The sequence below is a fragment of the Callorhinus ursinus genome, unplaced genomic scaffold, assembly GCF_003265705.2.
Source record: "Callorhinus ursinus isolate GAN/ISIS: 27379988/994484 unplaced genomic scaffold, GSC_fseal_2.0 scaffold8, whole genome shotgun sequence".
In the NCBI taxonomy this organism is placed as follows: Eukaryota; Metazoa; Chordata; class Mammalia; order Carnivora; family Otariidae; genus Callorhinus; species Callorhinus ursinus.
Genome location: NW_027397070.1, coordinates 63,472,152 through 63,539,702, shown reverse-complemented (window position 1 = coordinate 63,539,702; position 67,551 = coordinate 63,472,152). Strand labels below are relative to the sequence as shown.

The window sequence follows — 67,551 nt, the reverse complement described above, 5'->3', positions numbered from 1 at the left end:
TGTGTGTTGCCTGTAGGGAGGGAGGTCGGGGATGGGGAAAGACAGGCCAGGTGAGGAGAGAGGCCTGAGTATGATAATGAGGCACAGAGAAGGGGCCAGCCCCCGGGGAGGGAAAGGTTAAGGAGAAGTGTCCTTGAGGCGGTTGGGTAAGCATGACCTATTGAAGGAGCCCATAATTACCAGCTAAAGAACTCTGACTTATTAGTCCCCATTCACACACACACACACACACACACTCACACACCTTTCTCACACACACATACGTTATGCACACACACACACACATTTACTGAGCACCTACACTGAACAGGGCTCCTCACATGAAGCACCTTAGTGGTCCTGGGAGTCCATATTGGATAGCTCTCATCTTCCCCTTTAGGAAACCAAGGTTTCAAGATGAGTTGTCATCTCCTTGAGGTGACACAGTTAGTTAGGGGGGAAAATGGGATTTAAACCCAGGGGCTTGTGATGGAAAGTCATATTTTTTCTACTATATACACCATGATGATTCAGTTGTAAATTTTGTGATCCTTTAATAAAAATGCTCAAATGGCATTTTTGCACCCAACTAGCAATTCTGCTTATTTGTCATTATTTTCATTTTTATTTCAACGAAATGCTAGAAAGACCCAGGTCCTTGACGGGCATTTGGAAAGATCCCTTCCCTGAACCCCCACGACAGCTCTCACTTCATCACATTGGCCTTGCTCCCAGCTCTGCGTGGGGGCTGGTGCAGCCTGTCTCTGCTTCCAGTAGGCCCCTGTGTCTCTCCCTTCCAGGCCATGCATAAGGTTGTGCTGAGCTTCGATGAGAATGTGACAGAATATTCTGGAGCCACCCCTTCAGAAGAGAGCATCTGGTCTAAGCATCTGTCCATCCAGTTCAACAAGCCCTTCTTAGTCATCATCAAGGATGAGAACACCAACGTTCCCCTCTTCATGGGAAAGATGGTGAACCCCATGCAAAAAATGACCATCCCCTCCCAGGCCAGGCCCCCCTCCCTAGATGACATTAAAGAATGGTGGACCTGCCCAAGCATGAGTGTGATGAGCACATCCCTAATATTCTTGTCTTGAGGTCTCCCTTTATATGTGTGGAATCCAGGTCACAACAACTGTTCATGTATCCACTTAGTTCATATGCATTGAGCATGCACACTGTCCAGGCACTGTGCTAGGCAAGGTGAAATGTTGGCTGAAACCCACAGTTTAATAAGCAGACATAGAAAGCCAGCAATGACAGGAGATGGCTTCTTGGGAAGTGGGACAGGACACCTAATTAATTATTTAGATTTTGGTAGAAGTGTAACAGGCAAAGAGGGAAAGAGGCAAGGCTAGGAAGGTGATTGAATCAATAATCAAAACCTCCCAACAAAGCAAAGCCTAAGACTCCATGACCTCACTATTGAATTCTCCCAGACATTTAAAGAAGAATTCACACAAATTCACACAAATTGGACCACTTTCTTACACCATATGCCAAAATAAACTCAAAATAGATTAAAGACCTAAATATGAGATCTGAAACTGTAAAACTCCTAAAAGAGAACATAGGCAGTAATCTCTTGGACATCAGCCTTAGGAACATAGTTTTCCTCAGGCAAGAAAAACAAAAGCAAAAATAAACCATTGGGACCACACCAAAATAAAAAGCTTCTGCATAGCAAAGGAAACCATCAACGAAACAAAAAGGCAACCTACTGAGTGGGAGAAGGTATTTGCAAATGCCATATCCGATAAGGGGTTAATATCCAAAATATGTAAAGAACTTACACAACTCAACACCAAAAGACAATGTATTAAATTTTAAAATGGCCAGTGGACCTGAGTAGACATTTTTCCAAAGACATCCAGATGGCCAGCAGACACATGAAAAGATGCAAATCAAAACCACAATGAGATATCACCTCACACCTGCCAGAACGGCTAGTATCAAAAAGACAAGGAAAAAGGAATCCTTGTACACTGTTGGTGGGAATGCGAACTAGTGCCGCCATTGACAATATGGAGGTTCCTCAAAAAATTAAAAATAAAAATATCATACAATCCAGTAATTCCACTATTGGATGTTTACCCAAAGAAAATGAAAACCCTAATTGGAAAAGATACATAAACTCCTATGTTTAGTGCAGCATTATTTACAATAGCCCAAACATGGAAGCAACCCAAGTATCCATGAATAGCTCAATAGATAAAGAAGATGTGGTATACATGCACAGTGGGATATTACTCAGTCATAAAAAAGAATGGTGGGGTGCCATTTTTGATGACATGTATGGACCTGGAGGGTATTATGCTGAGTGAAATAATAAGTCAGACAGAGAAAGACAAATATATATGACTTCACTTATACATGGAACCTAAAAACAAAACAAATGAACAAACAAACAACAACAACAAAAACCAGACTCTTAAACACAGAGAAAAAACTGGTTGCTGCCAGAGTGGAGGGGAATAAGGGGATGGATAAAATAGATGAAGGGGATTAAAAGGTACAAATTTCCAGTTATAAAATAGATAAGTCAAGGATATGAAAGTACGCATAGGGAATACAGTCAATAATATTGTTATAATGTTGTATGGGGACAGATGGTGACCACACTTACCATGGTGAGCACTGAGCAATGGATAGAACTGTTAATCACGGTATTGGAACAAAAAAGAATTCACACAAATCCTCCACAAACTCTTCCAAGAAAATGGAAGAGGAGGGAACACTTCCTAACTCATTTTATGAGGCCAGCATTACTCTGATACCAAAGCCAGACAAAGACAGTATAAGAAAAGAAAACCACGGACCAACATCTCTGATGAATATGGATGCAAAACTCCTCAACAGAACACTAGCAAAGACAATTCAACTGCACAGCAGAAGTATCACACACCAGGACCAAGCAGGATTCATCCCTGGAATGCAAGCCTGGGATAACATACGGAAACCGATCAATACAATACATCACGTCCATGGAATGAAGAGAAAAAATATGATGGTCACAGTTTATGCAGAGAAAATATTTGACAAAATTTCACGCCCTTTCGTGATAAAAACACTCAAAAAAGGAGGAACATAAAGAGACTACCCTCAACATCACAAAGGCCAGGTATGGGAAGCGCACAGCTAACGTCAGACTCAACGGGGAAAGACTGAATGTTTTCTTCAGGAACAAGTCCCAAATGCCTGCTTTGGCCTCTTCTACTTAACATAGTTGAGAAAGTGAAATAAACCGGTCATGGAAGGACACATACTGTACAACTCCACTCCTGTGAGGTACCTAGAGCATCGAAGTCACAGAGACAGAAAGCAGAATGGTGGGGGCCGGGGGCGAGGGGAGGAGGAGATGGGAAGGCACTGTTTACTGGGGACAGAGTTTCAGTTTTGCAAGATGGGAAGAGCTCTGGGGACGGATGGTCGTGATGGTTGCACAACAACATCAATGTCCTTAGTACCGCTGAACTGTACACTTCAAAATGGTAAGATGTCTTTCACAATGAAAGACAACATGATGCAAATTCGTTTAAAATTTGATAGTAATGATAATGTATGACCAACATTTTCTAAATAAGCCAGTGAAATTCCTGACACGTTAGCTGTTACTCCTAATTCTATGGTTTTAATGATAATGTCACATCAATTCGTTAAAAAAAATATATATATAGCCAACTGCCACACAAAAAAAAAATGCCATAAAGCCAAAGATCAGAAATTTTTTAGCCAGTATGACAAAGAATCATTTTAACTTTAAAGAACTCTCTCAAATCTATAAGGAAGACAGCAAGTAACCCAGTAAAATAATGGGCAAAGGATTTAAACAGGCAGTGTACAAAAAAATAAATACAAATGGCCAATGGAAATATAAAAGAATTCTCAACCCTACTCATAATTTAAAAAACACAGATCAGAGTGCCACCTGCCACCTATCAGATTAGCATAAATGTGCAAAGTTGACAACACTCTGCTGATTTCCATGTGAAAAAAACAGATCTTCTCATACAACAGATGGGAGAGTAGAAATGTGTGCCATCTTGTGGGAACATAGTTTTGTGACATCTATTAAAGCTAAAAGTAGAAAAAAAAATTCTTTGATTCAGGAATTTCGCTGCTAGGAATTTGCCCCATGAAAATATTTACAGGGGTGCCTGGGTGGCTCAGTCGGTGAAGCGTCTGCCTTTGGCTCAGGTCATGATCCCAGGGTCCTAGGATCAAGCCCCATGTCAGGCTCCCTGCTTAGCAGGGAGTCTGCTTCTCCCTCTCTCTCTCTCTCCCTCTGTGCTCTCTCTCTCTCAAATAAATAAAATCTTAAAAAATAAGAAAATATTTACAAACAACAAACGTAGGGGGGAAAGTTCTTTTTAATTGCAACATCGTTTGAAGAGCAAAAAACCCTAAGTGTCCACCAATAGGGGATTGGTTACATAAAATAAGGTACATTTCTATAATGGAATGTCATGCGGGCTTTCAAAATCATAAGGCTAGTTCTATATGGGCCGAGAGGGAAAGATCTTTAAAAGAAAAAATAGGGTAAAAAGCAAAATACAGAATAGTGTACAAAGTATGATTTCTCCTGTGAACACACACCTCCATTTATCTAACAATTATTTACTAAGCATCTACTATGTGCCAGGCACTGGCTGTGCAGCTGTTAACAAAACAGACAAAATCCCTGCCCACGGGAGCTCAATGAGGGATAGGCGATAATCCTGGTAAGTCAATACCATGCATAGAATAGGGGAAGGTAATGAGTCTTACAGCAAAAAAATAATGCAGGGACAGGGTATGGGGTGCTGGGGTGTGAGACATGCTCAGACAGAGTGGTCAGGGAAGGCCTCACTGAGAAACCCAAGGCAGGTGAGAAAGTAAGCCACATGGGTATCTGGAAGAAGAGCAGCCAGACATAGAGAATAAGGTGATGCAAAGGCCCTGGGGTAGGATGTCTGGCATGGTCAAGGGAAACAAAGAGGTAGTGTGCCTAGAACAGGGGAGAGTATGAGAGAGAGAGAAGCAAAAGAGGCCAGAGATGCTAACTGCAGTTCCTGGCCTAGGGGTGTGGGGGGGCTTATATACTGTACACCTGCCAGGACCGGCCTTTGTTCTAAGTGACCTGGAGCCCCAAGAGGGAATCCAGCAGAGGTGCAAAGTGATTTACATTTTGACAGAATCATATAAAGATGTGGGCAATCGAATCATAGACCATTTGTTTTCTTCTTTATGGTTTTCTATATTTAAAAAGTATTAAATATTAATTTAAGAATCAAATGGAAGGGGATGCTAGATTGGGAAGATGGATGGGCAAGGAAAAGTTCAAGGAGGCAGTTCTCTCTTAAGCAAAGAAGCAGGGGCTCTGTCTGGGAGGAGGATATTCCCCCTAAGATATTTCTCTGTGGTGTTAGTTTGTGTTATGGGTGAAAAGAGTCCTTGATGAAATGGGTCTGCAAAACTCTGGACAAGTGTGACTTCTCAGCATCCTTCAAATATTACCACCCAAGTGGGAGGGAGAAGACGCAGTGCTTCCCCAAGCTTATTTGACCACAAAGCCCCCTTTTTTTTTCTTTTAATGAATCATCTCTAGGATTCCATGGAATACACTTTGCTAAATGCTGCTGTGGGTGAAAAGGTCGTTAAGTGAGGTTGTGGCAAGGGCATAACTGCATTTAGTTAGCTCTCTCGGGCAGCGGCAGGGGGACTGGTTGGCGAGACAAGGTGAGGTATGAGGAGGCCTGAGAGCTTACTCCCCTGCCACATACGTGTGTTGCACTTCTGGGCTAACATGCCCTTCTGCTCAAAGACAGTGATTCAAACACCAGAGACCCCTACACCCAGAGACTCAGTGGCATCCACTGGAAGCATGCTGATGCAGCAGAGTGGCATTTGACATTTTTGGTTCAGAGTGATAGCACCATCTGCTGTTGCCCAGAGACCCAGCCTACCAAGCTCGTCCCTGGGCATTAACTGGAGGGCGGCTGAGGTGCAAGAGACAGAGTGGACAAACAGGACTGTTAGGTGGGGAGGAGATGACCAGGCCAAGGATTACGCAAGCCCACATCACCTTGGGTCTGTTAATATTAACTCAATCTCCAGCCTGGGGGAGCACCAGCAATCTCCAAAGTCACTGCCCTGATAAATATTGTTTTGCTCATCTTATGGGCTAGGTCTTCAATGAGTCTCTCTTGGCCTTAGATTGTGCTCCTGCTGAGTCCCCCATAAATATGCAGCTTTAATCCCCTATGGTTACATGTTAGGGAAGATTCCTCCCATGGGACAGGGCAATATCTGGTGATGGACCAAATGGGAGCAGAAACCCAGCAGAAGCAACATGAATATCCAACCAACGGGCTTCAGGATAATCGTCACCTTGAGCCATTTCAATAATTGTGCCATCGAAGCCACTCCTAGGAGGATTTCTTCCAAGACAGCGCACCCCCTGTCTTGGTGTCCGGATACTTTTTTTGACTCCTGGTCATTGTTCACATAAACTAAACTTATGAAAAAGTATATTCAGTCAACCAATCATCTTTCACTCAACCATCTTATCCTAAGTTAATCGTTTATCCAACCATCTTGTCCTAAATGCCCAACCGCACGCCAGGCCAGGGCTACCCATTGTGCTATGTGTAAGTTCTCTGTAAATGCAATGAATAACTTTTAATTACAAACTTCTTTGTAAAAAGAAGCCAGGGCCTCGTAGATATTCTATTGCCCTGCTGCCTATTTGGAGGATTGCCTTCAGGGTCAAGAGGGACAGTGGGGCATGGATGGAGGAATCACGGGGCCTGAAATCCAGGCCATGCTACGCTTGCCAAGAGGGGACGTCCAACTGATCTAAGAAGTGTCCTTTTAAATTTACACAAAGATGCTATTACTTCAGAGAGCATGTGATAAAATGAGCATAGGAAAATGTTAATGACTGAAACTAGGTGGTGGATTTAAACTGTCCACTCTAAAAATCTTGACTCTGTGTTTTAAAACTGTCATAATAAAATGTTGAGGTGGGGAAAAGTGGAATGTTTTTCCTTACCGAGTTATGCATGGACCAGAGAGATGCTGTTATGGGTTAAATTGTGCCCCCCTCAAAAATGTATATGTTGAAGTTCTAACTCACAGTACCTCAGAATGTGATCTCATTTGGAGATAGGGTCTTCACAGAGGTGATCAACTTAAAATGAGATCATCAGAGTAGGCCTTAATCCAATGTGATGGGTATCTTTATAAAAAGGGGAACTTTGTTCACTGGGACATGAGTATAGAGGGAAGACAATATGAAGATAATGCAAGAATACCATGTGAGCAAGGAGACAGTCAACCTAGAAGCCCAGGAAAGAAGGTTAAAACAGAGCCTTCCCTCACATCCCTCAGAAGGAACCAACAGCTTGATTTCAGACTTCTGGCCTCCAGAACTGTGAGATAGTAAATTTCAGTTGTTTAAAGAGCCCAGTTTGTGGTACTTTGTCATGACAGCGCTAGCAGACTAACGGGTGCCTTTTCCTAGTCTGCACTGAGGGAGGCACCCTGAAGGCTAGCAGAGACCTGATCTTCACCTTGAACTCCTAGAGTAGACACAAATGTCATGAGGGCTTGGGGCAGTAGGGAGATTTCCTACTGCAGGGTTTGGGTTGTTGGGAATTGACCATAAGCTAATGTTTACCTTAGAAAGGAGTGATGATGAAGGGAAGTCATTGCCCACTGGCACCTAAAGACCAGCTAATGTCCAGTAATGGGGCTATAAGCAAGGAGTTTTGCCACTGTTGACTTCTGACACCCCACACTATTCCACAAATAAAGATACCAGACAGGGTTGGTAAAAAAAAGAAACAAAACACAACAACCCACAGTGACCCAAGCAACCAGGCATGGCAACCAGGGAAAAGAGTTATTAGAGCCTGGTTCTGTTCCTGGCTATACCATCTTGGGTAAGCCACTGGAACTCAATTTTCTCATTCACAAAGACAAGGTTTTGGGGAAGGTGAAGGTGTTACATGTAAAGCTTTAAGCACATAGTAAGTGCTCAAGAAATAGGGGCAAAAATTCAAAGACAAGATTGAGATAAGCCCCATGAGGACTAACAAACAGGCTCAAAAGCTTGTTTGTACAACAAACAAACGGCTGCAGGTGACGGTCATCAAGACTGTGGATGGAAAAATCAATACTCTGTTGATATCAGGTGTTTTTCCATATTAGACACTGTAAGAACTGACTACGGTTTATTGTCAATCCTTACAGAATGTGTGCTGGAGTAGAAAGAATACTTGCTTGTGAGGCAAGGGAAGGGATTCTAATTCTCACTTTGCTCTGGACTGTGTAACCCTTGGTAAGTCTCTGTTACCTCTCCCAATCTCTACGTCCTCAGCTATCAAATGAGAGCATTGTCCTAGACTGAAGATGACAAACAGTTAGCCATGCACAATTTCTTCCGCTCTCACATCCACACAGACATCACCAGTCAACCATGGCCCTATTTTCATCTTCATTCAGACAGCCTCAGAAACCTTCTCAAAATAAGATTCTGGGAATCACTACGATAGATCCAAGATGGCAGCTTGGTTGGAAACCATTTACTGTCCTGTGCCAGATGATCTCTAAAACGCCTTCTAGTTCCTCTGTTTGCCCAGCCTGATTCCTTTCTAAGAACAGACATGACTTCGTTTTGCATCTTTCAAGACTTTCATGTGGCAATTACTGGGGACATTTCACTGTCTGGGGTCTTACATTTTGACTTGCCCATCTGCTTCAGTTCCTCTTCTCCCAGACCAAATGTCTAACCTCCTCACCAGGGTCCTAGATTTGGGTGTCTCCATTATTTTAAGTCGTCTGGCTTCCTCTGCCCACATCCAAGACGGTTCTGGTTAATGGATTAAGGCACTCTCATACAGAAAGAGGGAGTCTCAAATGCCTTTGGAATTCAGTCTCTCTGGCAGCACCTACCAATTGCTTAAAATTGATGTGTCAGATAAAAACTACTGGCCATTTCATCAGAGGAAAATATGTCAAAGATACTCTAGAAGAAATGACTAAACTGGAGACTAGTTCTGTGCGTATGTGTGCGCGTGTGTTGACAGGTACGAGCTCTCCATATGAATAGCTTTCTTTTCAACCTCTAATTAAGCCTTCAAACCACCTTTCCACTTCTCTTCTAACCTCCGCAGCAACCTCAGAATGTGCCTGTTCTCAGGAAGCCATCTATTATAGTAGAATGCTGATCAGGGTGTCACATAGTTTTGCATGCCAAGCCTGCCCCAATCTCAGCAAGCACCTTGCTTTTGAACAAGCTACTCAATCCTTCCTGGATTCACCTGCAAAACAGGACTACTGCCTCCTCATAGGGTCCCTTTAGTATACAGCACATATTCTACCACCTAGAAAATGTTAAACAAATAAATAAGATGGCAGCTCCCCTTGCATGTGTTGCTATCATTAATAGTACCATATCAATATTGATCTGTTGGGCCTTGGGCTTCTGCTTGGGAATTAAGACACTGCCCATGCCCTGGAGAAGGGCAAGAGGGAGCAAAGGTACATGAACAAACTGGAGGAAGGCATTGTGACTGCAGCGGAATCTGAGCCCATCTGGGGCACCACTCAGAGTTTGCTTAGCCAGGATCTCTTCTGCCTCCTGTGTGGTTGCCTGGATTCTGCCCATCCTCAAGGACAGGTCAGGTTTACATCCTTCCAGGAGCTTCCACTGAGTACTTAAGTCTCTACTCTGTCTGGTGGAGGAAGCTTAATCTTAGTCAACTCTAGTTAAATTCTGTTAGTTTAATATAAACTTTGTCAACTCAGTATTCTTGCATCAATTCAGGGTTTCCCCATTCTAGAGTTGCACACACCCCAGTACCTATCCCTGAGGTATTTGAGTATGGAGACAATAGGCATCCATGGACTCAAGGGAGGCAATCTTCTTGAAGGCAGCAATAAGATCACTCTGAATCTCCTCTCAGTGCCCACCCAGGGTTAAGCGCGGTGCTTCAGAAGCAGATGGATGGATGGATGGGAAGAAGGAAAAAACACTTTCCCTACAGAATATGGCATCCATCCTTCCTCCTTAGTCTCTCTAACAGTGTAACAAAGCCACCTTCCACTTCCTGTTCCTCTAGTTCCCCACGGACAAGTGAGCACTGCACATTGTGCACCCAAAAGGTACAGGTGCAGCGGGCCACAGGCTGGAACATTTGCCTAAGGAGGGTACAACCTGCCCTTTCTGTGTGCTTCTGCCTCCCTGACCACCAGAATCAGCTGTTGATGTTGGCTATCCTCTCTTCTCCTTAGCTAAGGACCCCTGTCCACAGGGGCCAGCCTGGAGGGTGCTGCAGATATGTCAGACTCCTAGTGCCTGGCCTGTAAGTAAAAATTTCCTTCCCCTAGCTTCATGTCTGGCCCCCATGGCTCCCAGTTCGTTCCTGAGGCATAGCTCTCTCTGCACAGTTATGGGCCGTAGTCTGGGGTAGGATATGGGGAGGGAACAGAGCAATGCCATAGGACCTGTGGCTTACCCACAGGTGAGTCTTATCATAGAGTCATCTTGTCCAGAAATAGGGAGCCAATGAAGGATAAAATCAAGCCTTGCGGGGCAGCAGACCTTGACTCAAGTGTGCTGGCTCAGTCCCTGGCTAGCTGTTGACCTTGAACAAGCCATTCCACCTCCTTGGGACTTGAAATTTTGCAGGGGTTGTTGCAAAAATTAAATAGAGCATTACTCAGAGTATTGGTTCAAAGGATGAGACTTCTATGAAGAGACAGCATAGGAAGGTGTGGGAAAATGGGAGGGGAAAACAGCAGGGTCTCTGATGAGACACCCAGAGGTTAGCAAAACCAGCGAGCTCTTGCCTATCCAGAGCTGAAGGAGTAAAGGGAAGAAATGGTGAGAGCCAGAGCCATGGAGGAGGGGTTATCTGGAAGGACCCAAGATGGTGGAAGGACACAGCTGCTCCAGAGGCATGGAGCTGAAGCAGGAAACCTCTCTCTTCTCCTGCCCAGCAATCCCACCCACGACCAAACCCAAGAAGAAGTCAGCGGCCAAGAGAGCCTGGCAGTCCGGTCCAGAGGGGGTCAGCCTTTTGGAGCATAAAACATGGCAGAAAAGGGCAGACAAGGCATCTGAGCAGAAGGCTAGCAAAGAATAGCCTGCAGGAAAGATAGCCCTAACAGAAATAGGAACAGCCAACTTCTGCCGAGCGCTTACTACGTGCCATGAGCACATAGACTATTTCATTGAACTTTGACTCACAAAGAGTTTAGCCCTGAGCATATAAGTGCTCCCTACTATATAACTTGTATTATTGGCTTCATGGAGTTTCCCACTGATCTAGAAGGCAAATTCAGATTCTGGACGTTTTTAAGAAATGGGGGATCAGTGGGGCACCTGGGTGGCTCAGATGGTTAAGCGTCTGCCTTCGGCTCAGGTCGTGATCCCAGGGTCATGGAATCGAGCCCCACATCGGGCTCCTGGCTCAGCGAGGAGCCTGCTTCTCCCTCTGCCTCTCTCCCTGCTCATGCTTTCTCTCTCTCTGTATCTCTGTGTCTCAAATGAATAAATAAAATCTTTAAAAAAAAAAAAAAGAAGTGGGGCATCGGTGACCCCCACCCTAGCCCTAACCCCAAGTTTTCCTTAGCAACTTTTTAGAATGAAGGTATATTTTACCAAATCATAAAGCACAGGGGCTCCAAAGATGGGGAGACCTGACCACAGCAGAAGATAGTGGGGAGATAGGCTGGTGTCCACCCCTGCCCAGCCTGACAGAGTGACAGGGCACCCTGATCCCCAGACTAGGACCTAGGTTGCATGGGAAACCCAGGAGTTCCCTCTCTCTCCCTCTCTCAGGGAGCCTACCTAACCCCTCTCTCTCTAGACCAAGCTGCCAACTTCTCCCATTCCATGGTGACAAACATCACCATTCCCGTGCTCACAGGACAGGGAAGTCAGCCATGGGACAAGGGAAGTCAGCACAGGACAAGGCCCACTCAGTCCCAAGTACAAATTTTGAAGGAAGAGTCTGGCTGTCCTGCATCAGGTGCCCATTCCCGATCCATCAGCATGGCTGGAGGTGGGGAGTTCCTGCTCAGGAGCTAATTTGCAATGACAACAGAAAATGTGTATAAATGCTCCATACAGTTTAGGATATAAGTGTAACAGGAAAGGGGAATGAATTTTAAAAGGTCCCAATTTTTAGAGAGCTATATTGCATCCTGGTTTAAAAGATTCACTTTTAGAAAGAGAGACGTTTGCCCTCAAATTAATAGTTCTTAATGAAATTCCATCTGGATTTTTTCAATTTGCAAATAGTTCCTGAAGTTCATCTGGTGGAATAAATCCACAAAAAAACCTGATAATTTTTGAAAAAAGAAAACAAAGCAAGTTGCCTTGCACAATATCTAATGTATTTTTAACTGTATGGTACTGGCAGAAAAATAGGCAAGTAGGGGCACCTGGGTGGCTCAGTCGGTTATGTGTCTGCCTTCGGCTCAGGTCATGATCCCAGGGTCCTGGGATGGAGCCCATTGGGTTCCCAACTCAGCAGGGAGTCTGCTTCTCCCTCTGCCTCTGACCCTCCCCCCACTCATGCGTTTTCTCTCTCTCTTTCTCCCTCCCTCCCTCTCTCTCTCAAATAAATAAATAAAGTCTTAAAAAAAAAAAACTTCAAGAGAAAACTTTTGCAGCATCTATGACCGGCAAAGTCCCACTGTTATGTACTTAAGAATTTCCTGCAACCCAATCAAGGGGAAAAAAGACAGTTGAACAACAACAAAAAAGTACAACAAAAGTTGGCACTCTATTTCCATCTATTAAACAGTCAAAAATAAAGTGATGCCAATACCCAATCAGAAAGAGCATGGTGGCGTAGACAGGTTTGCCCAGAGTTTGTAGGAACATTATGGGTTCAGACCTTTTGGATGGCAAATTGGTAGTACCTAGGAAAATTTCAAATATGCATGCCAAATTCATAAATGAACTCTACAAAATCACTCACATTTTGATATATATACAAAGATGTTCAGGAAACATTTTTGAAAGAGCAGGAAAAATATCAACACCTATCAATAGAGGCCAATTTAATAACTTACAGTAAGTGAATCCTTCATACACAATATATATAACCATTAAAATAATGGAATGATGTGCGCCTACTGACAAATTAGTAAAAGACATCTATCATATATCAAATTAAAAAGCAAGTAATGGAACAATTTGCAAAAGAAATTCCACTTCATTTTGAAGGGTGCATATATAATTATTCATACATGTAACTATGTTCTATGTGTAAATATCATATATTCAATTCATATGCAGACCCAAAGAAAAAATTCTAGACCAAATTCTTAAAACTGATTACCTTTGAGGAGCAGGATTGGTTGAGCGGGTGGGGAGCTGAATGTTTATACTGTGAGTATTATGTTTTAAGTAGAATTTATTATTATAACTAAAATCTAAAGAAGCCTGAAGGGTACAGCTAGGACTTTTTTCCCTAAGACCTATAGTTTTACCAAACACCTGCTGTGTTTCACCCACTATGGGCTCACATCAAGGGTCACACAGTTCCAGAGCCAGGATTCGAACCCAGGCCCACCTGATTCCAAAGCCTGTGTACCCCAGGACTCTCAACGGAGGAGGAAAGCAGCAGGAAGAGTTCCGGGGTGTCACGCTCTGCTGGACTGGGTGACCGTGCTCTGTGTCTCTGTTTGTCCAGGATGGTGCACCCCACTCTGTTCTTCTGGCTACTGGTGGCCAGGCTGGGTCCTCATGCCTGTGGCGAAGGGGCTCCTGACCAAGAAAATCATCCAAGACCTGTCGGCCTCCTCAACCTTCCTGAACAATTCCCACTTTGCCTTCAGCCTGTACAGGCGGATGGTGGCTGCGAACCCAGGCAAGAACATCATCTTCTCCCTGCTGAGCTTCTCCATTCCCCTCACCCTGCTGGCTCTCCAAGCCAGGCCAGAAGTGCACACCCAGGTCCTAGAGGGTCTGGGCTTTCCCCTCACCCAGGTCCCAGACGACGGGGTCCACGCACACTGCAGCCAGCCACTCCTTGCCTCCCTGCGGCCCCTTGCGGCATGCCGGCCAGACGTGGACAGCATACCGTTTGTGGACCAGAAGTGGTACCTGGCACAAAGGTTTGTCGACATTGCCCAGAACCTGTAGCACACAGAGGTCTTCCTCATCCGCTTTGGGAACAATCACATAGCCAGGGAGCAGATGGACCACTTCACCAGCAAGACGACCCACTTCAAGATCAGGAAGCTGGCCCAGGAGTTGAACCCGGACACCATCTTGATTCTGGTCAATTATATTTTCTTTAAAGGTAAGAAATCTGGGTGGCTCAGTCGTTAAGCGTCTGCCTTCGGCTCAGGTCATGGTCCCAGGGTCCTGGGATCGAGCCCCGCGTCGGGCTCCCTGCTCAGTGGGGAGCCTGCTTCTCCCTCTCCCACTCCCCCTGCCTGTGTTCCCTCTCTTGCTGGGTCTCTCCCTGTAAAATAAATAAATAAATAAAGGTAAGAAATGATTATTTAGATCCCTCTGCAGTTTGTAACAAAGTTCATCTGTCTTTTGTCCAAGACGAGTATTTCTGTTTCCCCGCCATTGTCTTCCTGCCTCTCTGAGAATTCTACAACTTAATTCCTCTCTCCCCTGTACCTGCAGCCCCTCCCTCTTCTGGTACCTTCTCCTGAACGTTCTGGGTCCCTCTCAGGCTGTAGCCCTACTGCAACCAAAAGTTAGGTCACAGTGCCCCCCACACAGACCAGCTACATAATTTGTGTGTTTCACAGTGAATGCGTATGTGGGACCCTTGTTCAAAAATCGCTTTTCAAGTTGGCGACTACAGAGCATGAAGCTACATTCGGGGCCCTTGTGAGAGCCAGGTTGCACCTCCCTAAAGCCAGCCCTGCCCACGCGGGCTATCCCAGCTCGCCTCCCATGCCACCAAACACAAGTCTTCTGAGCCCCAGGCTCATCCCAAAGTGTTTTGCAAGCTGCATCCCGTCCCCTCCTCAAAAAGGAACACCTCGTTGAGCAGGGGGCCCTGCTCTTCTGTGTCCACGCAGCATTGCTACATTTAACTCTATTTTGTGGACTCTCCTTCCTGACACTGTCCTTTTGTGGGCTCGGCATGGTTTTCGTCGTTCTCCTACCTCTTCTGCTGTCTTTGTGTACCTCCCTCTCATGTGCAGTCTGTTAAAAATGGCATTCCATAGAGTTCTCCCTCAGTCATCTTCCTTGGGCAAGCGTGGCTTTCCAGTGGGACCTCCCCTCCCGCACTCTGGACCCCCCAAACCTCTATGCCCAGCCCCCACCTCTTGTGAGCTCCAGACCCAAACCCCCACCGACACTCTGGTCACCTCTACCCAAATGTCCAAGAAGTGCCCTAAGTTCAACATGTTCAAAACAAGAAGGATTTCTTCCCACTGTCTCTCTCTCCCACCCCCCAAAATCTCCTCTTCTGTTTCTTTTCCTCTAAGTCTTAGGGTGCCTGCCCAAACCGGGTCTCACCACAAGCTGGGCAGATCCTCTGTCTCTTTTCCCTCCAACACTACCCTTCTAAACAGGAACCACGACCTGTGGGGTCTCCTGCTTCATCTCTCTTCAGTCTGTTCCACCTTCCCCCTCCACTGCCACTAGCCTCATTCAGGCTACATTACCTCTTACCACAAGTGTTGCAACTGCTTCTTAACAGGCTTTCCTATCTGCAGTTTGCCTCCCTTAACCCATTTTCCACACTGCAGTCAGGGTAACCATTCCACCAGCCACATTTGACCTTGTAACTCCACTGCTGAAAAGCTCTAAGTCGCCCCAGCCCAGCTGTAGCACTTAGGATCGTGTTCCACATCTTTGGGACGGACCACAAGGCCCTTCAGTGACCTGCTCCCTGCTGATCTCTTCAACCACATCTCTTGTCACCCTCCCTGCTCTCCCTCTCTCCAAGAGCATCACAGGCTAGCCACATGACACAACACCCCTTTCCTGAACTGCGTGATCCCTCTGGCCTATGGGTCTCTACACAGGCCACCCACCCCTTTGCTCCCCACTTCCCCTCCGCTTCCCCCACCACTGGTTACCCACCTGTCAGGGCTCAGCTCCGAAGTCACCACCCCCAGGAAACCTTCCTTAACAACTTCCACCACTGGGGTTGCCACATTTAGAAACAAAACAAAACATGGGTATACTTATATTAAAAAATGATTTCTTGTTTCTCTGAAATTCAGATTTAACTGGGAATCCTGGATTTTTGTGTGGCAACCCTGCCCACCATCCCCCAAAGTAGGTGGCGATGGGAAAACTATTTTTTCGTTTTGAACATGCTGAGTGTGAGGGGTTTCTAGGACATCTGGATGGAGGTGACCAGATGGCCAGTGGGGATTTGGGTCTGGAGCTCATAAGAGGTGTGGGCTGCGCATAGACAGTTGGGGGTCTCCAGTGAACAGGAGGGTTAGAGCCACTGGAGGGGACAAATGCCTCTCCTCTGTGTTCTGGTGGTACCAGTTCCTCTCTTTAACCTGAAGACTTAACATGCAGTATCATAGTTTTCTGATTACTTGTCTCTAACCCCACAAGACTGTGGGCTTCTTCACATGGGAGACGTTGTTTGGTATAACACCTGGACTCCAGACACTGTCAAGATTACAGCGCTCAGAAATTCAGCTTCCTGGTTCTCGGCGCTTCCTGCCCTGCAAGGCTGGCCATGTGGCCCCTCAGAGCTGGACCCCTCAACTCCTGACTGGGAGCCTCCACTGCCAGGGGAGAAGGGAAAGCAGGAGGCCAGCTCCAAAGGAGGAGGGGTGGGCTCACCCCAACCCTGACAAAGCTCCTTGGGCCCCGTAGCCCATGGTTTACTTGTAGACTGCCTTCAAGCTTCTCCATCCAGCTGATACCAGGGAAGAGAATAGTGGCATATTTTGAAGAGTTGCAGTGAACCCTATAATAGTAAGACCAATAGCCAACAGTTACTGAGCAACTACTATGTGCTGGACACTGTGCTCAGCTTCACTGAGAGCAGCTCACTGAATGCTCACAGATATCCAATGAGGTAGCTGTTATACCTCCAGTTTGCACATGAAGAAATTAATGGTCCTCATTCCCTCTCTGGCCTCCCTTCCTAACACCCTCTCTCCCTCACTCCTTCTGCTCCACAGGCTTCCTAATGTCCCTTGAACATGCCAGACCCATTCCTGCCACTGGGCCTTTGCACATACCATCCCCGCTCTCTGGGATATTCTCCCTGTCATGCCATCACTCCCTCACCCTGTCGGGTCTTTCCTCCATGTCACCTTCTCAGGGAGGCTCTCCCTTCCCCCTGGCATTTCCTGTCCTCCTCAGCACTCCCACCATCAAACATATTTTTCCTTATTTTTCTTGTCCCTTGTTCCCCCTGGTACGGAAGCTCCCCTCCAACAACAGTCTCTTGTGCACCACTGTAGTGCCCCCACCAGGAACAGTGCCTGGCACACAGCAGCCCCTCGCAAACTACCTCCCAGATGAACGAGACACCTGCCATCCCATGCCTTCTGCCCTGAATGCTGGTGGTGTCCTCTCTCTTCTCAGGGAAGTGGAAAATCCGCTTTGACCCAAAGCTCACTGGGATCAGACCCTTCTCAGTGAGCGAGGGGGTCAAGATCCTGGTGCCCATGATGCAGCGGCCGGGCTGGGTCCAGCTCCAGTGTTTCTACCACCTGCACAGCTATGTCCTCCAGCTGCTTGCAGCCGCCACACCACTGCTGTCTTCCTCCTAGAGGCAAGGCCAGGGACACAGAAGAGGCTCTGATGAGAGAGAAGTTTGACACATGGTCTCAGCCCTTCCCATTAAGGTAAAACCCCAGCTGTCTCTGCTCCCGACCGCAGTGAGCCCATCTCAACAGCCTCCCTCTCTGCCTTTGCAACTTGGGGGCTGTGACCCTTCTGGTCTCAGGACCCACGATGGGAGGGAGAGGAGACCGTTCACACCTTAATTGTTAGGCAGGATTCAGCTGAATGCTCCTGCAAGCATTGGAAACTGGTTTGCCTTCCCAGGGAAGCATCAAATTTTCCTCTGAGAGATTTACAGTTCGTGTTAAGGTTTTAAAGCACGGAGCTGTTGGAAAGGACCGAGCAATATTTCACTTAGCTTTGCCCAGCATCTCTCAAACAGGATCTGAACATGCCATGCATTTTCACATAAGACCTAGAAACAAACAGTGGAAGTACAATGGAAGCCATGGTTGGAGAGTTGCCTCCTCGGCCATTCACTGATATATTCGCCGTGACCCATGAGTGCCCCAGTGGGAGCCAGGACCAGGCCTCTCTACACCTGGTCATGGCTTCCCAGCCACCTGCACTTCCCTTCCCTCCTCTTTGCCATGCCCTCGATCAACTCACTTGCTCCCCCGAGGTACTCGAGGTCTCTGCTACTCAGTGTGGCCTGTGGATCAGCATCGGTGGCCTCATCTGGGAGTCTGACAGAAATAGAGGATCTCGGGCTCCATCCCACACCTCCGGACTCAGAGTCTTTAGTTTAACAAGATCCCAGGGGATTCACATGCACATTGTAGACTGGGAATCCCTACCCTGGGCTCCAGGCAGGTCCTGCTGCTTCTGGGACCATCTTCAAGATCCCCAGCCGTTACAAATCACCAAGCGCTGTCTCGCACGTGCCTTCTTGACAGCCATCATTCTGTCTCAGCACGTTATGGGCCGGACCACTCTTCACCATGGCGGGGAGTGGGGTGGGGGTGGGGGGCTCCATCCCGTGCGTCATGTGATGTTTGGCAGCATGTCCAAATGCTCCAACTACTGGATGCCAGTAGCACAACCCGCCCCCAGCCCCAGTTGTGACCACCCCAAAAATGTCTCCAAACATTGCAAGCTCTCCCCTGGAAGATGAGATCTCCTTTGTGCTACGGAATGAACCCAGGGGCAGACTGTGGGCCCCTGCACCCCACCCGGTCTAGGTTCTCATCACGACCCAAGACCTGGCCCATGAGACATGGAGCGAACTGCACTGAGCTAAGGGTCAAGGTTTTTACCCCGACAGAACTTTCTCAGTCCCCAGCACCCTGCCCCTCAAGAGGACTGAGAGACTCAGCTCTCTTCCCATTGCTTGGCCCCCTGCAAGTCGCCTGCAGCTGTGAGGAGACTGTTGGCTCAACTGGCGATGGAGACAGGGAGGCCAAGGAAGGGCAGACGTATTCTCGGTACTCGGTCTCCATGTGGCCGTGACCCCAGACAGCCAGGACCGGGCCCTCCTGCGGGCAGAGCCCCTGTGTGCTTTTCAGGTGCAGACAGGGGAAGGTGAGTCAGGAGGAAATAGGAACTCTGGCTCACAGCCCTGCCTCAGGGCCACCCTCATGCAGGGCCATGGGGGAAGGCTGTGTGTGGGGCCCAAGGAAGATGGATGGACAGACAGACAGACAGCCTCCTAGACAGCGGGGCCCAGTGGCAGGCCAGTCTGACAGGCAGCAACCCGGCTTGAGGGCGAGCTTCAGCTCGCTTCAGTGGGTCCAGTCCTTGCTCTTTAGAAACCGTATAACTTGGGGGAAATCACTTAGCCTCCTGGGCTCTCCCTATTCTCCCGATGCGAAGAGGGTAATGGTAGCACCCAGCTCCCAGAACTTCTGTGAGGACAAAATGAAATCACCTTATAAAGTACCTGGCACAGGTCTGTTCATTGAAGGCACCCAGTAGACACAGCTGACATGGGTTTTATTCTATTAATCTACAAGCACTGAGATTGCTGGCCCGGGCCATTCGTTAGGTAGTATTATTTCAGCTCTGTTCTCGTCTCTCATTCCCCCAAGTAGCAGGAGGAGGCTGTATTTTCCAAAATTCTCTTTATCTGGGAACAGCCAACTGGAGCAGCTCCTGCCCTCAATGGGCATGCCAGATATATTCCGTTACCATGCAGGAATCACGGGCATTTCTCTGCAGACCATCCCCATGAAGATCTCCAGGGTAAGTTAGATGCCCCAGGTGTCTGGGCCATTTATAATGCACCTCTCTTCCTCCTTCATTCCACACACACCCAGGGGCCCCGCCAATGCCATGTCTGTCCCGTGCCCTGGGGCACACAGGGCTCCCCAGCTGGTGGGGAAGTCAAATGTGGAAATGGTGAGTTACAACACCCCAGTGGTGTCCCGAGGAGAGCTGCTCCGGAGGAGAGGGCTGAGCCTCATTAGGGAGTGAGGGATGATGCCCCCTTTCCCAAGCTCACCGCGAAGGCAAGCGCCCCTGCTCTGGGGAGCTGGGAGGAGCTGTGGAGAGCACGAGGCCAGGTGTGTTTCTGCAAACTTGACCCCTTCCAGGAGGACAGGGGAGTCCCCTTGGGGTTCTCTAAGAATCAGAGGCAAGGCCCCCTGGATTGAGTCCTGAAGTCCTAACACCACTGTGGCATCTCTGGGGAATAGAAAGGGGAATTGCCCGGAAATATTAAATAACTTTGGGAGAAGGCAAGTAGTGGGGGGGGGGCGCGAGTGGGGGCGGGCAGGATGGGAAGTGGGTCCGTGGTGAGCTGGATCTGGCTCCAGAGGGGTCTTGTCAGCCAGGCTAATGCTGGGACAGTCGCCTGTGAACTGGGGGAGGAGGGCCACCAGGGGGCTATAAGCAAGGATGGGATTGCATCTGAGCTTCAAGGAGCTCACAGCGGAGCTGACCACGGATGGGACAGGAGCAGAGGCGGAGGATACCTCGGGCTTCTGGTCCCTCCCCAGATCCCATCTTCCCACCTTTCATTTCAACCGACCTTTCCTGCTATTAATGTTTGAAGAAGGCAGCGGCAACCTTCTCTTCATGGGGAAAGTGATGAATCCCATAGCAAAGTCATAGTCAGGTGACCAGAGGCCCTGCCTCCCCTCCACCTCCACCATCCTGGGCTCCTGAAGAAAAAGGAAAACCAAGACTGACGTCTGCTGAGCACACAGCTCATGGGTCTATTCTGGTCTTTGCACAAAACCCCTCTGAGTCATTATCCCCATTGCACAGATTAGCACACCAAGGTCCAGAACAGGTGCACGATCACAAGCCAAACCCACTGCCCCAACACCAACATTCCTGGGAGGATCTGCAAACTCAGATCACTCTCATGACCTTCCAGCAGCTTCACATCCCCGGCTGGTTCTGGACTTCTTCCTCTGCCTGCAGTCAGTACGTGCCCTTTGCTGCCTGGACCGTGGCAGACCTGTGTTCCTTTGGAGAATTGGCTCAATAACGCAGCAAATGACCGCCTTGTGTGAGGGTGCTTTGGTGCCACTGGGCCAGCAGGCCCCCCGCCCCTGCATGACTTGGGGAACCTGCTGTGAGTGGCCTGGGCACTATTTGTGGGACATGGAGGGTAGGACTGTCTCATCATCACCACGAGGGGCCAGCTGGGTTCCAGGGCCCTCCACAAGTCATTGCAAAGACACCATCACTGCTTCACTACCTCGCCACAAGCTCAAGTGTCCTCTCTCTGACCATCGCCTCCTTTCTCTCCAGCTCATTCCTTTTGGCATCCAACCCCAACAATCCTTCCACCCACTGGGATGCATGATCCATTGAGCCTACCAGTTTCCACCTCCCTCTCTTCCTCCAGGCCTGCTTCCTCCTCGCCCTGCTTAATTTCCATGACCACCTGTACTCAGCTCCTCTGCCTTCTCTGTCTTTATCATGCCTGCTTGGCAAAACCCTCCGATTCTCCCCATGCTCCAAGCCTACATGCGAACTGCTGAATATAGCTAGAAAAAAACATACGACACACTCAAGGGTCTCATTTTAAATTCATGATCACTAAACCTCGAAAGTGGCATTGATCCTGGGAGCAATCACTCTCTACTCAAGCCTTTCATGCTCCCACTGCCTTAAGTAAATACTCCATAACTTGGCTTTCATCTTCACCTGCGAGCTTCCTGCCGCAAATCAGTCTCAGCTGACAACCTTACTTCCTTTTTCACTAGCAAAACATGGGCAGTGATCATCTGCCCACCACCTGAAGCTCTGCTCATACCTCCACCTTCCTTCCTGTTCCAATGGAGTACCTGGTCGTGGTCCTGGCTGAGGCCCCCCTCCACCTCTGCTACTGGTTGGTATTTTACCTCACCCACTCAAGGACACCATGCCAGCAATCCTGCCCCCTACCTCCCTCAATCACAAATCCTCCCTATCTACTACCCTTGTGCTATGAGGATGCAAACATGCTCCTCTTGCCTCCATAAGATGGATGGGTGGATGCATGCGCAGATTGGGTATAGGTATACAGACATCCACACGTGATGATAGATATAAACAGAGACATAGATAGATTAGAGGTAGAAACAGAGATAAATATAATCATTTCCTCCTCCACAGACCCACCACTATGGGCTATCAACATAGTGGAACACCAACAAAAAAGGAATATCTGTTGATACATACTACAATGTGGATAAATGTCAAAAACAATATGTTAAGTGAAAGAAGCCAGACCAAAAAGACTACAAATTACGTGATTCCATTTATACAAATCACCCAGGAAAGGAAAAAGCATGGAGCCATAAAGCAGATCAATGATTGCCAACAGCTGGATATACGAGTAGGAATTGATAGCAAAAGGGTTTATGGGATTCTTTGTGTGTATGGCAGTGGAAACGTTCCAAAACAGATGACATTGCTACAACTCTAAATTTACTAAAAATCATTGAATCATACACTGTCAGTGGGTCAGTTTTACGGTATGTAAGTTATATCTCAATAAAGCTGTTTAAAACTGCCCTTTACACATACATCAAACACTGCACTGAGGAGGAAATTTTACTGCTCCAAATGCATATGTTAGCATATACGCTAAAAAAATGATGAGGTCACCATCATCTGAAGACATTAAAAAAAGAACCACAAATCAAATGAAACAATGTAGAAGAAAGGAAATAATAAACACAACAGAAGTTAATGAAATAGAAAGCAACATAAAATAAGACAGATTAAGAAACTCAGAAGTTGGTTCTTTGGATATACAATAACATTAATGACCCCTTGGTGTGACTGATCAAGAAAAAAAAAAAAAAAGAAGCACAAATAACCAAGGTCAGAACTGAAAAATGGACCATTCCTGTGCATCTGGAACATGCTAAAAAAAAATAGTATGAGTATGTTATAAAAACTGTATATACATAAATTTTTAAAGCTAGATTAAATGGACAATTTTTTAAAATCCTTCTTGAATAAATAGGAAATCTGAATAGTTCTGTAACTATAAGGAATTAAATCCATGTATAAAACATTTCTCACAAAGAAACCCAAGCCCAAATGATTTCTCTGGCAGATTCTGTGAAACATTTAAGGAAACAACAACATCAAATTTACACACTTTTTGTCCAGATTTTAGAGAAACAGAGTACATTTCCCAAATTGTTCAATGAGGCCGGCATGACACTGAGACCCAGATGTGGCCAGAGCAGTCGTCAAGGGGCACCTTGTGACTGCTGTGTGTAACACATTTCATTATTTCCGCTCATCAACACGATAACCCTCTTAGGCTGGCACAATTCTTCACATCAGTTAATGGACCAGAAAATTGAGGTCTGCAGACAGTAAGGGATGTGCCAAAGTCACATAATGAGTAATTGCTCGAACAACACTGGGGACAGGTCTGACAAATTCCAAAGGTCCTGGCCATTTCTCTTAGTGTTTCAATTCTAATCTCCTGCCTCCTCTGACTTCAGGGAAGGTGGGAGGTTAGGAAACTGAGCCTCAGAGAAGTAGGGCAACTTGCCCAAGGTCACAGAACAAGTTGGTGACAGAGCAAGGAACAGGCTGGGACTGCGCCCCAGAACTTGCCCGCAGCATCCCCTGCTCCTGGGACTTTTTCAGGCTCCTGCCAAGTAGGCCACACGTGGACCGCCAGGGGGCGTTCCCATCACCACTCCACACCCCGCCAACCTCCTGGGCCCGGGAATCTGCCCCGTGGAACTCCTACGGATCAAGACTGGAGTGCCCACAACCCCTGTTCTGCTGTGGGGCCCGGCAGGGAGGGAACGCATGAAGCCGGAGGCAGCCGAACTCTGTGGTGAGGACTTTGGATAAGTCGCCTGGGTTCAAATTCTGATTCCTGCATGTGCTGGTGACTACAGGTAAGCCCTCCAACCTCTCTGCAATTAGCCTGATCTGGCAAATGGGAATAGCAATAATCGTTAGTATTCCTATGCTTTGGAATACATCAGGCACTGTTCTGTGCTCTCTCCACATACTACCTCAGGCATTCTTTACAACAACCTAACAGATTCTAGAGACCAGGATCTCTGTTCCTTAGCTCAGGTGTAGAGAGCTGACATAAGATGCCCGACATCACATAGCTAGGGTCTGGATTCAAACCCGGTTCCATGCTCTTGACTGCTGCACTATCCTGCATGATAATAATACCTACCCTGTGGGTTCTGGTCAGGATCAAATAGATCCATACACATTAAACACCAGAGCCAGCACCCAGGCAGGGCTCGCTAAATGCTGGCTGTTGTCCTCCCTGGGCGCCAGACCCCATGCTCAGTGCTTTACACTCAGCTGTGAAACCAGAACAGAGCAAGAATTGGCAGGTGGGAAATCTGAAGGGAAATAAAAGGGGGCCAGCCAATGCAGAAGCTTACCAGTGAATTAATGGCCACCCCTCTGGGTTGATTTCCTGCCTATCCCGGTGAAGGAGGCCCAGAAAGGATTAGAGTCCTGCTTGGTCCAGGAAAAGCCTGAAGGCTGAGCGTACAGGTGGAACAGGTGGGTCCCGCAGTGTGGGCCAGCAGGGCTGCAAGACCGGGAGTCAGGCAGTTCCCCTGACCTACCACAGGCAAAAGGCAGGCTCTGGGACCAGCAAAGGCTATCTCAGGTTAGCCTCTGAAGTCCAAGATTTGGCCCATGCCACCCCCACATTGGCCATCAGTACAGGTTGGCATCCTGCTTTGCCAACACAGCTCATGATTCCTTGGGTAAACAACCAGTCAGGGCTCAGCAAAGGCCAGCCAAGACTCCTGCCTAGTGAATCTGATCACCATAGGTCCCTGGCTTGATATGACCTGTCCCACACCAGAGCGAGGTCCTGTTTACCTGGAGATGAGATCCCAGGCAACATTGCCTTATCCACAAAGCTACAGAAGTTAGAAGGCCCTGAGCAACACTGCCGGTCCCAGCTTCTGTGGTTGGCAATGTTGGACAAGAAAAACCCAAGCTACACATCTGTGATGGGGTGATTTCACTAGGGGAAGATGGTCATTCTTAGAGGACTCCAGCCCGAAGCTCCTCCTAGGGTTTGGGGTGAACCCTGGAAGACCAGCAGATCTGTCCCGAATGAGACCCAGATGCATCAGTGCTGAACCGGTCCTCCTGAACCAGGTGGCCTCACTCACCCAAAGGCCAAAAGCCAGGGTCTGGTGCACACAGACCAGCGGTTCAGGGAACACATGACTAACAAATGGACATCTGACTCAAAAGTGCCTAAGAGAAATGTTCATTTAGAAAATTAGTTTGTTCCATTAAGGGGCTCAGGTTTATGGTTAAGGACAAGGTCTTCATGTCAGTCACTAACAGTAGCCAGTACTCTGTAGGCGCCAGTCGCTAAGGAGATAAAATAACAACAATTTCAGCTCTGGCTCTCCTGATCGAGGCCTGACCACGTGCTCGCTGCTGTGCTAGGCTCACGGAGGCATCCAGGCTTTGCCGTGTATGATATATATGTATATGTCTTTTCAGAATTCTTTCTGAGTCCATTTTATACACCATGACCCTTTACTCTTAAATACTTCCATGTATATTTTCTAAGAATTGGGGGTACTATTTTTCAGTAAAACTCTCAACTTCGGGAAAGTCACCACTGGTACAACACTTTCCCTCTAATGTACTGTTCATATTCCAGTCTTGTAGATTGTCTCAGTAATGCCCTTCGTGGCACACATTCCCACAGTTAAGGAGGGAATGTGTGCTTCCTCAATGGAAGCCATCAGGGATGACTTGCTGGTCTTTCTGGGGTCACCCCAAACCCGGGAAGAAGCTTCTTGCTGAAGCCCTCCCAGAATCACCGCCTCCTCCTCTGGAATCACACCATTACAGATGCCATGCCTCTTCAATGTCCTCCAAGAGGTAACACATTTCGGCTTTTATGAGACTGACACTTTTATTAAAGAACACAGTCCCTGTTGTCACTAAATGGCACAGACCTATGGGAAAAGACGAATTTGATTCCCCACCTCACACCATACACACAAATCAGATCTAGGTGCGGAGTGCAGATCTAAATGTGAAAAATAAAGCAACCAAAGCTTCTAAAAAGAAAATATGAGAAAATGGGTTTCACAACATCAGGGGAGGCAAAGATCTCTGAAACAGGACAGAAGCAGCATTGACTGCAGAATAAATAGAAGGACTGGGCTCCGCTGGAACTCTGCACTATGTTCACCAAAACATTCCATACAGATAGCAAAAAGTCAGGCCACAGATTTAGAGGAGGTTTTTCGCAATATATTTATCTCTCTTTCCGGCACTCCTACCAATCAATAAGAAAAAGATAATCTGACAGGGACAGTCACTCCTCTTCAATCTTACTTAAACAAGGTACTTCTCAAAAGACAATATCCTTGGCTAAGAGGGAGAAACTATATTATCTTTTTAACCCAGAAAGTTCTAGCTCTTGTGTATTTAACAAAAACGTTTAAGCTTATCTGGCACCTCCCACATTTTACTCTAAGCAGTAAGAATAAACCAGACCATACCTGCCAGACCTGGAAATCTCATCAGCTACCAGCTCATTTGTAACATTTTCCACACTCATGTTACCGCAGGTGACAGCTTGCTAAATTGTCTCCCTCTGCATAGTAAGAGTCTTCTTCCACCTTTCCCCAGCCTGGTCCCCACTTTCCATTAAGCTCCTAACAACAACTTCCTCAAGGGTCACAGGTGTCCACTAACTGTCATGTAAGACCTTTCCAACTCCCATTTGTCAGCTGACCCCAGAACTGCGGCTTCATTCCCTCCTTGTTATTCAGCTCCCCACCCACTCCCAGGTATCTAAATCTGTTCTAGGTACTATGGCTTAATAATAAATTATCTTAAAACTTTAATAGCTGGAAACAACCATTTATTATGCTCTTGTATTCTGAGGACAGGAATTCAGACAAGGCATGGCGGGAGTGGCTTCTCTCTCCCCATGATGGCTAGGACCTCGGCTGAAGGTTTTTCAGTAAAGGGTAACCACCATAATACCAAAACTAGAATAAACATCTTTTGAACCCATAGGAGAAAGTTCAATCTTTTCAATGCAAATAAGTAAAAGACACAAAAAGGAAAAAATAGATAGTAAATGGAATATATGAAATAAAATGGTATGTCAGTCCTAATACAATAATTAAAGATAAATGTAAATAGGTTAATTTTGCCAATTAAAAGACAGAATGTCATTTTTGGATAATAAAAATAAATTCAACCAAATGTATATGTGAGACACTTTTAAAACAAGAAAACATAGTTTGGAAATGAGAGGGTGAACTATATCAGGCAAGTGTGAACCAAAACAAAGTTAGGAAAGCAATCTTCTTGGATAAAGTAGAATTTAAGGCAAAATGTGTCATATGAAACAGAGATAAAAGAAAAATTAGCAATAGAGCAAGAGGATATGATTATCAAAAGTACATCTGCTTTAACAGCCTCAAAGTACATCAACCAACAGCTGATAGAGATAAATGGATGAACAATCGTGATTGGAGATTTTAACATTCTCTGAGAGACGGAAAGGTCAAGCAAATAGAGAATCAGCATAGATGTTGAATAAAAAAATAAGTTCGAGCATTTGTACATATACACATATGTATACACATTTATGCATATTGAACAGACACTACCCATTATTTTTAAGAAAACATGGAACATTTATAAAAATAAAGCATATATGATTGCAAAAAATCCTCAATAAGCTCCACACATTCAATATCATATACAGGCATACCTTGTTTTATTGTGCTTCACTTTATCCTGCTTCCCAGATATTGTATTTTTTCAAATTAAAGGTTTCTGGCAATCCTGCATCAAGCAAGTCTGTCGGCACCATTTTTCTAACAACATTCACTCGTTTCGTATTTCAATGGCACGTTTTGGTAATTCTTACTATATTTCAAACTTTTTCATTATTATTATATTTGTTATGGTCATCTCTGATCAGTGATTATGACCTGCAGAAAGCTCAGATGATGTTTAGCATTTTTTAGCAATAAAGTATTTTTTAATTAAGGTATATACATTTTTTAGACATAATGCTATTGGACACTTAATGGACTACCGTGTAGTGTAAACATAACTTTTATATACACTGGGAAGCCACAAACTTCATTTGACTCACCTTACTCTGAAATTCACTTTATTGTGGTAGTCTGGAACCAAACCAACAACATCTATTAGGTATGCCTTGTAGATAGTATTTGTTGACCAAAGAGAAGTAAAAGTAAATAACACAAGGGGCGCCTGGGTGGCTCAGTTGGTTAAGCGTCTGCCTTTGGCTCAGGTCATGATCGCGAGGTCCTGGGATCAAGCCTCGTGTTGGGCTTCCTGCTCATTGCGGAGTCTGCTTCTCCTTCTCCCTCTGCCTCTCCCCTGCTCGTGCTCTCTCTGTCTCTCTCTCTCTCAAATAAATAAATAATCTTAAAAAAAAAGTAAATAACAAAAGAGTAGCCTAAGGTTCTAAATACACTAAATGACAAATTACTAACTTACCCTGGGGTTAAAAATAAAAGGGAATTAGAAACACATCAAAACATGACAATGATAATAGTCAATATCAAAAATTTGTGGGGCATCGCTCAGGCAGAAGTTAGATGAAGAATTTTAACTTTAAATACATTTATATATGGAGACTGGAAATGTTAAAAAGTAGGAAAGCTAATTTATTATTACTGTAATTTTTTAAGGCTTTAAAGTGCCTCAGGGGTCCTCTGAAACTAATTTTCTATTTCTGGGATTCCCTGGATTCTTAATAAGAGATGGTGACATAATGATTAGAGGAATTCTTTTTTTAGCATGAAAGTTGTCCTTTCTCTTCTTCAGTACTTGCCTCCTACTGGCATTGAATTCTCACAGGGATTAAAATTGGTTAATTTTTTATTTCTAACTCTCCCAGCAAACTCCTCTTGCCCAGTTATTTATTTGGTGCCCTTTAACCACCAGAGGGGAAAAAATGAGCTCCTCCAAGCTGCCGATATTTACCTGTGGACTGGAGCAGCCCACCCAATGGTACTGTAGCAGGGATGACCGAGACGCTCTGGGGGTGTATTGTATACCTTCCAGTTTTCTTCATGTCTGAATTGAATTCTCTTTTCTTGATGTCAGTCTCCTGCATATCACCTCAAGGTTTAGACTTGTGAAGGAACAAGTATGATGGGGATACGAGTCTTGAAAGGAGACCTATTGTACATAATCAGAAGGAAGAGGAAAAAAGGACTTGTCCGTTTTGATACTTTGCTGTAGGTGGCCAGTTTTGTTCCTCATAGGGAAATCTGATCCACCTGTCGTGTTGGCTCCTAAGGAACTGCTGTTGTAAGCGGCTCATCAAGAGTTGAACCTCATGTAGCCTTGTTGGGAATATGGAAAAGGAAGAAAGCCACAGGACTGCCCATTCAGTCTTGGGAAGATCTGGATGATTCTGCACACAAGCAAAAATGACTTGAAATTTATGTACAGACACCTCTCTACCAATCCATCTTCAGCTGACTGAATGTTGTATAATAGCCCTTCTCCAAAGCAGGGGTGGAATGTTCTGGTTTCACCACAGATTTTCTACTCATTTCATTTTTGGAATCAGCTTAAAGATTCCAGGTCCCTTTTGTATATAACCTTTATTCTTTTTCTTTTTTAAAAATAATTTTGTTTCATATTTAAAGTCCTTGTATTAGTCAATGATTCATGTTCAGCATTATTTGAACCATTTGCCATTACAAGAAAGAGAAATACTTATTTGTGTTTTAAATAAAACTGGTGTAGGAAAGTCTGAAAAAAAAAAAGTAGGAAAGCTAGCTAAGCATTTAACTCAAGAAAATATAAAAAGAACAACAGATTTAGAAAAAAAACAAGGAATTTGAAAGGATGGTGAAAGGTAAAAATAAAGGAAGAAATCAATAAAAAAAATAGATTTTAAAAAAAACAGTAAGGATTAAGAAAACTAAACACTAAAAGCTGATCCTTTGAAAAGATTAATTAACTAGACAGATTTCCCTAACAAGACTCATCAAGGGGGGGGGGGGGAAGAGAGGAAATATGTAAATAAAATATAGAAACAAAAAAATTACTGATATGACTTAGATTTAAAAATAATAAATTCCTAGATATAAGTACCAAAATTGACTTAACAAATAAAAAAACTTTTTTAAAAAGACCCATAAGTATTAATAAAACTGAAGTGCCTCCAAAATCTCTAGAACCAGTGCAACTTCTCTTCACTCCTGGAAACAGCTTCCCTGGAAGTAATAATGTTATCAACCAGCAGAGGGCACAGGACCCTGGCTAGCGTTTGCAAGGCCATAATATTTTGCATGCTGTGATCAGGCCAATGATAAGCAATCATGCCCAGAGTCCTTTGGGGGACTGATATGAACAAGGAGAAAAAGTGAGTCTCTCAAATAACCAGTTAGAACCAAATAACTTGGAACTTCAGTGGCCACCTTTGTCCTCAACATACAGGCTAAAGCAGGAAAGCTGAATAAAGAAGAGCTAAGAAAGATTTTTTTAAAAAGAGACAGAGGGATATGATACCCAACTTGGAACCCCTGGATCCAGCCAAGCCTGAAACCCTGCCCCCCTTCAGAACTCTCATTCATGAGACCCAACATATATTCTTTTTTTTTTTTTGCTTTAAAAAAGTTTGTTGCCTGTCAATTTCAACCAAAAGAGAACTAATAAATAAAAATGCAGAAAAGACAGAAGGTACTAGACTTTCGAGTAGAATGGTCTTGGATTTGAAACTCAAGGGAAGCTCACCTAAGCTCCATGTGACTCAGTTTCCTTATCTAAACAAAAGTGATAAGCACAGCATCTAATTTGTAATGTCTTTGGAAGATTACATGAGATAATCCATGGGAAGCACTTGGCTGCTTTTCTTCCACGTCTCTTTTCTACCAGACGTTAGACTCATCCCCAGCCCGAGCTTAGCACCTGGTTCTTCACAGGTGTCCATGCCACTGGGCTAATTAAGGGCACCTGTGGCTTCCGTGACAGCTGCCTCCTGGTAACCACAAGCACTGACGCAACTCCAGCCTCATTTTGATATTAAAAAGAAAACTTCAGGGAACTGAACACAGAAGAAAGCTAACTTGCCACACTGCTGTGTTTGTTCAAATATCCTGGAAAGGAAGCCCATTGGTTAATGTCCGGGGGGAGGGGACCACCGAATGGTGAAGGCCACTGGCCCCCCTCTAACCATTAACCAGCAGGGAAGCTGGCCAACAAGATTTAGCGGTGGTGGCCCGCGGGCTTACTGTACACATACCAGGACTCAGGACAGCTGGGCCGAGCCGGTGGTGGCAGCCTGAGCCCTCTGCAGACCGTGAGTAGCACCTGATCGCTGTCCATCCCTCCTGCTCCTGCCCAGCCACCGGAATGAAGCCATGCGCATCTTGCTTATTTAATTTGTTAATGGGCATTGAGCATTACAGTAGCCAGGGTGATCTGGGGCTGGGTAGATGAGCAGTGATATGGGGAGGGTTTTGCAATCTGTGGGTCACCCATGCAGGTTTGATCTGCCCCGGCCTCCAGCCTTGCAGGGGTTGACACTGAGCCAAGAGTCATTTCCATCTGTCACTCCACTGATGCTCCTAAGCCCACCCAGCCAAGTAACACAAGAGAGTCTGACAGCGGAGCTGAATGGGTGCAAGGCAAGGCCCCTGCTGGGGGATGCAGGCAGGGACAGCTCTGCCCCTTGGCACAGTGGACTGTGCGTGCCCCAAGGTCGCACACACCTACCTCCTTGCTCATCCACCTGGGGCGAGGATACTGCAGATGCAACAGGACTCCCTGCATGACACCACATGTTCTAAGGCTTAAACGCAGAGGGCCCAAGATACTACCTGGCCCATGGGGGCATTCATGAAAATAATGAATGCGGTGGGCATTTACTTTGAGCCTCACTTCAAAAATGAGAGAAAAGGAGGACATACATGAAATGAAATTCATGAAGAATATCGACACTCTGCATTGTAACATTGCTGGGTACTTTTTGGAGACCTATTTTCCCCTCATCGCTCTGCTTTCTATAGAGAAAGGCAGAACGGCATGGCACCGACTCTGAGGCCAGGCTGCAGGGCTTAGAATCTCAACTCTGAACAGGTTACTCTGCCTCCCTGGGCCTCAGTTTTCTCATCTGTAAAGTGGGCCCAGGATGACCAGCTGCATGAGGCCACATGGGAAAGCACTCATAACCGCTGTGACTGATGTTCGCGACAATCTCGGGAGGTTGATAGAGTTTTCATCCCTACCTTGGGGGCTTATCACAGAAGGGGATGAGGTGTGAAATCCCAGAGACAGCAGAAGGGGGAGGGGAGACCAGAAGAAGTGGTAAGTGGACAAGCCCACCCCGCTCTGGGCTGCACACGGCACCAGGTCCTTGCCCGAGAGGGCTCCCGACAGGTGTGGAGGGGACAGGGCTAGCCGGGACTTCACTGCAGTGTGACAGGGCCGTGATGGGGAAGCACAGAGAACAGGGCTCCTGGAGGAGAGCTGGGACTTGGGTGTCCAAGGACAGAAGGAAGTGAGCCAGGCAAGGCAGGGAAGGGATGGGACAGCAGAGTGGAGCCACAGGGGGCCGGATGGGGCAGGTCTGTCTCTGTCCCCAGCTCCCGGGTCAGAGCAGGGCTCCCAAACAATGGGGAACTGAGATGACCTGCCCTGCCCTGACCCTGGCAGAGGGAGGAAAGTCTGGTGTGTGCGGGAGGAACCCCGACACACACAGCGGTGCCGTGGCTCAGACTTCAAGGGGCCAAATTTGAGGCTGGGGCAGGGCTGTCACCAGGCACAAAGTCATGAAGTGAGGACCAACCCCTCCTGGAAATGATGAGAGCCACCGAAAGTTTTTCAGTGGGAGAATGGCCAATCAGCTTGCATTTTCATAAAGGATGCCTCTGGCCGCAGATGGGAGGAAGGGTGGGAGGGAGCTGAGCAGGCAGGGGCAAGAGACCAGGTAGGGTTGACCACTAATGCTGGGAGAGGTGACGGGCCCCGAACTTGGACTGTGTACTGAAATGGCAATGGGGAAACAAACATCAGAAAATCAGAATGTCAGATGGGCAAGGCCAATGGTGGGCATTATTATTGACTCTATATTGTACTAAGGAAATGGAGGCAGAGTTTAAATAGTCCACCCGAGTCACCAAGTTGGTAAATAGCAGTGCTGGATTCCTAATCCAACGTGGTCTGCCACGAAACCAGGAAAATGAAAAGCCAGGCAGCCAAGAAAGGAGGGGAGGGCAGCAAGGCTGTTACCAAAGCAGAAAAGCAGAGAAGCAGGGAGCTCAGAGCAGAGAACTTCCCACGAGGAAGGACCTGTTCCCTCCACACGGAGGGAGACTCGCGGGGAGGGTTGGAAGAGGGGTCGGGGGGTGGTTGCACCTGTCTGTCGTGAGGTTCTGGTTTGGGAGCATGCCGGGGAAACAGCCTTGGGGTGTTCCAGAGCAGACCAGTGGTTCCCGCGCTCAGAGGGCAGCACATTCTCCTGGGGGCACTGGTTTCACTGTGGGCTCCCGACTCCCTCCCAGAATGGCTGGCCCCATAGGTGGGGCCGTGCAGGGGGACCTGCTCCTCCTTCTTTACTGGGATACAGGTGGCTCCATAAAGCAGGGCTTGGGACCACCAGCCTTGTAAGTAGAATGTTTTGACCTTGGCTGCATGCATTTTTTAAATTTCTCTTACCAAACATCGTTTAATGGCCTACATTTCATTTTTTCCTGAATTTTTTATTATGGTAAAATATACAAAAGATTGATCATTTTAATCATTTTTAAGTGTGCAGTGGCATTAAATACATTCTCATTGCTGCGCAACCACCACCACCGTCCATCTCCACAACTTCTTCATCATCCCAACCATAAGCCTACCCATTAAATACTAACTCCCCATTTCCCCCCTCCATAGCCTCTGCTATAACACTGTGAAATAAAAGAAAGAATATATATCAGTCTCTGCCTCCCACATTGCTGACACAGAGCTCCTAAAACCCTTCTAATTTCTGAAGCGGGTAAGAGCACCAGGAGCATCTCTTGTTCTAATATTTGGTCTTTGCCCCTGGTTCCTGACACAGAGTTCCTAAATCCCTTGGAATTTCCTGGGTAATCACAATGTCTTTTGTTCTAATGAGGTGACTTTTTGTAGGTGCCTGGAGAGCGTCAGGATGGGGCTGGCCCCAGAAAGGTCAAGCCATGATTAGAAGCTTGGAATTTTCAGCCCCACCCTCCTTTCTCCGGGAAGAAGAGAGGGGCTGGAGTTAATCATCCATCCTGCTTATGTGATGAAGCTTCCATCAAAATCCCAAAGTATGGGGTTAAAGAGCTTCTGGGTCGGTGACCACATCTGCATGCCCAGAGAGTGGTGCACACCAGCTCCACAGGGGACAGGAGCTCCCGCATTTGGGACCCTTCTGGACCTCGCCCTATAAATCTCTTTATCTGGCTGTTCACTCATATTCTTTTTTACATCCTTTATAATAAACCAGTAAACCTAAGCGTTTCCCTGAGTTCCATGAGCCAGTCTAACAAATTATCAAACCCAGTGAGAAGGTCTCGGGTGCCCAGTCAAAAGGACAGGGTGACAATCTGGGACTAGCGATTGGCATCTGAAGTCGGGGGTGGGCAATCTTGTGGGAACTGAGCCTTTCACGGGGGGGGGGGGGGGGGGGTTGACACTACCTCCAGGTGAACAGTGTCAGAACGGAGTTACATTGTAGGATTGTAGTTCATTGCAGAATTGAGTTACATTCTCCACCAGCTGGTGGTGGAGACTTGCTTGGTGTGTGGGAAACCCACATCTCTGGCGTCAGAGTGAAGCGTGGCAATCGTGTGTGAGGAAAGGAGAAACACAAGAGTGTTTTCCGTATTTATACAACCACCTTTTATTTATCCATCCATCCACTGATGGACATTTGTATTGTTTCCGGTTTTTTGGCTATTGTGAACAATGCGGTCATGAATATTGGAATGTACAAATAACTGCTTGAGTCCCTGTTTCCAGTTCTTCTGTGTATCTACTCAGAAGAAGAATTGCTGGATCATATGGTAATTCTATATTTAATTTTTTGAGGAGCTACCATTCCCTTTTTTTCCACATAGCTGTACCGTTCCCACCAGCAAGGTAGTTTCCAGCCCTTCCACATCTGTGCCAATACCTGTTTTCTGTTTTGCTGTTTGTAGTTTGGTTTGGTTTGGTTTTTGAGACAGCCACACAAATGGGTATGAATTGTATCTCATTGCGGTTTTGATTTGCATTTCCCTGATGACTCTAATGTGAGCATCTTTTCATGTGCCTGTTGGCTCTCTGTGTATCTTCTTTTGAAGAAATGTCTACTCCACATCTTTACCCATTCTTTGAGTTGGATTTTTTTTTAATTTTTTTATACTTGAGTTTTATGTAATCTGGATGTTAATCCTCTATCAGATATGGGACTTGCAAATATTATCTCCCATTTTGTGGGTTACCTCTCTATTCTATTGACAGTGTCCCTTAGTGATCAAGAGTTCTTAATTTTAAAGAATCCAATGTGTCTAATTTTCTTTTGTTGTTTGTACCTTTAATGTCATGTCCAGGAAATCATTCTTTCTGATGCTATTATAAAAGCATAATTGTTAATTTACTTTTCAGTTTGTTCATTGTTAGTATATGGAAACAGAACCGGTGTGTGTGCGTGTGTGTGTGCTGGTTTTGTAGCCTGCTACTTTGCTTAATTCATTTCTTAGTTCCAGCCAGGTTTTCATGGAATCTTTAGGGTTTTCTACATGTGGCTGTGACGTTGATCAGGTTGCCTATGGACAGAGGTAATTTTACTCCTTCCTTTGGAATTTAGATGCCTTTTATTTCTTTTTCTTGCCTAATTTCTCTGGCTAGGACGTCCAGTGCTGTGTTAAATAGAAGAGGCGAAAGTAAGCATCCTGCCTTGTTCTGAATCTTAGATGAAAAGCTTTCAATCTTTCGCCATTACATTAGCTGTGGGCTTTTCACATATTTTTTTTATATTGAAGTAGTTTCCTTTTAGTCTTAGTTTGTTGAGTGTTTTTATCTTGAAAGGGTGTGTTGAATTATGCCAAATGCCTTTTCTGCATCAAGTGGGATGATCATGGTCTTTTTTCCCTTCATCCTGTTAATGTAGTATAGCACATTGGTTGAGTTTTTTCTGTACAACCATCCTTGCATTCCAGAAATAAACCCCACTTGGTCATGCCATATAATCATGCTTTTAATATGCTGCTGAATTCTATTTGCTAGTATTTTGTTGAGGATGTTTGCATCAATGTTCATAAGCAATCTTCATCAGTACATTTCTGTCCTTAATGTATCTTTGTCTGGCTTTGGTGTCAGGGCAGTGAATGAGTTAGGAAGTGTTCTCTCCACTTTGGTTTTTTTGGAAGGAAGATTCGTGTGAATTCTTTAATGTTTGGTAGAGTTCAACGGTAAAGCCATTTGGTCCAGGGCTTGCTTTGTTGGGTTTTCAATTACTGATTCAATTTTCTTACTACATATAGGTCTATTCAGATTTTCCATTTCTTGTGATTCAGTCTTGGTATGTTTTGCATTTCCAGAATTTTTTTTCATTTTATCTAGGCTATCCAGTTTGTTGGTGTGTAATTTTTTTCATAATATTTTCTTATAATTATTTTTTAAAATTTATTTATTTTTATTTTAGAGAAGGGTATAGGGGGAGACAGAGAGAGAGAATCTCAAGCAGACTCCCCACTGAGCACAGAGCCTGATGCGGGGCTCAATCCCAGGATCCTGAGATCAAAACCTGAACCAAAATCAAAAGTCAGACACTTAAGTGACTGAGCCATCCAGGAGCCGCTCTTATAATTCTTTTTATTTCTGTAGAATTAGCAGTAAAGTCCCCATTTTCATTTCCGATTTTAGTAATTTGAGACTTCACCTTTTTTCTTACTCAGTTTAGCTAAAGGTTTGTCAATTTTGTTCTTCTTTTTGAAGACCATATTATATTCATTATATATCATCATACTATATTATACTGTATCAATTAGATATATTATATTTTGGTTTCACTGATTTTCTCTGTTTTTCTATTCTCTATTTTATACATCTGTGCTCTAATCTTTATTGTTTCCTTCCTTCTGCCACCCCACTCTCTTTTAATGACTATATGGAACATCTTTTCCCATCCTTCCACTTTCGTATTGATGTCTTTGTATCTAAAATGTATCACTTGCAGTCAGTGTACAGCTGGATCATTTTTTAAATCTGTTCTGCCAATCTCTGTCTTTTGATTGGGGAATTTTATCCATCTACATTTAAAGTAATTGCTAACAAAGAAGGATTTCTGCCATTTCCTATTTGTTTTCTATATGCCTTATAGGGTTTTGTTTTGTTTTTTTTTTTTTTTGGTCCCTCATTTCCTGCATTACTTTCTTCTTTTTTGTTTAGTGGACTTTTTTTTTTTTTTGTAGTGAAACATTCTAATTCCCTTCTTGCTTCCTTTTGCGCATACTCTATAACTATTTTCTTTCTGGTTACCATGGAAATTACATTTAACATCCTAAAGTTATAACACTCTCATTCAAATTTATGCCAGCTTAAGTTCAATAGCATACAAAAGCCCTGCACCTATGTAGCTCCGTTCCCCACATTCTTTCAGTTATTTAAGTCACAAATTATAACTTTATTCACTGTGTATCCAAAAACAGAGACTAATAATTGCTTTTCGTGGATTAGTCTTTCAAATCATATCAAAAATAAAAAGTGGAGTTACCAAGCAAGATTACAATAACACGAGTTGTTCTAGTTGCTCATATATTTACCTTTACCAGAGATTTTTATTTCTTCATATAGATTGTATTTACTCTCTAGTGTCCTTTCATTTCAGCCAGAAGGACTCCCTTTAGCATATCTTGCAGGGGAGGCCTAGTGGTAATAAACTCCCTCTGCTTTTGCTTATCTGGGAATGTCTAGATTTCTCCCTCATTTTTCAAGGATGGTTTTGCCAGATCCAGGATTCCTGGTTGACAGTTTTTTTTTCTTTCAGTTCTTTGAATGTATTAGCTGGTTGGATATTTAACCTTTCTGGGCCCCCATTTCTGCCTACCTCAAATCATAATAATAATACCTACTTTATTAGTTTGTTGGTGAGGATTAGATGAGAAAATATAGGCAAAACACATAGGTCAGTATTGGGCATCTGTTAGGTACTTGATAAATCATAGCAGGTAAAATCATACTTTCAGATGAGGAATTTGAGGTCCAGAGTCCTGACTTGTCCCAGGTCACACAGCCTATGTGGAGGAAGGAACTGAGGCTTGAATGGGGTCCTCCATGGGGTCTCTTGCCTACCATTTCACCATGCCCCACTGCCTTGGAGGCCCTACATTATCTAATGAGAATTCCTGATTTTGCAGGTCCTGACCATCCTGGACAATGCTGCTTGCCCTAGGCACCTATTTCCTCTGGCTTTTCACCAGTGACCTCTGGGCCGTTCAGGCTAAGGACCCAGATACTGACCTGAGTACAAGGAGCCCTCACCGGGACTTGGCTCCAAAGAATGTTGACTTTGCCTTTACCCTGTATAGGCATCTAGTGGCTTCAGCTCCTGGCAAGAATGTCTTCATCTCCCCTGTGAGCATCTCCATGGCCTTAGCTATACTGTCTCTGGGTGCCTGTGGCCACACACGGGTCCAGCTTCTCCAAGGCCTGGGCTTCAACCTCACCAAGATGCCTGAAGCTGAGATCCACCAGGGCTTTCAGCACCTCCGCCACCTCTTCAAGAAGGAATCAGAAACCATGTCGGAAATGGCTATGGGTAATGCCTTGTTCCTTGACCGCAGCCTGGAGCTTCTGGAGTCATTCTCAGCAGACACCAAGCACTACTATGAGTTGGAGGCCTTGGCTGCAGATTTCAAGGATGGGGCTGAAGCCAGCAGACAAATCAATGAGTATATCAAAAATAAGACACAAGGGAAAATTGTGGACTTTCTATCAAAGCTGGATAGTTCAGCCACGCTCATCCTGGTCAACTACATCTTCTTCAAAGGTACCCCCTTATACCCCATTACCAAGAATAGTAAGAGCCATCAAAACCCAGGGTGCATTCTTGGGCAAAGCCTTTGATCTTACAAAGCACATTTTCATCTGTGAATCTCCATCTTCACCATAATCTTACCAGGAAGGTAGACTACATCATCTTACAAGTGATCAAAATGACACCCAAAAGAATTGAGCAACTTGCCCAAGCTCTTATAGGTTCTTTTGAGGCCCAAACATGTAATAATGAACAGACTGGCTGCCTCATGGTCTACAAATATTGGCTGAGTGCTGGCTGTGAGTCAGGCACTGGACCAGGGGCTGGAAGCACAGCCTAGAACCAGATAGACACAGCCCCTGCCCCGCCCCCCAGAAACTCCCCCCGGATGGCCTTATGCCACACACTTCCCCAGCACTCACAGCCAGCTCTGACTAAGTCCCCTCTTAGTCAAAATTCAACCTGTCCTCACCAATTCGGAGCAGGGTCTTCCAAAGATCTTTTTCATAAAAATCACTATGGCAACTTGTTAAAATTATAGATTCCAGAGCCCATGCCAGACCTACTGAAGCAAAGCTTCTGCAAGAAAGTCCTACAATTTGTATTTTTAACAAGCACTCCCCCATAATTTTTATGAACAGACAATTTGGAGATACATTGTCCTGGAGAAGAAAATCTACACTCCTTAGTTTATAGCACTGGTTCTGTACCCAGGGTTATCTTTACCCCCTTCTACTCTCTGGGACACTTGGCAATGTCTAGAGATATTTTGAGTTGTCACAACTGAGGGTGGGGTGGGGTGTGTTCCTGGCATCTATTAAGTAAAGGCTAGGGAGGCTGCCAAACAGGACAGCCCCTACAATGATATCTGCTACAGAATGGCTATCATCCAAGGCTGAGAAACCCTGGCCTAGAGGCGTCTGCTTCTCTGTCCTTTCAGAGCCTCATGTCTCAACATTTTTCCTCCTCCAAGTTCCCAACACACAGCACACTCACACACACTCACACACACACACTCTCACACACACACACTCACACACACACACACACTCACACACACTCTCTCACACACAGTCACACACACACTCTCTCACACACTCACACACACTCTCACACACACTCTCACACACACACTCTCTCTCACACACTCACACACACACACTCTCACACACACTCACACACAGTCTCTCTCACACACACTCACACACACTCTCTCACACACTCTCTCTCACACACTCACACTCACACACACTCACACACACTCACACACACTCTCACACACACTCACACACACTCTCTCTCTCACACACACTCACACACACACACACACACACACAATGTCCAACCACACTGAATTCCTTCTAGGTCCTTGAGCATGACTATCCTCGTGGAAGCCTGGATTAGTTCCCTGTGGCTGTTATAACAAATTCACACAAACATCGTGGCTTAAAACAATTCAGATTTATTACCTTACAATTCTGGAGGTTAGAAGTCCAAGATTGGTCATGCTGGGTTAAAGTCAAAGTGTTGGCAGGGTGTGTTCCTTCCAGAGGCTCTAAGGGAGAACCCGTTCCTTGCCTTTCCCAGCTTCTAGAAGCCACCTGTCTTCCTTGGCTTGTGGCCCCTTCCCTCTTAAAGCCAGTGATCACATCCCCATGACCTCTCTTCTGACTGCCCCTCCTGTTTTCCTCTTCCACTTTTAAGGAAACTCTTGTGATGATACGGGAACCCACCTGGGTAATCCGGAATAAGCTCATCTCCAGGTCACTTGTTTAGCAACCTTAATGTCCTCTTGCCATGTAACATAACACATTCACAGGTTCTGTGATTTGGGAAATAGACATATTTAGGGAGCCATTCTGCCTGCCACAAAACCCATACTCTTTCTGTCCCCTGAGCCCTCCCTCAACTAGTCTGTGCCTAAAACTTCTTCCCACTCTTCAAATCTTGGCTTTGAAGTTACGTCCTCCATGAAGCCTCCCCCGATTCTCTCAGGGAAATCCTTGCTTCTTATACGTACCTGCTACAGTCTTCCCACACCTCACTTTAACAACTTTGTAACCCCAGACCAAAGTGGCTCGGTTTCATTTAAACAGTCATACTCAAAGAAGTGCAAGTGAAAGAGAAAAAAAAAAAAGTCATGACATATAACATGTATCTCTCAGCAACATTAAAGCTCATCCAGATCATAATCTCCAGAAAGAATCCCCACACACCCTTTTTCTTCTCCCCAGCTTCTTACTCAGGGCCTCCCGTTAGCCAACTACACCCCCCCCCCAGCTCTTTGTTACCTGGACAGACTTACCATCTTGGTGAGCCCCCCTCCTGCCATCATCCTCTTCACAAGTCTGGGAATCCACCTGGCAGAGGCCTCCCTCCTTGGAGGGTGTGAGGCTGACCAGGCAAAAACAGCATTTTTTTTCCCTCCACCTTCACTGAGACATAATTGACTTATAACATTGCATAAGTTTAAGATGTACAGTGTGATGATTTGATATATATGTATATTGCAAAATGATTACCAAAATAAGGTGAGTTAACACATAGTTACTTGTGTGTGTGTGTGTGGTGAGAATTCATTAGCTGTGCTCCCTTAGCGACTTTCAAGGATAGAATACAGTGTTGCTAACTGAAGTTACCATGCTGTACATTAGATTCCCACAACTAATTCATCTTATAACTGGAAGTTTGTAACTTTTGACCACTTCACCCATTTCTCCCAACCTCCTGCTCCTGACAAACCATCATTCTACTCTGTTTTTATGAGTTCTAGATTTTAGATTCTACATATAAGTGAGATCGTACAGGATCTGTCTTTCTCTGTCTGACTCATTTCACTTAGGGTAATGCCTTCAGGGTTCATCCATATTGTCCAAATCACAGGTTTTCCTTCTTGTTTATGGCTGAATAATATTCCATGGTGCATGCACATGCACACACCACATTTTCTTTATCCATCCATCCATAATTGGACACTCAAGTTGCTTCCACATCCTGGTTGTTGTTAATAATGGACATAGGAGTACACTTACCTCTTTGAGACCATGAGTGCATTTCCTTCTGATATATTCCCAAGAGTGGGATTGTTGGATCATATGGAATTTCTATTTTTAATTTTTTGAGGAACTGCACACATTAAGTTGCCTGCACTAATTTACATTCTCACCAACAGTGCAGGAGGGTCCCTTCTCTCCACATCCTTGCCAACACTTACTATCTCTTATCTTTTTGATACCAGCCATCACATAGGTGTGAGGGGATAAATTACTGTGGTTTTGATTTCCCTGATGACTAATGATGTTGAGCACCTTTTCATGTACCTGTTGGCCATTTGTATGGCTTCTGTGAAAAAAAAAAAGTCTGTTCAAGTTCTCAGCCCATTTTTTAATTGAATTACCTGGGGTTTTTTTTTTTTGGTTTTGTTTTTTTGTTTGTTTGTTTGTTTGTTTGTTTTTTGCTATTGAGTTATATGAGCTCCTTATGTATTTGGGATATTAACCCAATATACAGTCTGCAAATATCTTCTCCCATTCTATAGGTTGCCTTTCATTTTGTTGATTGTGTCTTCTGCTGTGTAGAAGCTTTTGAGTTTGATGTGTCCCTCTTGTTTATTTCTCTTTTTGTTGCTTGTGCTTTTGGAGTCACATCCAAAAATCATCACCAAAGCCAATGTCAAAGAGCTTCTTTTTCCCTATGCTTTCTTCTAGGCGCTTTATGGTTTCAGATCTTATGTTTAAGTCTTTAATCCACTTTGAGTTAACTTTTGCAAGTAGTGTAAGGTAAGGGTCCAGTTTCATTCTTTTGCATGAATATCCAGTTTTCCTAACACCATTTATTAAAGAGACTTTTTCCCATTGAGTAGTTTTGGCTCCCTTGTCAAATATTAGTTGACCATATGTGTAAGGTTTATTTCTCAATTTTCAATCCTGCTCCACTGGTCTCTGTGTCTGTTTTTATGCCATACTCTCTTGATTACTATAGCTTTATAATATAGTTTGAAATCAGGAAGCATGATGCCTCTAGCTTTGTTCTTTCTCAAGATTGCTTTGGCTACATTTTTTTCCACACAAAAGGCAGCATTCTTTACACTTGACCATGAGAGGGTCAAGGAGTCTGGGAATGTTTGCCCAGAAACGTTTCTGGGTGACAGGGCTGTGTGCTGCCTTATACACAGATTTTCTGGGACACAGAAAAACTAATTGGCAAGCCCCTCTTTAAGCTGGGGATACCCTGTCATATTTCCAGCAAGCCAGCATAATAAATAGCAATGAATGGTGACATAGCTAACATCACTAAGCTTAGGACACGTAAAGTGTCCCTGGCATGTTCCTTCCTTACTTAGTGAACTATCTTAACAGTCTTTCTATTTGGGAGGGGGGGCGGGATTTTCTACAGGGCTCATCCTTGCTCTCTCCAGTTTGCCCCCATGAATTCTTAAGTTTCCCTACTACGAGTTCTCCTGGCCTGAGAATTTTCAAGAAGAAATCCCTTAAAGTAGAGGTTAGACCCCATTCTGTATTTTGTTTTGTGCAAACTGGATATGTTATGTTTGCTTCTAGAAAAGAAATACTCGGGAGAAAGCAAACAGCAAACTTTTAAGGATGAAAAACTTAACACTGAAAAATAGTCACTTTTTTTTTTTTTTTTTTTTTTTTTTTTTTTGCTGTGAATTGAACAAGTTAGCCACAAAACACCGCCACCTTCAGTCCAGGGGATCCCAGGGCTCCTCTGGAGGATGGGTTGAGAACCTTCCAATGATCTCACCTGCTGTGAGACAGCCAGACTATGACAGCACCCTCAGTCACTGGGGATGGAGCAGGCACGGCTTCGGGGTCTCCAGGCTCTGCATCCACAGCCCTGTCGCTCCATCCTCCCACCTCTCCCTACTACCTCCCTAGGAGCCCTTATGGGGGGTGGGGGGGGTGAGGCTGGCTCAAAACAAGAGTTCTGGCCTCGGGGTCCGTAGATCCTGCAAGCAGTGGGATGGAGAAGGGTCTGCCTGGAGCTCTGCGCCAACCACCCTCAGGCAGCCTCAGTTGGGAAACAGATACTTCACAAGGGATCCCAGGCTTAAGGTCAGACAGCCAAGACACCCGGGGACCCCTGGACGCAAGGTCCTCAGTCACCTTGAGACCTGAGGAGTTAACCTAGAGAATCGGAGGCCCTGGTGAGGTCAACCCATGTCTTCAAACATCCAGAATTCTGTCATCTGTGAGAAGACTCGCAGTTTTTTGGAATAAGCCCAGAAGAGCCGAAGAGGCTCAGCCGATGGGCCTCAAGATCAGTTAGGCTTTGGCTCTAAGGAGCAATTTTCCTCCCATGAGAGCTGACCAGTAATGAAAGTCTGGTCTGTGAAGGTAGTGAGCTCCCTATCACCAGGCAGGCAAAGAGGCTGTGTGATGCCATCCTAAAGCATGGGGGAAGGATTCAAGTCCAGTTGTGGGTGGGACCATGTGACCTTGAAAGCATCTTCTCATCCTGACTTTCCCTCCAGGAAATGTGGTGTGGCCCTCGGGGCCACACAGGAGGTCAGGAGCCTCCCTCAGGGAAGTGGACACAATCCACTGGGCAGCCAGGCCGCCTGCTAGACTTCTGTGGCCAGAAGTCAAGGTGTGGGTATGGAATGGGTTGTCTGTTTCTCCAAACCTCCTCCACCCCTGATCTTGAATTTGCAGCCCAAGTTCCATTCAGCACCATTCCCAGAGTCCTCCTGTCCAGGGGGTGAGGCAAAGTCTGGTTTACTGAATCTGGTTTACTCCCAAATCCAAGGGCATTCTCCTTTGTCTCCCTTCTTCTATTTTAGAGGCTCAGAAACTGAGTTAATCCTCAATCCAGTTCAAGAAGTGGAAGACAGAACAGGTTTTAAACTGCTGGGCATTTCACAACTTCCCAGAGAATTCTAGCCACTCTGGTGGGGACCTTCCAGGGAATGGCTGCCATGACACCTGCTTAGCACTCTGCTGCCCCCCAAACTGTGTTTTCCTCTGGCTCTCACAGGCCTGTCTCCCGCCTCCCCCCTTCCCTCCCTTCCCAGGCACATGGGAACACCCCTTCAACCCCGAGAGCACCAAGGAGGAGAACTTCTACGTGAACAAGACCACCGTGGTAAGAGTGCCCATGATGTTCCAGTCGAGCACCATCAAGTACCTTCATGACCGGGTGCTCCCCTGCCAGGTGGTCCAGCTAGAGTACGTAGGCAACGGGACCGTCTTCTTCGTCCTCCCAGACGAGGGGAAGATGGACATGGTCATCGCCACGCTGAGCAGGGACACCATTCAGAGGTGGTCTGAGTCCATGATCAGGGGGTAAGTCCTTGTCCTTCCCCCACAACTCACGCTGCAGGGCTCGTTGTTTTCTTCCGCTGTGTCCCCAAAGGCCTGAGGCTCTCTGACCAAGAAGTCAGCCCTGTTTATCTCTGTCCACTGACACTGAGATACTTTGGGGCATTCCACAAAACGAGGTCTGTTTGTGCCTCGGAAACAGCACAAAACCTATGAATGGTTCTTAAGTCACTCAGGGATGTAGCTCTTCTTCAAGCAATCAGTCCATCAGTAAATAAGTAAGAAAGGAAAGACATAAGTAGATAATAAGTGAGTAAGGGAAAGAGAGTGAGCTGTGTATATGCAGATGACCTGGGGGTCAGGAGGAGAACCAGCCCATGAATGCCTGACCTCAGGCCCACACCAGGGGCGGGCTCCAAGCGCACACGCAGGGAGGACCGGCTGAGCGTGTGAGCTAGGCCTGAATGATGAATGAATGAATGATGGAACTCATTGCCCCTAGGCACCTCTGAGCTAGACAGCAATCAAAATTATGGTCAAGCATGTGCGCAGCCCCAGCCTGCACCATGGGGATGGGGGGAGATGTTCATGAACGTGATCCTCACTCTTGTGAGATTGGAGTGCTGTCTGTGCCCAAGCAATCAGAGCAGTGCCATCAGGGTGGGGCCTGGTGGTGGGTGGGGTGCTGCAGATCCAAAGGGCAGAGGGGACGCAGGAGGGGAAGTGGGCACTTGGATCTGGAGTGGCTCAAGGTTTCCAGAACAGGTGCCATTTCTTTCCTCTCTCTTTCCTTCCCTCCTTCCTTACCTCCCTCCTTCCTTCCTTCCTTCCTCCCCCCTTCCTTCCCCTTCCCTCCCTCCTTCCTTCCTTCCTTCCTTCCCTCCCTCCCTCCTTCCCTCCTTCATACACAAATGGAACCACCTGCTGTGTACCCTGCCCTAGGCTAAGCAGAAAGGATAGAAGGCGACTAGGACAAACTATAGCCTTCAGAGACATGCACTCTAGAGCCGAGAAACAGCTTCTGGTGGAGTTCAAGGTATACAATGGCGTCAGTTGTGCCAGGGGCAGGAGAGGAAAGGTGGGGGAAGGTGGGAGTGCCTGGCCGCCCCAGGGGACAGGGGAGGGGCTGCAGAGCAGATTGCTTTCCATCTGGACTGTGTATTAAACCTGAGTGGAAGTTCAGCCAGTGGAAGGGTCTCCAAGAGTGAACATGGAGGCACAAACCAAGTCCAGGGGGCCGCGCCCAGGGCACCAGCTGCAAAGAAGGAGACAAATTCTACTTGAATGAAATGTGTAATCCAAGAGCTTTGCAGGCAGAAAATCTAGAAAGAAGCTCTCTAATATATATATATATATGTTTTTATGTTTTATGGTTTCGAGTTATTTTTATTTTGAGCTGTAGCCTCAGAGAGCTGCTCAGTGCTGGAGCTTCTGGAAATGTTAGTCCAGTTCCGTGACTGGACATGGGAGTTTGACCTCAGTCCTGCGGGGAAGAGCTGCGGGGTCTGCTCTGTGTTTCTGAGAAATCCCCTATAAGGACATGGGGACCCGGAGGTGTTCTCAGAGTCCTGGACCCATCGCACCTGACCTTGGGTGTGGGGGTGGGGGTGAGGTGGTTCGGTGTGCACTTGAGCCTGTGTTTGGGCGACCTGAGGGGTCCCATGGCTGGCTGCTCACCATTTCAATTATGCCCTTCTCCCTCCCCTTCCAAAGGAGCCCATAATTGAGGAACAGGGTGTCCAGGTGGTGATTACCACAGTGGGGCAAGCCAATTCTGGCTCCTAGGCTGTGAAAAATGAGAAGGATAATCTTTCTTCTTGCACCAAGAAAAATCTTTTCACTAAAACACTTTAGCTTAAAAAAAATCAATAACACATGCCATTTTCTTCTAGATATTTTTTTAAATAAACATCCAAGGCAGACTCTTGCATCTTTAAGCATCATATATGATTGGGCGTGAACTCTCTACTCCATCCAAATGATGTCCCACAGTCCCAGAAGGCAGACCCTATGGTTCCTCACCTCCAGGCTTGTGTCACCCCTTCTCCCGCCTCACCCCTCCCAGAATCACCCCCCCTCACTGGAGTGCCATCCCTCAGGGTCTGGCTACTGCCCACCTCCTATGGAAGCCTCCTTGCCCCCGCACAGAGCTCACAGGCACCCTCCCTCCCTCCTCCCATGAGGCAAGGGGGTATTTGAAGCAACTAGTCATGGCCTCTCCACAATTCTGCTGCTTCCCAGTGGTGTGACTTTGGGGAAATTCCTCAGCTCCTCTTGAGTTTAATTATCCCCATCTGGACATTGAAAATGTTGGCCCCAGCTTCCAAAGGCCGCATGCGCATATGTGCGTTAGATGCAATGCTGAAGCTAAAGGACGCCCAGCAGGTGTTCGGTAGAGGCCAGTCTCCCTGACTGCCAGTTGCTCTTCCCCATCTAGAGAAGTGCCCTAGTTGCCCTGCACTGCTTTGCTGTGTCAGTGAGGAGAGGGACAAGCACAGAGGGGGATAGGACTTGGTCAAAGCCACGCAGCATTAGTGGTAGGGCTGGGGCCAGGACGCTGCTCCCAGCCGGGTGCTCCCTCCACTCCTCTGCTTCTGCTTAGGGGTGCTGGGGGGACCACAGGGACTTCTTTAGGGACCCTTTTCTTCAGTGTCCAGTGGCCCAGCTATACCACGGGTGGAATCGGCTCAAAGAAAGAGCTGAGAAAAGATTTAGCCATTCAGAGGCCCAGAGAGGAAGCTGCCTGTGTGATGGAAGGAGAAGCAAATCCTGCCTCTCGTTCTGTCCCTTCCCCTTTTCCGCAAAGGTTGTGTCCGGCTGGGAGGAAGGGTCTGGAAGGATCACAGGGGAAACAGAAGTCGGCTGGCCAGGCCCAGCCCTAGGAAAATCTAACCCCATCTGCTTACCCCTGAGCAGCCAGGTAAACCTGTACATCCCAAAGGTGGCCATCTCCGGAGCCTATGACCTCAGGGCCATCTTGGGGGACATGGGCATTGTAGACTTGCTCGACAAGGGGGCAGATTTCTCCGGCATCACCCAAGAGGCCCAGCTGAAGTTGTCAAAGGTAAGTGTCCCTAGAGTCCATCTTCTTTTCCCCAAAAATTCACAGTATGAATAATAATAAGGAATGCGGGGCCCCTTCATGAATAGGTCTCTAAGCCCCAGGTTGAGAGCCCCGGGTCTTCTCCACTCTTACTACAGGGTAAATGGAGGCTCAGCGGGAAAATGTGACGTCCCCATGGTGACGACACGGGAGCTAGGGACAAGGGTGGGCCCCCCACCAAAACGGATCCTGGAAAATGGGAAAGGTCCGAACGCAGTGCCATCAAACAGTCTACCCACTACATTCTTTCCCTTCATTCTTTAACTTTATGCTCTGTGGGTCCCTCAGTCATTCCAAACATATTTATTGGACACCCACTCCGTGCCCCGAACTGCTGGGCACCGGGTATGCCTGCATTACTGAGACATGGAGGGATCTCACGATCGGGTAGGTGACCAAACCTGAGAGGGGACAGGAGACAGCTGAGGTGGCAGCCGCCCCTCCCTCAAGCACACAGACTTGGACCATCATGGCGCCTGGTACCCAGTATGCCCTCCATAAAATGTCTGCTGTGCCAAGGATTGAGTCAAACAGCCACCTCCTTATAAGGGGAGCATTATTTCTCAAAGGAGGAGCCTCTGGCTTGAACCACTCACTCACTCACCAGGGCCACAGAGCTGGTAAATGACAGCCTGGCGTTTGGCTTGGGGTCTACTCAACTCAAAACCTCATTTCCCAAGACGAGCTGCGGGGCTTCCTACCCCAGCTCAGCTTCTTCCTGCACCTGTTGACAGAGCTTCTCAGAAAACTCCACCTCCTCGCTCTCCGGTCAAGGAGAGCCCCTGCCCCAGAGGTTGTTGATAATTAGCCAGTTCGGATTCACTGAAGGTGTTTGATAGAAGCTACACAAGCATTTTGCCAATTTCAGAATTCCTCCTAATTTTGATCACAGCAAAAGACAGTTCGACAGCCCCTTTCCATTCCGAGTAGGCACAAGCACTTTGCAGAAATGGGCCCCTAGTGTTTGGCTAGCAGGGTGCAAAAAGGAGCGAGGTCTGCCTCACCCAGGACCCAGTAAGGAGAGCCTGATGTGGACACTGAAGTCCAGTGAGTACTGTGGGACCCCTGATCTCCCTGTCTGGGCTCCATCTGCCCTCTTTCTAGGGAAGAAGTCTAGGTATGAGCTGCGTTCTGGAGGTGGACACACCTTGGCCCTCATCCTGGGGCTGCCACTTAGATGAGGAGCCAGCAAGTGACCCTCTCTGAGCCTCAGCTTTGCCACCCGTAAAACCAAGGGTGGGAGGGATGGAAGCGATGAGTCATGGCAAGCTCCCAACACACAGCAGGTGCTCAACCTCCACCTTCGGCCCCGTACCCAACAGGTGGTCCATAAGGCTGTGCTGCAACTTGATGAGAAGAGCTTCAAGGCACCCGAATTCCCTACGGTCATGCTAGACATGGCATCTGAGCCTCTCACCTTCCACTTCAACCGGCCCTTCGTTATCATGATCTTCGACCACTTCACATGGAGCAGCCTTTTCCTGGGCAAGGTTGTGAATCCGACCTAAGGGCGCGCCCCCAGGAGTCACAGCCCCAGCTGACCTGCGCATGAGGGAACCCACAGAAACGCTCTGGGAGGTGGGAGTTCCCCCCCCACGCCCTGTCTTCTCCAGGTTCTTCTGTCCAAATAAATCATCATCACTGCAACTGCTGGTAGGTGTGGTTGAAGGGACGAAGTGGGACCGGTGACAAACTCGGAATGATAGCATGCGATCTTGCACCCCTATAATTTCCTGGTGTTGATCATCGTGCTGTTGTTATGTAATATGTGGAGGCTGGGGAAGGATATATGGAAACACTATTGTTTTTGTAAATGTTTGTAAGCTTGAAATTATTTCTAGAAAAGGAGGAAATCATGCAACCCCAAACACGACAGAAAGACATCTTTAAGTGCTAGGGGAAATGTTGTGACATCTTCAAAAAAGAAAGAGAAAGAAACAAAGCAATCCTTCAAAAATGAAGGCAAAATAAAGGTGTTTTTTTTTCCACACAAACAAAAGCTGGGAAAGTTTGTCACCTTCCCTAAAGAAAAGTTTTAAGTAGTTCAGGCTGAAACAAGGTGATGCTCAGTGGAAATTTAGACCTATGCAAAAGAATGAAGAGTACTGGAAAGGGCAAATATGCAAGCAAATAGAAAGCATTGTTTAAAATATCTTTAAAATATAATTAACGTCTAAAGCAAAAATAGTGATCAGTTTATTGCTTCAAGCTCCAGCGCTCCCTTTATTCCCCTGCTCTGCAAAAACTGGATCTGGACATGATGTTAAGCTTTGTCAGTAGAGGGCGATAGAGACACATTGCCAGAGGAAGAGGCTTCCCCTCCTGCTTTGGGGCAAAAAGCATTAAATGAGATAAAGAAGAATTAGATGATAGATAGATAGATGAAGGCTGGACTGATTGATGATAGATGACAGATAGAGGAGTGTATGTCTTGAGAAGTAAGAATTGAAGTACACTTCCCTAAAAATGCATATTTATACCTTCCATATATAGAAGGTATATATAGACCTGAATCCTAAAACCATCATCTTACTTAATAAGAAAACACTAAATGCATTCCCACTAAGGTCAAGAGTAAGACAGGGCTGTGTTACTCCACCACCATTTCACGTTGTCCTGGGGGTATTAGGCCACGGAGTTAGACAAGACAAAGCAGAGGGATGGAATGGGGAAAAATGAAGTACAACACTCCTTGCAATACACCTGCAGAACCCTAGCAAATTCGTGATAAAACAAACTCATGTAACAAAAGAATTCAGCAAGCCGTCAGACTATAGCATCAACATGCAAAAACATGAGCCTTCATATACACAAATCACAACCAGTTAAATAATGGAGGAGAAAACCCAGTTGCAACCAAAAAAAAAAAAAAAAAACTACTTAGAAATAAACAAGAAATATGCAGAATCTGCATTGAGAAAATTATGACACGACTCCTTAAAGATGCAAAATCAGACTTGAACAAATGGAAAGGTACTCCTTACATAAGATGCCTCAGTATCACCTGGATATCTGTCTTCTCTGGTTCATTTAACAATTCGATGGTATTGCAATAAAAATAGTAGCAAATATTTTTTTTTCTCTGAAGACAGACAAGAGGATCCTGAAGTCCAGATAGAAAGATAAAGATAAAGAGCCAGGAAAACACTGACAAGGAAAAGATATGAGTGAGGGTGGGGGGTACTGGGGACCATCCCGAGCAGATATTAAAGCAAACCGCACAGATGCTCTAATTAATTCTGTGGCGCTGGGACATAAATCTGGGGGCAGCCCAGTGACACAGGTTTGGGAGACTGGAAATAGACACCAGTACACATGAAAATTTAATATTCGAAAAAGAAAGACTTTTAAATAAATGGTATTGGGACAACTGGATAGTCATTGGGGGGAAAAAAGATACAAGTAGATCCATTCTTCACACCATACATAAGAATAAACTAAGAATCAGAGATTTATGTGAAAAAAAAAAACTGTAGGAGTACAAGAAGAAAGCACCCGTCAATTCCTCTACAATGTAGGTGTAGGAAAAGGTTTTCTGCCCATGACTCACAGTCCAGATGAAATTAAAGAAAAGATTGGCGAATTTGACTACATAAGTATTTTTTAAATTTTTTTTAAAGATTTTGTTTATTTATTTGACAGAGAGAGACACAGCGAGAGCAGGAACACAAGTAGGGGGAGTGGGAGAGGGAGAAGCAGCCTTCCCGCGGAGCAGGGAGCCCGATGTGGGGCTCGATCCCAGGACCCTGGGATCATGACCTGAGCCGAAGGCAGACGCTTAACGACTGAGCCCCCCAGGCGCCCCAAGAAATATTTTTTTAAATGTCCAGTCAAACCTCACTGATATGAGGAATTCTTAATCTCAGGAAACAAACTGAATGTTGCTGGAGTGGGGGCGGGTGGGAGGGATGGGGTGGCTGGGTGATGGACATTGGGGAGGGTATAGCACATACCCTGAGCGCTGTGAATTGTGCAAGACTGTTGTATCACAGATCTGTACCTCCGAAACAAATAATGCAACATATGTTAAAAAAAAAAAAAAGAAGAAGATAACAGGAGGGGAAGAACGAAGGGGGGGAATCAGAGGGGGAGACCAACCATGAGAGACGATGGACTCTGAAAAACAAACTGAGGGTTCTAGAGGGGAGGGGAGGTGGGGGATGGGTTAGCCTGGTGATGGGTATTAAAGAGGGCACGTTCTGCAGGAGCACTGGGTGTTATGCACAAACAATCATGGAACACTACATCAAAAACTAATGATGTAATGTATGGTGATTAACATAACAATAAAAAATTTTTTTTAAATGTTCGGTCAAAAATTCAAAGCAGGGCGCCTGGGTGGCTCAGTTGGTTAAGCGACTGCCTTCGGCTCAGGTCATGATCCTGGAGTCCCAGGATCGAGTCCCGCATCGGGCTCCCTGCTCAGCAGGGAGTCTGCTTCTCCCTCTGACCCTCCCCCCTCTCATGTGCTCTCTCTCTCTCATTCTCTCTCTCAAATAAGTAAAAAAAAAATCTTTAAAAAAAATGCAAAGCAAAGTCAACAGAAATGAAAACTGGAGAGAATATATTTGCAAAGTCCGTCACTGACGAAGAGCAGCTATCCCTCATTTGCGGCTGCTGGAATATATGAAAACATGTTCATCCTCATTTCTAATTTTTAAAAAATGCAAAATAAAACTCCGTGGAGGTACCATTCCCTGTCTGCCGGATTGGCAAAGCCGCGAGAGCTTCCCAGCACAGGTCCCTGGAGTTAGGACGCTTTTCAGGGACCACGATTCAACCCAACACATATAACAAAACAGATATATTGACTTTTGATCCAGAAATTCTAGGAATTTAACCTAAAGACAAACCTCCCGCAATTTTTAAAGAATAATCTGCACAAGGTTATTAAGTGGAGCATTATTTGTAATTTGTAATCACAAAATACTGGAAATTACTTAAATGGCCAAACATAGGCAATTGGTTGAATAAACAATGGAATACTATGAAGTTGTAAAAAGTAGTAGTAATAAGGAGGATGTCTACAAATTGAGTTTGTAAGAAAGAAAAAGAAATAAGAAAGCAGGGGCGCTTGGGTGGCTCAGTTGGTTAAACATCGGCCTTCAGCTCAGGTCATGATCCCAGGGTCCTGGGATCGAGTCCTGCGTCAGCCTCCCTGCTCAGCGGGGAGCCCGCTTCTCCTCTCCCTCTGCCCGCCCCCCTTGTAAAAGTAAATAAATATCTTAAAAAATCTTTAAAAAAAAAGGAAAGAAAGAAGAAAGTATATGTGTATATCCCTGCAAGGGATGGGGGCGGGGCACAGAGACTATTAGAATAATGTTAATGTTCTCTATATTCAAAAACAAAATTAAATGAACAAGATGAGGAAAGCCCTCAAAGCAAATGAAAAGAAAAACAAAGGAGCTCAAATGTATTTCAAATAGATAACGTGACCACACTGCGGGAGAGAAAAAGGATTAACCCAAGGAACTTTTGAACCCAGTACTTGGACAATATACCCCCAGTTTTAAGAATAAAAGACCACAAAGAAACCTTGAAGACTTCTTTTCAGGCATGTTTTTCCAAAGTGGAGTGGGTATAGCAAACATGACATTATCTATAGGTTAAGCAAGAAGAGAGACGCACATATGGAATGAGGAAGCAAGAAAGAATCCTATGGGGTAGGGTATGAATTGGAGATATCAAATGTGACTGGGTGGCTCAGTCAGTCAAGTGTCTGACTCTTGATTTCAGCTCAGGTCATGATCTCAGGGTCCTGGAATCAAGCCCCGGGTCAGGCTCCGCGCTCAGCATGGAGTCTGCTTGAGATTCTCCCTCTCCCTCTCCCTCTGCCCCTATCCTGCTTCTGCTCTCTCTAAATAAAATAAATAAAATCTTCAAAAAATTATAACTGGGGGTATAAACTTATGGTTTCTAGTACATTCCTAGTGTCTAGGTTTACCTGGGACAACTTGAACACCTAAACAAATGCAAACGTGCATACACATACATTTATAATATGATCAGTAATGGATTAACATGTACTAAATAAGATTGAGTTCATGAATCTATACTAAGAATGTTGATAAATATGAAAGGAATATGGATTTAGGCCATCATCCTAAAAACTGATTGAGGCAAGAGTGTTCAATGGATATACATCTCGGGGTGGGGGATGAGGAGTTTGATGAAAAACAGGATATTTAAATTTTTTCCAAGTATTTCTTCACAAAGAACTTATTGCAGGAGACATGGAAGGTATTCCTGGAGAAATGGACATCCCCTTAACCAAGTTATTAAAATGAACATCACCAACTAGGGACAAACAGACATCAGGTGCCTCTGGATGTGATATCCTGAGAAGGACCCAACATTTTTTTTTTCTATTCCTGCCACCAAAAATGTATAATCAGAGGCTAATCAAGGGGATACACAAGACCAACCCAAATTGAGAAGCTATAAGATAGCCAACCCAAGCCTTTCAAAATGTCAATATAATGACAGGCACAGGAAGAACTGAAGAACCATCCCAGATCCAAGGAGACCAAGGTGACGTGGCGCCATATGCAACAGACAGCTTGGACAGACTCCTAAATTGCAAATAAAAATACCACAAAGAACATTCGTGGGGCAATTGGCAACGTTAGAGTATGATTGTAGCTTCAGGTATTGTAACGACATTAAATTGTTTGGATTTGATCATTTGTTACCATTTACATAAGAGAATATTCTTATTCTCCAGGATACCTAATCATTTCAAAAGATTCAGAATAAGACAAGGGGTGGGGGGCACATGGAGACACAGACGCACAGAGAGAAGAGAATTGTCAAACATGTGGAAGAGGTTTAAAAATTAGTGATTCAGGGGCACCTGGGTGGCTCAGTCGTTAAGCGTCTGCCTTCGGCTCAGGTCATGGTCCCAGGGTCCTGGGATCGAGCCCCTCATCGGGCTCCCTGCTCAGCGGGAAGCCTGCTTCTCCCTCCCCCACGCCCCCTGCTTGTGTTCCCTCTCTCGCTGTGTCTCTCTCTGTCAAATAAATAAATAAAATCTTAAAAAAAAATTAGTGGTTCTGGGTAAAGGGTTATAGAAGTTCTTTGTAGCTATTCTTGCGATTTTACTTGAAGTTTGAAATCGCTTAAAAATAAATGTTTTAAGTTAAAACCAGAAATAAATAAGTAATGACCAGCAGCATAAAAGGAAAAGAGGGAAAGGATATAACCCAGACAGATTACAGTCAAGAACAGGTGTGTGCACGCATACGTGGTGTGGGTGTGCGTGGGTGCACGTGTGTGTGTGCGTGCGTGTGCAGTAGGGGTGGAGAGGGGCCGGATGCGTGGTGAGCACCCTAGAAGTGTCCTGCTTTCAGGCAGCCGAGCTCCCGACTAACCTAAAGGCTCTTTCCTCCCCCAGCGCAGGGTCCAGCACTGCCCCACTGTGTCCTGGGCACTGAAGGCTGGACCGGCAGCCACGTGGTTGGATGGGGACCCTCCAGCCGCCCTAGGACGACTGCCCGTGAGGTTGTGAGGCTGCATCTCTGCTAGGTGAGCTCCCTCGAGATCTTTTGGTAACAGGCAACCATTCCTTCCCACCACCGCTCCCACCCAGACCCTTGCATGTAGCCCTCGGAATCCTGGTCAGGCTGTCTGTCGGTCCACCCCCTGCCTCCGGCGGGGCGGTGAGTCCTGCTGACATCAGCCCCCCTTCGCCATGCCAGGCACTGGGCTGAGTGCTTGTCACAGACATGTTGTTACTCTCAGGTCTAAGCAGCGTGGGCGCCCAGCATCTGCCTGCCTTCCCGGCACAGGAGAGAGGTGCCCGGGGCACAGGCGGGGGGCGCTGGTCTCCTAGGCACCGGGTGGAGGCAGAGGTTGGGAAGCCTTTTCTTTTCCACGTCGTGCCACCCACCTACCCAAGCTCTGCCCTTGATCCGATGCACACAGAGCAAACTCACAGCGGTCTCTCTCTCGCATGTCCTCCTCCGTAAAGTCCAAATCTGGGGGCCGCGTTACCTCTGACATTCCTTCTGGCCCCAGTGTCACACGATGACGACCATTCATTAGCGTGTCCGGCCAGGCCTCAAGCTCTTTGCCTGCCCTACCCCGAGCACTACAGGTATGCAGTGCTCACAGTTAGGCCGTGGGAGCCCATTTTATAGATGGGAAAACCAAAGCAGAGTGAGGCTGGGGAGCTGGTCCAGGGGGCACTGCCGGGAAGAAGCCCAAGCGACAGCGGTAGGGACTGAGTGTGACCTGCTGGGGGCAGCGCAGGACTCATGTCCTTGCCAGAGGCACAGAACGTCTGCGCCACACTTCCTGGGGGCCAGGGCTTGCTGTCGTCCAGCTCCTTGCTGGTTCTGGGTGCTGCTGAGATATTCATAGGCCACAGGCCCCGTTCGGGCCATTCTATGAAGCGGGGAAAGCAAGCGCGGGCAGGCTGAGCTGCATTCCCCAGCGAATACAGTGGGGGGCCCCGGGGTGGCTGACAGAGATCCTCACGCTCTTTCCAATACATTCTGCTGCCTTCCCTTGGAAAGATCCATTCTGAAATCCTGGCAGGCGTTGTAAGAGCCTCACAGAAAGTCAAGTGCAACACAGTGACTTCTGTGGAGCTCTGAAGCCCTCCATGAACACCACGCCCCACAGCATTGGGCCCGCTGGTTCCTCTCAGACATCTGGCAAAGCTGAACCCCCACCCCAGTCTGCAGGAAGGAGCCCCTCCTCCATCGGCTGCAGAACAATGCAGATGGGAAGGCCAAGGCTGAGCAGCCCACCTGCACCCCTCACCTTGACCTCATTGGGTAGCACTTCTCAACTGAGCAGGTGCTGCTCCAAAGGAACACTCCGGAAACATGTTGGGGCACTTTGGTTTTCACAAAGATTTGAGGACATGCGATTGGCATAAACCATGAGTGTCAGCGATGCCAGACATACTGCAAGGCATAGGACCGTCCCTCGCAATGAAGTGACCCAGGTCCCACGTGACAGATGTTCCACAACGAGTCCATACGGGTGAAGAATCTGTCCAAAAATCATCTGAGCCCAGAGCCTCACAGTCCCGCAGATGTTTGATTTCATATGAAAACACCAATTTCCCACAAGGTTTTCATTCCCAATGAATTTCCTGTGAAGACAACTACTGAGTAAATCAGAGGAAGATTTGAATTTTGTTTTTGGGAACTTTACCAAGTATGATTCACATTGCAGAAAACCTTAGGACTGAGATCGGCGGGGTGGGTCTTCATCGTCTCTGTCCCCGCCCCCAATGGGGTGCCCAGCCCTAGATTGGGGATCCAGGGAGCCTCTGTGGGATCGACCATCGCCTTCCTTCACACGAGGTACTCAGCCCCTGGAGCAAGTCCATCCCACGAGGCTCTGGATCCTTCCAGAGCAACACCTGGGGTTGAGAGGCGGAAGCTCTCACGATGCACCCAGTCATCTTCCGGGTTGGAGAAGCAGCTGGGGACTACGGGAAGCCTGTCTCTCTGTCTTTGCTTTTGCAGAAACACCACCGCCTCCAGGAGGGATGTTAATCAGTAACAGTCCCCTGGGGAGCATCCTTTGGAATAGCAAATATTTGCTGCAAACCCTAACCTTCCCTGTCCTTTTTCTGAGTGAAGGACCTTCCCAGGCACCAGGAGGCCACTCACTGGGAAGAGCCAGCCAACTAGAGGAGACCTTCAAAGGGTCCAACTAGCGAGCTATGGGGGAGAGATGTTCTTGTTGGCTCTGGGTGGGTTCCAAGGTGGCGGGGGGGCCGCGCAGAGCCGAGTCCTCACCCCCAGGCTGGATAGGACAGGAGTGGCTTAGAGGAGTGTTCTAGACACAGAGACCTTCCTTTGTGGGATGCTGGCTAGAGGAAGAGGCTTTCAAGACTTGAGCCTTCATGCCCACAACACTCGCCATGCAAACCACACTCAAGTCCCTGGCTTTCTTCCCAGGGACCCTCCTGCCCAGGGGGCTAGCCTGCCCCTTCCAGGACTGGGGGCGGGACTGCTACTCCAGGCACAGTCAGGGCTGAGGAATGGCAGGTGAGCAACTGATTTCTTCCCTCTCAGATTCTATTTATGTTGATGCATCCTTGGCATGCTTGAGGGCACCCTAGTGCCTGGAGAGGGGAGGGACCCCTGCAGACATTCTGTTCTGTTCAGTAGATGAACCCAGGCTTTCAGGGTTACATGGGACTGTCCAGTAGGCAGCATGCAGGGACACCCGTGTATCCCCGGACAGCCACTCCAGGCCGGAGGAGGAGCTTGCTCCAAGGCAAGACTAATCAGTCAGAAGGGGTGACATCTGCCGGGTATGACAGGATCATTTCCTGATGACTGTCACCAAGAGGAGTGACTCAGAATTCAGGAGCATCCTGCCATGGGATGATGTCTTCGTTTACAAAGTAGTGCTAAACACTGTCACATACTGAAGGCGTGAGCCCGGTGTAGGTTTGGTACACCGCAGCAGGTCCTTGCCCAGAGCTTACAACACAGGAGTGACCCGCTGAACACGGGCTTGCCATTTAGAATCGGACAGGCGTCCCCAAACACACATATTTAGGAAGCACGGCAAAAGTATTTCGCCGAGTAAGGGGGTGATCCTGAGCCTGTAGGAGGAGTGGGGCCCTGAGTCCTAGAGGCACGGGTTAGCATCAGCAAGGAGCCACGTGCCGAGTCCCAGGGCTGGGTGCTATTTTATGTCAGGCAGGGACTTGGACACGGCCCCCTGCATCAGGGAGGAGAGGCCTGGGGACTTCTCTCGGGCACATTGTGCTCCAGGTGGCCTGGCTCAGAATGAGGGTCTCTGCCGATGGGAACTGCAACCTCCTGTCTCCCTAGGGCACCCCACAGGGTGGGGGGACAGTCCCAGAAGAGAGTGAGCGTGCTGCCAACTGACTGCTAAGAATTGAGTATGTGACCTTTTTAGTGTTCAGAGTCTATGGCTTTTATCTACATTTCGCATCCTGCAGAAACATGGAAGTTTTCTTCCCAAAGTTCCAGCTAGATCAGAAGTATGAGATGGGTGAACTGCTTAAGCAGATGGGAATCAGAAGAGTCTTCTCACCCCAGGGCTGACCTCCGTGAGCTCTCAGTTACTTCAAGAAACCTGAAAGTACCCAAGGTAAGTCAAGATCCTTCACAGGGCCCAATCCCTAAGTATCAAATGTGACCAAAACCAACACTTTTGCAAACCATTTAACATCAATAAAATACCATGCTGTCGTAGAAAAGTTGTAGTAGAAAATCAGATTTAAAATTCCCCAAAATTTGAAACAGCACTCAAGTTGAATGTTTTAATAATTTTGAGCTACTTTATTAAAACATTTCACTCATTTAATTGCTCTTATGTGGACTTCTCCCTCTTCTCTCCCAATGCTCAAGATTTACCCCCAAAATGGAACTGGGTCACAGATTCATTAAAATTGCATGAAATGACACCACTTTCAAGATGAAAGAATCCCCCAGAGGTCACCCGGCCCAATTTCCCACCCCTTGTGGAAGTCCCCTCTGGAATATCCCTACAAAACAGCCCCCTCGTTCTTTCTTTCAGTGCTTCCAATGACAGAGAACTCACCAATTCCTTGAAAAGCAGCTCAATCCACAAATGGCTAAAGTTGTTTTTGTTATATACCCATCCCTCCCTGTAATTCCTCCCTAACTACTGCAGACTCCTTGGCCTCAGCTCTGCTTCTAAAGCTACTTAGAGCAAGGTTAGTCATCTTCTGCATGGAATCCCTCAGCAAATCCATTTTCTCAAGCCAAAGCCCTACTGGTTTGGAAGGGAAGCAGTCATCCGCTGTCCAGAGCAGTCCTGGGCATCCGGGGGAGCTGGTGAGTATGCCCAACCCCTGGGTACTAATGCCAGCAAGAGCCCCCCATCATTACTACAAGCAAGAAGACGTTCCGACATTTCCAATGGTGGCGACATCTGAGCTATGGAGTCTGATTCCTGTTTTCCCCATACAGTTGCATTTTCCAATGCTGAGAGAGATTTTTTATTGTTATGTTAATCACCATACATTACATCATTAGTTTTTGATGCAGTGTTCCATGATTCATTGTTTGTGCATAACACCCAGTGCTCCACGCAGAACGTGCCCTCTTTAATACCCATCACCAGGCTAACCCACCCCCCCACCCCCCTCCCCTCTAGAACCCTCAGTTTGTTTTTCAGAGTCCATCGTCTCTCATGGTTCGTCTCCCCCTCCAACTTACTCCCCTTCATCCTTCCCCTCCTGCTATCTTTTTTTTTTCTTAACATATATTGCATTATTTGTTTCAGAAGTACAGATCTGTGATTCAACAGTCTTGCACAATTCACAGCGCTCACCGTAGCACACACCCTCCCCAATGCCTATCACCCAGCCACCCCATCCCTCCCACCCCCCACCACTCCAGCAACCCTCAGTTTGTTTCCTGAGGTTAAAAATTCCTCATATCAGCGAGGTCATATGATACACGTCTTTCTCTGATTGACTTATTTCACTCACCAATGCTGAGAGAGATTTAAAAAGGCACCCACTGAAGCAGGACCCAGCAGGGTAACCATGGCCTGCCATCCGGTTTTACCAGCTCAGGGAAAGTCAGGCAAATAAACATGACCATCCTGCACACCAGCACCTGAAAGAATTTCTGCTGTAAACACATTTAAAAATGAAGAAATGTGCTGTTTTACAGTTTAAATTGCAAACCATTAAATATTCTCCCCCCGCCTCCCACCATTTACTCTGGAAAATAAATTTTCACTCCACAAAATGAGAGAATTTCCAAGTGATGGGACACAGATGTTCCTTCCTATGATCTCCTCTTATAAAAATTATGTCGGTACATCATTTGCATCACATGAGGGTTCTGGACAAGAGGGCCTCCCAAACATGATGAGCAGCCTGAGTCCAGGCACCCAGGGTCCAGGGAGACTTCAGGGACCCAAGGCACAGCCTCAGAGCAGTATTAGTGACTGGGGAAGCTTCTACAGAAGAGTAACCAGGCCCCTGCCCCCACTGTGCCTGCCAAAAGGAAGGTCAAAGTATTCAGGGGTCCCAGGCAGTGTGGAAACCTTCTGCGGGGGTAGAGGGGGAGCATCAGCTCGCTCAAGAATCAGTAGCACAAAGCCCATGCTCATTAAGTATTTGTTGATTTCCTGCATGTGTGCATGCACTGGCTAGGCAGAGTCCCCTGGGTCCACACCCACAATATGGTCTGGGGTCCCCTGGTATTGTTTCAGGCTCCTGAGACAGTGCCTGGTACAACCTCAGACCCTTCCTCTCAGCACAGATGAGCCTGTATCATTAAATCCCAGGATCATGGATGGCCCCATGGGTAGGACTGTAGCAAAAAATGTCAAGGGGCCCAATTAATTCCCTCCTCACCACTGCCCCATAAATGGTCTTCCACATTATTTCCTTGTCTAGGTTTTATGCGGAGCAGTAATGGAGGATGATAAAAAAAAAAACAAAAAACAGAGGCAGTGGTGGGAACCCTGCAGGAAATTATTGCTTATTCCATGCCTCCCATCATCCAAGTGGACCAGACATTTCACTTCATGATGTATGAAGAAACCTCTAGAATGTTTCTATTTCTGGGCAGTGTCGTGACTCCAGCTCTCCTCTGATTTAAGACATGCCTAAGTACTTAGTGCTCCAGCCGAGGCTGAGTCTGGTGGCCCGGGGTGGCCGAAGAAGAGTGTCCCCCTTGTCCTCTGCTGGTCTGAGCCATTCTCAGACAAATCCAACTATTAAATTCACACTATTTTAAGGAGAGGTCTGTACCGTCTGTCTGGTACTTTTAAGCCTGTTTCTCAGAGCCTTTGTTATTAACTTAAGACTAGCTTGGTAGAATATCTTTACCTTTCTCTGTTACTCACGTATCTGGACTTTAAAAAAACCGTAGATCAGAACCCTATTTCAAGACGAAGCCTTTGGGAGGAAGACACATTCTTCATGAGTCATGTGCTTCGCTCTCTTTACTTTCCTCTGGAGCAAAGGAAGTGTTTTATTTTAATCTGTTACAGAACCATTTCTTGCTGACTAAAATTAGAAGAAAACAGCTATGGGCAGTCCTGACCGCAGCCCCAGCCTTGGGGCAGCCCTGGCTCCTCCGTGGTACAGCAGATCCTTTGACAGGCATTAACTGAGCCGCAGATCGAGTTCAATACTTTCATTTCACACACAAGAAAGAACTGGGGCACACAGACCGGGTCATGGGTCATGAGGACATCCACAGGCCGCAGGCACTTTTGCCTTCAAGGCAAAAATCTCATCTCAGAGAAAGAAGAACGTTTGCCCAAGGTCACCCCACGTGGTGTGGCCTGACCCCAGCCCCCTGGCCCATTTCACTCTTTCTCCCTTCTACCTAAAACATCAATCTAAATATACAGGCACCAGGCATGTCCCTCTGTTACCCACTTTGCTTAAACAGAACATAAGCATGGGCTTTGTCCCAAGGTTAAAAGGGAAATAGCATATACCTCTGAAATTTTTAGTCATTTTCCGTTCTAGAGACAAGAAAGTATTTCAGGAGCAAATTCAGAGAACCATGGAGAGAGCTAGCTAATTGGGAGTGTCAAATATGTTGCCTAAATGCCTAATTGGATTTCTGTTTGCTATCCAATGTTTAAATATACCTAAAATGAACTTATTAGTCATCTTGATTGTGAATATAAATCAGAGTAATGTGAATCGTACTTAAGGTAATACTATTAAGTAGCAGTCTAAAGACCGACTTTTCGCCATTCTAAAATCTGCATGTTACTTCGTTCCTGAATTCCTTCCATGAGCACTGGCTGACAATGCTAGGACCTGGAACAAGGCAAACATAGAGAACTAAGTCCAATCAATATGCTTAATTGACTTGTTAGTATTCCATCAGTCAAGTGTGTTTGTGGAAAAAGAATGGAAAGAAAAATAAAAGAGAATTCCAATCGCCCACCTTTAAGAGATGAGATCTAGAAAAGTCTATGAGAACATAATATCCTTTGAAACAAATATGGCCAAACCCAGCTATAAAAAGCTTCATTGTTATGGAAGGACTCCTAGACTGTGCAGACCCAACTTGACCCTCCCCTCCCCCTGTGCATGCAGAACAAGGACAGCACATAAAATTGCCCTTGGAGGCCGCAAATGGCCATATTCCCTGCTTTAAGAAACTTTTTTTTTATGTTATACGAAAACAATGAATCGTGGATCCCTACACCAAAAACTAATGATGTATTGTATGGTGACTAATATAACATAATAAAATAAAATTAAAAAACAACAAAAAAAAAACACCTGCTTTGGAAACAGTGATATGAAAAAAAAAAGTAATCCCCATATATATGATTGAAGAAATCCCTAAGACCCTAGGTTTCAGCTTTTCTAAGTATATCTATGTGTGGTGAAAAAGGCAGACTAATGAAAAATGTAATAGATCTTACCAAAAAAATTCAAGGTTTCAACTGAGGGGGTGAAGTCTGAACATTGCAACAAGTCTTCACTATATTTAAGTGTCAGGTTTAAAAACTGTTCTCACATAGACACAAACACACATACACTCACCCACACTCACACACTGTCACACGCGCTGTAAAAACTGAAAACAGATCACTGAGTTGATCCAATTCATTTTATCTTCACTGCAAAACTCCTACTCAAGCTGAAGAGTCTGGTCTACTTCAGTTTGAGTATCTCAGACATGCCCACTGACTGCAGGGCTCATGGAGCCATCCTTCCAGAATAAGATATCTGAACTCAGGAAGTCAAATAATGGAAATGATTTTGAATGTGTATGAGGTTATGTCAGCAAGACTCCATATGCTCTTCTTGCTTATTAGTAAAATCCTTTTTGGCCCGATCTCCATTTCTGCCAATAAAACAGAGTTCTACGGGGTCTTTTATTTCACTTGTAATGTGAACTAGAGACATTCTAGAACCTGTCCTTAAAAATGCAAGTTTCCATAATTAACAAGAAGATAAAGAAGCCAGCCATCCCTATTTCACTGCAGCGACAGATGTCACACAACTGTTTTAAAGGATCTATTGGTGAGTTGTTTTACTAAGAGTATCAATCTTGCTTCTGGTGTAAATTGAGATATACGTGGATATTCATAACTGTCACCGATTTGTTTTTTACTGTTTTTATATATCCGTCCTTGGAAGTATAATCTTAGCAAATAGGTCAACAGTTTTAGAAATCATGCTCTGTGGGGAAAAAAAAAAAAGAATACTCCCGAAAGTAAATCTTGATAAATCGTCTTAATTGACAGGAACAAGACCTGTTCCAATTGAGTAGGAACAAAACCCCGGCTGACTTGCACGTACTCCTGAACTCTACGTGTCCTAGTGACAAAGCACTTTACTCTTCCCCGCGCACACGAAGGAAAATAAAGCCCCTAACTCTGCTATTATTATTATTAGTTATTATTGAACAAATAAACTGAAATTCTCCATTTTATTTAAAGCAACAGAGTCAATGCTGAGTATGAAGCGAAGCGCTGGATGTGCCGTTATGCACCACACATTCTCTCCTAATCGTGCACTCAGTTCCATGTGAGTGATGCTGAGTTACATAAAATCCACAAAGAATACTGAATTCACTGAGCCGATATTGTCCAGTCTCTCAAATCGACCCAAGTTTTAACTACTGACCAAATGAGAAGTTCAACAATTCCATTTCTTTGTCCTTAAATGAAAGATACTAAGAATCACTAAAAATAGCCCAGAAGAGGCCATATGAAAGGCAAAGGGGAAGCAAATATCTTGGACCAAGTCTCACGCTGAGTAGCTGTCCCCTGAATAATTTATAGTTGATGTTGGTGTGCTGCTCGTTCATTACTTAAAAATGAACTGTCTTACTCGTTAACTGTAGAATAAAAGCTGCAGGAAAGTATTTAAAACTTTTTTCACAAACACTGGTATCTCATTAACCTATGTTTTATTTTGAGTAAATTCATTATTCATTATTTCACATTATAAAAAGTAACCACACACGCATATGCATTCACAAATTAGATCATCTTTATCATACATCAATATATTTTAAAAAACAAATATTTTCTAATATCAATATAGTTATATGCTGATTGCATTTTGAAATGGAGAAGCTGACAATAGCTTCATACAGTATATCTCAAGAACTGACATTTTAAAATTAAGAACTGTATATGTTCCACAGGCAAATTTTGATGGAAATATTAGCATCAGTACAAATAAATGCTGTTGACATAGCTTAAGCATGATAGCTTGGAGTAACAGCTGATTCAAACTAGATTCATCATTTTAAATTAAGGACAAATACAATCTACAATGTAAACAAAGTATTTATAAAATAAATTTTTCTAGGAAATGAAATCATCAGTCTATTATTTTTAAGGTAGTTGTAAGCTAAAAGTTATCAGAAATCTTGGTAGAATTTTCATTGCCAAATTGAAATTTCAGAACGTCCAGTTACAACACTGTCACCACCATCATAGGACTGATAAAACTGCGGACAGCTGCTCGTACCCTTTTCAGTGTGACTTTTTAATTGGGCTTGGAGATTTGTGAGAAGATGCAATGTCTTTCTTACTCCCAAAGCCCTTCCAAGTGATTAGCTAAAGCAATTTCAGTTGATTTGGACTTTCATATAATTTTTGAGTGCTAAAACTCTAGAACAGTTAAATAGATGATTTCCTGCACAGATGAATGCAGACTGGTCTCTTCTGCAGCAGGGCTAAAAGCGTACAGCTAAAGTTGTTTTTCATCACACTTCACTATGACATTGGAATTCTGTAACCACATTATTACTCAAGAAATATATAGTATATCTCCTAGGGAATCTAATTTCAAATATGGAAAGTTTATCAACATCAGCTGCCATTATGTGTCTCTTTTCCATTCATTAACCAAAAAAAAAAAAAAAAAGAAAGAGAAAAAAAAAGCCCAGCAATTTGCTTTAGCTTTTGTCCATCAATCACATTATCTCCAGTTGTCTTTGTTTTGCTTCCTTCATCAAGCAGATGATTTAAGGATTGGATTTTCTCGATTTTCTTTGTCAAGAAAGAAAGGAGGGAGGGAGGGAAGGAGGGAGAAGGAGGGAAAGAGAGAGAGAAGAGAAAAATAAAAAAAACATGAAAAATTTTATCCATTCAATGCTTACAAAGTAAATAAGAAATACAATCTACTTTAAATAAACTGACTGTATGAGGATTCTGATTAAGTGAAAAAGAAATCATCCATTAAGGATGACTTGGAACTCTTTAATTACCCAATCCTACGTACATCTAACATAGCATTCAATTCAATTCATACAACTTTTCCCACTTTTTTGTGTGTAACGACAACAGAAATGAACACAGGCCCAAATACATCAATATTTGATGCCTTTCCTGTATCTCCTTTAAGACACTGGTACTCCTCAATACCAGACGGCTCATCTCTAGGACCCTGAAAAGCTGGAGAATGTGTCGCATGGAATTTTTTGGAGAAGCATCACTGAGATAATACTTTCTGAAATCACTTCATAAGCTTATTTTACAGAAAACGGAGAGATTTTCATTTGGATATGACACGTCACTGAATCTTGCATAATACTTCACAGAAACTAGACCAATGTAGATATCAATCAGCTATTCCAGCCATGCGGCCATGTGCTTTCATGAGCAAGTCCAGGCTACAACTACATCAGATGGAAATAGGGTTATGGACTCGATATCCAGTCTCCTGTTAAAAAGAGCAGCTGTAATACCAACATTCCTCTTCCTTCACAATATTCAGAAGAGAAGAAACAAATGATGTGATTTTTTAGAGTGTTTCTAGATTCATTTTTTAACCCTCAATTATATGTAACTGATTATATAATTCCATGGATATAATTTTGTTATCTAAACGATATATATTGAGCAAGAGAAAATTCAGTCTACAAAAAGGAAAAACGTGCTCAGCAAAGAAAGAACAGTTGAAGACAGTAATCTGAAATAAAGGAGAACTGGTCAAAATATTAGGTTTCAGCCTCTTTACTTTAAAAAATGCCTATGACATTTAGAAAAATAAGTTGACAAGAGAATGAACTACATTCCGATGTTATTAAATATGGTCTTCGGTAGAAGAATT

General features: G+C 45.6%; 2 protein-coding genes and 2 long non-coding RNA genes across 10 annotated transcripts in view; 2 read left to right on the top strand and 2 right to left on the bottom strand.

Annotated features, from left to right (window-relative positions):
• Positions 1-16,041: 16,041 nt before the first annotated feature.
• On the bottom strand, positions 16,042-24,642 carry LOC141373307 (uncharacterized). The gene is made up of 4 exons (XR_012379154.1): positions 24,541-24,642; positions 18,332-18,408; positions 17,448-17,705; positions 16,042-16,103 (listed from the first exon to the last, which is right to left on the bottom strand). It is a non-coding gene; the product is annotated as an uncharacterized lncRNA (long non-coding RNA).
• Positions 23,850-50,162, top strand: LOC112822056 (corticosteroid-binding globulin-like). The gene is made up of 5 exons (XM_073895839.1): positions 23,850-24,030; positions 38,512-39,143; positions 45,166-45,436; positions 48,329-48,476; positions 49,838-50,162. Exons 2-5 carry the CDS (start codon positions 38,531-38,533, stop codon positions 50,021-50,023), a joined length of 1,218 nt encoding a protein of 405 aa, XP_073751940.1. The 5' UTR covers positions 23,850-24,030; positions 38,512-38,530; the 3' UTR covers positions 50,024-50,162.
• A 5,650-nt stretch (positions 50,163-55,812) lies between these two features.
• Positions 55,813-60,143, top strand: LOC112822057 (uncharacterized). Of its 2 annotated transcripts, XR_012379152.1 has the most exons (4): positions 55,813-56,039; positions 58,436-58,525; positions 59,455-59,606; positions 60,036-60,143. It is a non-coding gene; the product is annotated as an uncharacterized lncRNA (long non-coding RNA). The 2 variants fall into 2 exon arrangements; XR_012379153.1 differs by lacking the exon at positions 58,436-58,525 and having other exon boundaries at positions 56,024-56,039.
• A 5,313-nt stretch (positions 60,144-65,456) lies between these two features.
• PPP4R4 (protein phosphatase 4 regulatory subunit 4) overlaps positions 65,457-67,551 on the bottom strand; it is a 105,485-nt gene continuing 103,390 nt past the window's right edge. For all 6 annotated transcript variants that reach the window (XM_073895830.1, XM_025869418.2, XM_073895831.1 and 3 more), the window contains one exon: positions 65,457-66,488. In XM_073895830.1, the coding sequence (XP_073751931.1) occupies positions 66,464-66,488 (25 nt within the window). In that variant the 3' untranslated portion in view covers positions 65,457-66,463. The remainder of the gene's footprint in view (positions 66,489-67,551) is intronic.

Excerpts from the sequence above, each read along its gene's own strand:
- LOC112822056 (XM_073895839.1), top strand. The coding sequence starts at position 38,531 with ATGCTGCTTGCCCTAGGCACCTATTTCCTCTGGCTTTTCACCAGTGAC. Across the intron at positions 39,144-45,165 it reads CAACTACATCTTCTTCAAAG|GCACATGGGAACACCCCTTC; the intron begins GTACCCCCTTAT and ends CTCCCTTCCCAG. Across the intron at positions 48,477-49,837 it reads CCCAGCTGAAGTTGTCAAAG|GTGGTCCATAAGGCTGTGCT; the intron begins GTAAGTGTCCCT and ends CGTACCCAACAG.